At 37.7% G+C, this 72,089-nt stretch overlaps 2 protein-coding genes across 11 annotated transcripts; both read right to left on the minus strand.

The window, feature by feature from the left end:
* Positions 1-5,212: 5,212 nt before the first annotated feature.
* On the minus strand, positions 5,213-10,153 carry GTF2A2 (general transcription factor IIA subunit 2). 2 transcript variants are annotated; one of them, XM_080350980.1, is made up of 5 exons: positions 9,971-10,153; positions 9,252-9,390; positions 8,635-8,739; positions 7,194-7,320; positions 5,213-5,525 (listed from the first exon to the last, which is right to left on the minus strand). In XM_080350980.1, the coding sequence occupies exons 2-5, from the start codon at positions 9,321-9,323 to the stop codon at positions 5,500-5,502; spliced, it is 330 nt and encodes a 109-aa protein (XP_080207106.1). In that variant the 5' UTR covers positions 9,324-9,390; positions 9,971-10,153; the 3' UTR covers positions 5,213-5,499. The 2 variants fall into 2 exon arrangements, with proteins under 2 accessions (XP_080207106.1, XP_080207107.1); XM_080350981.1 differs by lacking the exon at positions 9,971-10,153 and having other exon boundaries at positions 9,252-9,670.
* A 4,005-nt stretch (positions 10,154-14,158) lies between these two features.
* On the minus strand, positions 14,159-28,210 carry BNIP2 (BCL2 interacting protein 2). Of its 9 annotated transcripts, XM_080350852.1 has the most exons (14): positions 27,786-28,065; positions 27,226-27,445; positions 25,653-25,789; positions 25,352-25,526; positions 24,981-25,111; positions 24,207-24,274; positions 22,945-23,112; positions 20,892-21,068; positions 20,157-20,259; positions 19,733-19,864; positions 19,028-19,114; positions 18,789-18,887; positions 17,442-17,477; positions 14,159-15,490 (listed from the first exon to the last, which is right to left on the minus strand). In XM_080350852.1, the coding sequence occupies exons 5-14, from the start codon at positions 25,028-25,030 to the stop codon at positions 15,442-15,444; spliced, it is 969 nt and encodes a 322-aa protein (XP_080206978.1). In that variant the 5' UTR covers positions 25,031-25,111; positions 25,352-25,526; positions 25,653-25,789; positions 27,226-27,445; positions 27,786-28,065; the 3' UTR covers positions 14,159-15,441. The 9 variants fall into 9 exon arrangements, with proteins under 9 accessions (XP_080206978.1, XP_080206975.1, XP_080206974.1 ...); XM_080350849.1 differs by lacking the exons at positions 25,352-25,526; positions 27,786-28,065 and adding an exon at positions 28,108-28,125; XM_080350848.1 differs by lacking the exon at positions 25,352-25,526.
* Between the last annotated feature and the right edge of the window lie 43,879 nt (positions 28,211-72,089).

Below are 72,089 nucleotides of genomic sequence, written 5' to 3' on the forward strand. Positions count from 1 at the left end.
GACAGACAATGCCCTGACAAAAAATGTTACAAATGGAAAGACAGAGACAAGTATTTAAATCTGGAAGGGAAAAAAGCACCATTTCAAATCTGTTCCATGGTAAGTCTTTTACCAAAGTCAAAATAATTTCTCTTTTAATGTTACTTGTTGCAATCTATGTTCTTCCTGGTTAGACCTGGAGACAGAGAATCTCAGCATTTATCCACATTTGAAAGAGCTTGCCCATAAGAATATGAAGGCCTCAAGTGAAACCAGCATACCAAAAAAACCAGCTTGGCAACATACTAAGAGGGACAGCAGTTATCTGACAACATACCTTACATGGCCTTCTCCATTCAAAAAGATCACTGATTTGTTTGAAAACAAATCTGGCATTACTATTTGTATATGTAATCAACTTGTAAACTTCCACATCCACATTTTCTTGATTCAAAGAAAACGTTCCGTTTCTATTACTCACAATTTATCTCACATGATTTGGTTCCAAAATCAAAGGTGTATCTTGTATACATTTATTTTCAACTCACCCTCTTCTTTTGATTGCAACTTAACTTCTTCTGAGAGAAGGAGACTATGCCCAAATTCAGAAGACGAAAGAAGGCAAAAAGATTCTTACAAAAGAATGTTCTCAGCATTTCCTCTTCCAAGGACATTAGAAATGTCAGATTTATGAGTGCAGTCACATGCCAAAGCACTGATACATAAAGAAAAAAAGAAAATATTTATGTCTACTTACATTACAGATGACAATTAAAAATATCACTCTAATTTAGAACTTTGTATGCCAGAAATCTGAAAGTATCTTAGAAATAAGATAGCTAGCACCTTAGAAAACTGTCAACGGGACACAAAGAAAAGACTTAACTTGCCAAGGTCAGTAGCAAAACTGAAAAAAGAATAAACTTCAAATAGAGTAGGAAAAGCTCTAGCCCAAAGTAGCATTGGCATATCAGAGTATAGGATCACCTCCAAAAAATAGGTTAAACCCTATTTGAACTTCATCAGTAAAATCTTGGGCTATCCAAATTGGAAATGTAGTCAGATCAGAAATATTAGTGTTAACTTTGTGTAGTGAGAGGATGAAAATGTACTTCTGACACTCCTGTCTGAAATTTTTAACTAACAACCTGAACTTTAAATAAACCACCAGTTGTTTAAGGAGAAAATAAACATGCTGTAAATTGCCATTTTACCTTTCAAGATATGCACAGGAGGAAGGTAAAACTATAATTCTGAAATCTAATAACAGATTTTTTTTTTTTTAAATCTCACCTGTCTTTAATTTATATTTAATTTCTAAGTGGTTTTCACTTTAGTCTTACAAGAACAACCTAATGTGAGTTGAAACTGGCATAAATATGTACATACACACAGAGTCCATGAACAGCTCTTCTTAACTCTAGTTGGGAGGGTCTGTTTCCTTCTTGCTTTGCATTTCTTTCGTACTGTATGTGATCATCTCTGAAATGTTCTATAATAAAGAAATGGGTCAATTGAAATTAATTCAGAGGAAACCAGGTAATAAATTTTGAACTAGAAGCAAACATGACCTGTAGGAACAAAATACTGGTGAAGTATTTGCAGTCATGAGTAAAATTGATTCAGGAAACAGGGTTGGGGTGTCCTTTTTCTTCTGACTGCAACAGCTGTGACCGTGAAACATTAACTAGACTCTCAGTGAACTACTTCCTACTTCCTTGGAGGGTGCAGGCTCTTTTAGTGCAAGATGAAAGCCAAAATATTAATACACCTGTGACTTGCTACCTACTAAGCCATAATGGCTAATTTATACAGTAAATTTATCTTTGAGCAAAGCTATTTTCCTAGCAAAGACCACCATTTAAGTTACAATGAAGGAAAAATCCACATCTTCCAGTACAGTCCTATTAAAGTTAAAATGCTTTTTAACTGTGCTCCTACTTTACTTTCCCCACCCCCAGGAACATATAGAGTACAGAGAAGCAAAACCAAGTCACTAATACCTTAACTGAAATACTATCTCCCAAGCTGCTGAGATCCTTAAAAGCAAATATCTGTGTTTTGTGTAACTCATCTACCTCATTGTACCTAGTCATTGTGTAAAAGTTCATAATGATCCTGATGAAACGTGTCTTCTGGGAATTCAACATAAGTTATTCATGCTCTCCACTTTAATTTGTGTCTCTCTGATAACATTTGAAGTCAGATATTGACATCCCTGACTGAGTAAACAGCTTACTTCAGATAACATCCTGTTTCATGTACTTACGGAATTCACAAAATCCTTTTTCTCTAAGCCATGTTTAAACACAGGCTGTCACCCACAGCCGCTTCTGTCTTCGTGTTTATTCTTTTTCTTTACTTTCTTTTAGTTAATTTACTTTCTAAATAGAAACATCCATTCCAGGTCAAGGTGCAAAGGTATCTTTTACTTTCTCTCTGCTACTGATAGGTAGGTGGAAGCAACTGTGACCTTTCTGAAGAAAATTAGCAAAAAAACCCAAATCAATTAATCAATCTGTGACACTACAGGCAGGGAAAAAACAAACAAAAAACCCCAAGTAGCATCAAGTATGCTGATGCTGTAGCAAGTGAGACAGTTTGTCTTCCACTGGGTATTAAAATAGCTTAGTATAAGAAAAGTGCAATTAACACTTTCAGGTGTAAGTTCTGCAAATCCCTCAAGACCACAAAGCACATTAATCATATGAACATGGAGGGATTCGCTGAAATTCAAACACACAACCTAAGAAGTGGCAAGAAAGTTATGGAGAATAAAGCTGTAAAAAGCAGAATACTGGCATCAGATCCCCTTACCTTCTCTTTGCTTCCTTTTCCTTCAGTGAACTAACCGAAAAAGCCTCCACAGAAGTAGTAGATCCAAAGCCTGGACAAATGCCATCCCAGAAATGTGGTTAGAGCCAAAAAGAATGTGCTGCCAAGCTAGTGTCAGAGCTTGTGTTGACAGCTGTGAGGCATAATAATCATAATCATTGTGCCCAGGAACAGACTGCTTCCTGTCCCCAACCACTGCAGTTGCTCCAAAAGCGTTTGAAGTCTATTGTGCATTTCTTTTAAGACTACATTGCTATTAACAAAAGGAAAGTCTTAGTACACTTAAGCAGCATCTTAAGTAACATTTAATATATTTTTTCATCTATGTCACTTTTTCCCACTCACTTAACTCAGGCTAAACAAGCTAATCGAGAACATCAGTGTCACTTAAACAGTTGCATTTTTTCAGTGCGGTAGGAGTTAGGTACAAAACATTTCAACTAATTTCAGAATGTCCATCTCCTTTTCAAATGCTTCTTTACATGGCAAGGCGATATTCAAATTTCAGTTTTCATGCTGAATAGGAATCACCAGATAAGTAGTGTATACAGTTCAAAATATTACTGTTACGCATCAGCACAGTGAGTAACTCCTCATTTTTTCCTTCCAAATGGACCAAGTGTAGAGCTTCAATGGGACTATTACTACTGCTCACATTTATTTGAATTTCACTGATTACTAAGAAGCAGCCATCTTTGTCAACAGAATTATTTCTCCTTTCATTTGCAATTTTTCTTAGCATATATATTAATTACATTATTTTTTCAGTTAAACATTGCATTTCCTTTCAATTAAAGGCTAAGGTAGCACTAAGCCTGCAAGTATCAAAGCAGTAATACATAACTGTTGAAACACAACAGAAGCCTAATAGAGGAGTATCAATTAAATTTAAATATAAATCTATTCCCCACAATAACCTATCATCATAATTGTGCTTCTCTATTAAATTTGTTTTTATGGAAAAATGCTATAGTAAATACGCTAATACACACTTAACTAGAACAAAAGCAGATATATCATTGTTTGCATTAGGAGGGAGTCCAAAGGCTACAGAGAACTGGAGACTGAGAAGCCTCTGTCCAGAGACAGGAGGAGACTGCAAAGAACTGAAGGTAAGAACAGCCAACTTTTATACTTGTAAGGGCCAAAATTCAGTTTATCACATGATATTAGAGAACAAAAATGTGTAAACCTAGAAGACTGAGTCTGATGTAGAAAAAGAGAAAACCACAGTACAGATATACATCTGCATCTTTTAAGATCATGATCTCAACAGATAGTCTTGTGCTGTTCAAATGATGGCAACAATCTGTTCTCCTGGTTTCAAAAACGGTTACTCACCAATCTGCCATTTGCAGCAAAGGACATTTAGCATACATACAAGACAAAAAAATTAATGGTAAACATAATACTTGAAACAGTCTAGCAAGCAAGTTTGTGAACTCCTTTCTCACTTGAAGTGAGGGAAAAAGAAGTTAACCAGACCTCATATATCCTTTGATGTCCAAAGGTAGGACTTAAAGATCAATAACTTATCAGTCTGGAAAGGTGTTAGAAGAGATACTAAAGCTTTTACTTCAATTAGTAGACTGGGCTACTGACATGTAGAGAAAAATTTCAGTATGTAAATTATGCTCCAGGTTTGGTACAAACTAAAGATTTAAACTGATCTGAAGTTACTCCCCGACTTTTCTTCTCTATGGTTTCCATTTTCCAGTGGTCTTTAAGTAGCCTACTGTCAAAAGCAAATGAATTTGACACTGCTGAAGCAGCTAGCATTCCTATGACCACACTGGAACAGTCACTGCCAAGTCAGACAAATGAGTTGTCAGTATATTGCACTCCCAGCAAAGAAACTATTTTAAGGGTTTCTCAATAGTTTAGTGAAATGCACAAGTCTAAAAAAATGAAGTTACCCATTTGATATCTCAGAATTCATAGCTCAGCTCTTTCACTGAAACCCTGTTGGCCAGGAATCAAATTAAATGTATTCCACATAAATTGAAAACAAGCAGCACTAACATTTCTTCAGAATGTAGTACAATCTTACAAGACTCAATTTCATTATTTCAGTTTGATGAGCTGTACAATAACTTTGATACTTACGCCAGTGTGTTATTAGCAGAAGGTACCAAAAGGACAAATTTAATATAGAAAGATGCAGTAACAAAGGCAAATATATTGGCCAGCACGAGCTGCTACGCTTTTGTTGGTGTCCTCCTCCATCACTCTAAAACAGCCATTTCTTGCAGTACTAATCAGTACAACCATACTCAGAACTCTGTAACTGAAAGACCTTTGCATTTGCAGCATTACTCTAAACATGCTTAAACAATACTGGGAGAATAAATATTAATGACTGGTTTTAAACAAAGTTTCCAATGATCACTCATTCACAAGTTTTTAAATAAAAATTTATTACAGAAATTATTTTGAACAAAAAAAGGCAACAGTATCTGTTGTAAATTAAAAAAACAAAAAAAGGTAACATTGTATTCGTGCCTTAGAAGGCAGACTGAAGAAATGCTACAAGTATTTCTTCTGCTCTCATTGGGAGGCTTTCTAGCACGGACTAACTCACATCCGCATCACAGGAATTAAGTATCAACACAGTCCCTTTCCTCGCTTCTTTCCAGGAAGTGCTGCATATTAGCAGAAAACATTGCAGACAAACCACAGTTCTATTCATTCTGCAGTATTGGAACCAGTGTCTAGGGAAGAGAAAAAAAAAAAAAGAAGTGTGAGTAATACATACCCCCACTACAGTTGAACATAAAGAAAACCAATATCATTCTCTATTAGCTTCCCCAAGCTCCAAAGCATTCCTCAAGCACTTCAGAACGTGTTCTGTACCTACCCAATTCTCCCCACTGCCATCGGTGCTATGCATGAACGGCTTGTGCTGCTTCACTTCAGTTATCAACAGCAAAAAGAGCCAGTACAAAACTTGAAGACTGTGCACACACATCATTTCCTATTAACGCATTAAAAATAGAAGCAGCTTTGCTCTAACTCATAGTGATACACATTTTAAGCATATCTGGCTAAATCACAACCTACTAATGAGAAAGGGGTTTGCACATCCAGAAGCATAAGCTCCTATGAAGTGTGGGCTATCATTATTATGCACTTTAAAACAGATGCAAGAATGAGCATGATCTTCATAAAACAACTGAGAGCAATTATCTGTTCTGAACTTTTGTCAGAAGCACCAATTAAGACCAGTGCAATTTCTGGTATTACTACCATCACTGCTTTCTTGTTCTTAGATCCATGGAAAAAAATATCTAACTTGGCTACAGAGAAAGACAAGTCGGTGTTCACTACATTCTTTTAGCTCGTGGGAAAAAAAAGTCTGCAATGTTAACAGCAACTTTAAGTCACTCAGTTCTTTAAATCTTATATGTATACTTTATCAAGAGTGAAAGTGATTAATACTTGGAAAGTAAGGTTTCCTCTATTAGCTATAACACATAAAAAATAAACAGGGTGAGATTATATGCTTGGCTAATACCAGAAATTGAGCAAACAATAAATCCTCTCAACTCCGTAAAACTACAACTTGGACTGACCACTGTAATCATGCCAGCATCAGGAAGCCATGGAGAACCTGTTTCAGAGGTCTAGGGTATATTTACAATAAATAAAGCCTTTTCCATTCTCAGTACTTCTTTTTAGCATCACTCTGCAGGGATGAAACAACTGGCACCACTTCACAAATCTTCATTGATATTCTGCCACATTGAGGGTTTTAAAAGTTATAAACCAGCTTGCCACAAGTCACCAAACGACTTTTTTCTTTCAGTAAAGAATTTCAAGGAACATTGACAAACGTAATCCAGTCAAGCAGATATGGAACATAAACTCCCATAAGCAGTGTACATACAGTGGCCCTATTAAGCAATATATAAATCTTATAATATGATTTGCAAATGCTAGCATAAGCTTTTAATGTGCTTGCGTCACCTGCTATCAAATTGCTTAGACATTTTTCTCAGACAATTGCTCAGACATTTTTCTCAGACAATTGCTCAGGCCAATGCAGCACTCCTTGAACACAATAAAACATAGTGGTGTTCTAACAAACGGGTTAATACTAGAAAAATCACCACACAGAAATTCAATTAAGATTACTTCAAACTTTCCCCAACAACAGGTGTGCAGCAGCCTGTAACACATTCCCATTTCAGTGCTTATGAGTGAGGGAAGCATTTAGCTTGTTTTTGTTTCATTTCTCATCATATGTGAAAGAGAATGCAGAACCCTACTTTTGTCTGACTGATACAATCAATCTAGCTTTAATCACACATTTGGGCAAAGCTTTCTATAAATTATCAAGTCTTGTGTCTCAGCTTATTTATATCATATCCCATACTTACTTTTTCCATCACATGCTACAATTTTCACTTTATCCACTTTCACAAGTTCAGTGACCTCCCTGAATTCAACATCATTCAGTACAAATGTCCATACGTTGTCACAGAACCTGTATGTATTCAGAGACCCCTTTAAAAAGACAAGAGATATTATCTATAGGATACAGCTCAAAAGTAACAGAAAATGTTTACTATCTACTGAACTACATACCTTATACAACTAGGGTTGCCATAAAGCCAAGTGTGAACCTGAATGCATATAAACTTGGCAAGAAAGCAATTCTAAGGAAAACTGTAGTTTAAATGCCCTCCAGTGGCTGAAATTGTCAAGACCGTGTAGTGATACGGTCTATCCAAGGGGAAGCTTCACAGGTATGCTAGGAAGTTTTATAACTTTCCTAACACATACAAAGGATCAGTATCGGAAAAGATTTCTTAAAACATGGGGCATAAGAATAAACACTTACAGCAGTGATCATAACAAGATGTGAATTCTGCAATTGTTTAAATACAGCAACCCTTTAAATTAAGAAATCGTGACAAAACTGACCTATGTGACATAAAGAGGTATCCCTCACTTTTGATTTGTTACTGAGGATGTTGATATGCAGATCTTTTAGCCTTCAACCTCACATCTTCTAAACTGATAGTCTTGAACTTAGGCTCTGAGTATATTTTTTTATTTCTCCACTGAACACATTCTGAACAGTTTTCTATACCATGTTACATACACAAAGCAAGTTAAGTGTGCTAGAGAAAAGAAGTTAGGCTCTTTTTAACATATCTATATGGTTTAAAAGTCTAAAATCTTAACATGCCGCTTCATTAATGTGCTCTGCAGAGACTGTAGAAGTATTAGGACATAAGTTAACAGGAGAACCAACTTTTTTTTCTTCAAAATTACAATCAAGTCAACATTTAACAATTTGCTGGCTATTGACATTAATTAGGGTGGCTGCCTGGGAAAACAAACAATTTTTTTCTATCATACGTACAGAAAATAGTTACGAAATGATCCAATGACTTGTGTAAGCGTAGATCTACAACTCTCTAGTGTCTCTTCACATCACAGATGTGGCTGAAAATCTGGCCTCATCTCACTTCTGCTAGGTACAACTAAGAGAAGCAGAAGTGTCTCTCCCCATCTGCATGACACTGAGGATGGCAAGGCTACCCACCAAAGCATTTCCCTCTTCCCCTTCCCCGGTTTTCATCCATCCACCAAATCTGTTTCTGATTTTTGCATTCCTTAAAAAAAAAAAATCCTTGGCAGAATAAGATAACAAGCCTTACAATTGCATACAGAATATACACATACACAGTCATTATTTCAGAGTCAAAATGAAGCTTCGTTTTTGTTTAGAGCACACAGCTTTTAACAACATTCCGCATCAATGTGTAGCTACTGTTCCTCATAAAGAACTTTTATATATTGTTATCTTACCCTGAAATTGACTCTGTTCCTGACTCGTTGTGCCAGTGCCGAATTTATAGCTTTATCAAACTGAAGTAGCACCTGAAGGGCCAACTGAGGCGTGATTTGCTGTGACTAAAGTAGTTTAAAAAAAAAGTTTTGAGTTGTTTCAAAGTAAACTCAAAAATGCAGTAAACATTAAAAACATCAAAACAAAGTTCAGGTGAGGCAGATGTCTAGAAGAACAATTTACAGAAGTATTAAGTTCCTGTGTTTACTTCTTTTCCTGGTTTAGGTCTGAGACAAGAAACCATGTGCTAACATGATATTTTGTGCTATCGACATTTTTTTGCTGATAAATATTAATTGGAAACAAACGAGGAAATCGATTACAGTGTTCTACATTAATCTGGCTCTTTCTTTACTGGGTCACAGAGAATTATGCCACTTACATAAAACATTTTCCTTCATCTAAGATGTTAGCAAAAAGACTTCTCATGTGAAGAAATTATCAGTAGCTTTCGATTTCAAACAGTAAGTTTTCCAACTGTTGGTCATAACTACCCCAACACAGCAGCCACAAAGCCGTTTTAATAACTAACCTCTTTTTTTATAAGCTGACTGCCGGGCCCCAACCCCCCCCACACCTGTATGAGCTCATCCAGACTCTCCTGAAGACTGTTCCCCAGTGTGGTGTTCCTGTACAGCTGATAGGCCATGGTTTATCGGGACGGGCTGGACACGCTCCGATCATCCAGTGCTCTGGACGCCCGTTATGGCCTCGCTCTAATTAAAAGAAAAAAAAAAATTAAAAACCACAACAGAAGCCTGAATGTACAACGCAAAGCATGGGGAAACAGAATTTCAAAAATCGCTCCGCAAACGCAGACCGACAACGACGAGTGCTCAAGAGCACCAAGCCGTGCGGAGCGGCACAAGGGCCCGCCGAGAAGGCCGCAGGGGCAGAGAAGCCGCCGGCCGCTACCGACCGGCCTTCAACCCCGGCGGGCAGGGAAGCGGCGCGCCGGGCCGGGGCCGTCTCTGTTCGCCGCCTGTTCGGCTTCCAAACCCGTCTCCGTCCCCTCGCGCTCAGGAAGCCGGTGCGGGAGTTCAGACTAGCGCTGAGGACCCAGCGGCCTCGCGTCCCGCCCGCGCCGTCCCCGGGCTGGGCCGGGCCCCCTCGCCCCACTCCGGCTGCCTGCGGCCCCGGAGACCCCGGCGGCCGCAACCCAGCGGCGGGCGGCTCCGACCCGCCATCCCCGCCGGCGCCGCAGGAAGGGGGAGCCGCGCAGGCAGCGCCGTCCCCCCGGGTGCACCCCGGGGCTCCCCCCGCTGCTGCAGACCCCGCCAGCGGCCCCAGCCTTACCCGCTCCGAGCGGCCGGAACAGCTGCGGGCCCCTCCTCGGCCGCCCCGTGACCCGGAAGCGCAACGGCGTGGGCAGGGGCTGGGCCCAGCATCCTGCGCGCAGCGCGCAGCGCGGAGGCCCCGCCCCGCAGCGGAGTGCCTGGGTGCGGGCAGCGGCCGCTGCAGCACCGCGGCTGTCCCCAGCACCGCGGCTGTCCCCAGCACCGCGGCTGTCCCCAGCACCGCCTCCGTTACACACCCAGTTAATGCTGCAGCGGGCTGGGGTTACCGTTCTAATGTTATTATATAACATTAACAGACAGTTAAACTGTAGTTCCGGATTTAGGTTTATTTTACCTATTTAAATGACTGAAGTTCATGCCTTCCTTAAGCTAAAAAACTCATTTCCCTCTAACAGTATACACTAACCTGTACAAACTGCCAAAAGCCATCGAAATATTCCACTCAAAAAATATCTTCAAAATAACTGTTACATTTCACTGCAAGTAGTGAACCTACAATGCATTGGAAACCAAATTTCATGTTTTTGAGAGGGAGGTGGTAGTGCATACAATCACAAAAGCCTCATTATTGCTATATTCCTAAGTAGTAAAATAAAACATTCAGACCTTTTCCAATCGTATTTATTTCATATAGCATTTATTTTATTCCTACTTAAAAAGTTTCCCATAAGCTAGCATATTCAGAAATGTGTTTATCACATTACTCCATGACACCTTGGAACACAAACAGAAAACAAGCTCATTTAAAAAGAAAGGATCATAACATTCTTAAGAGGTAGGTGAAGAGTCTTGCACATACATAGCTCTATATCAAAGGGGCAAAGGAAAATTGTTGCATCTGTCAAGAATAGTAATAATCAATTTAAGCCAGTTGTATCATCTACAATTCACCACCCATATTTTTGCATGACTGCTGCAGCATCATTTTGGCAATCAGTGCAAATTGCCCATATTACACATACTAAAGTTTACTAACAGACAATGTCTTAACCCTTCTATCTTACTATTCAACTAACTAGTAGAGCACCCTACTACTCAGGCTTTTCTTTTTAATAAAAAGGCTTTGTTCAGACAATTAAGAAACACAGCAGAGCCACTGGGAAAGTAACCACCTGTCTTCTATGAATAGTTTTTGTAATTATTAACCGGGAATTCCATGTCATAAATATTAACTAGGAGCTGAGCAAGCTATAGTAAGGAGCATGGTAAGGTAAGGACTTCCTGAAAATGCTCCAGTAGCTTTTCCTCAGATAATTTTCAATTAAAAAAAAAAAAAAAACAAAAACCCCGGTCTGTTTAAATCAGGGTGATCTGGGCAGTCCAAAATGCAAACTGAAAAAAAGATCTAGTTGAGCAAAGAATGGCTTTAATTTCACTGATCTCAGAATCATGCTTGAGGGAAACGATGAAAAACTGTATCATGACTGCATCCTCTTCATTCACAAATGACCTTTTTTCCTGTTTGCTCAATATAGAGAACAAGATGTGATAAGGGAAACAGTGTAGTTCAACTTACAATTTTGAAGCTAGGAAACCTGCAAAATCTGTCTTTCAGAATATGAATATTTAAATATTCCTTATATTTCAGAGTGCTACTCTGACTAAAACCAGGTATCCTTAAAAGTATAATTAAAGCACTTATTTCAAGCATCTCTGACAACCAGTCAGTGAAACAAATCCTCTAGAGAATGACCTGCATCCACAAGGACTGAGTAAGAATTTTCACTGAAAACTTTGTAATACTTCTGTAGTTACAAAAAGCACACAACCTCTTATCCCTCTCCCTTCTGATCCTCGTATGAGACTTTTCTGAGGGAGAATGGAAAAACTTGAGAATTAAAGTCATCTCCAAATACAACAGTTTTTTATAAGAGATACATTTAAGCCATCTTCTACATAATAAATACTGTATAAATCCATAGAATACACAGCCAAAAACCTGGCACTTGAAGAAATACGCTTTTCACCAAGAAACTTATTTGTGACAGATTTAGTTTAGGAAGTGCCCACTCACAATGTAGTGATAATATTCTATTAACTACAGACATGCAAGTAGATGACATCAGTGAAACTGACATATGACTAGGCACCAATGCCACCCTCTCCCTATGACACACTTCAAGGGCATTTTATAAAAGATTCCATCGCCACCTACATGTAATCTAATCCTGAAGCCTGACACAAGTGCTGAGACATTTCAAGCTTTCATTACAGCATTGAAGTGCATGATGCAACAAACTTGCTGAAACATGCTAACAAATACAGGCAATTGTGTGCAATTCAGAACATACCTACTGTTTCTCAGTACAAAGTTCCTCATAGTAAGAAGTACTATTCTTCACTATTTCACTGAAAAAAAAAAAAAATGCTAAACTGCATTGTTATGAATTAGGTTACATATTACTCTAACTGGTTCTAAGCTTTTTGGAACCAAAAACTCTCCTCCATTTTAACACCCCAGAGTCTCAAAGACTTCAGTCTGCTTCAGCACTAAATCCTTATACATTCTTCTCCACTACTTTCCAACAGAACATGGCTTTGCCAGGCTACACAGAACATCAAGAACCTTCAAGCAATATAGTCTACCCACATCGGCTTTCAATGACACTTTCTCCAAAATATCTTTGCCACTTCTGTACTTACCCTGTTGTAGAAATCAATTTATAAAATGTCACATCTACGCACAGAAACGCCACTCAAACATCTTCATTTCAGTTGCACACAGTAATAACAGAAGGTAACTAATGAATTATTACCACACATATATATACATGTATCACACAATGTTAGGGATTGGAAGAGACCTCAAAAGATCATCTAGTCCAATCCCTCAACGTGTGTATAAACAAACTCACAAGATCTTCAAATCAAAGGTATATTAGTGACTTAGGAAATTATATTTTCTTGTCAGGGCCCTAACTGTATTCTGGCAACATAAGTTTTACTTCTAGAATGAAGTACCACTGAAAGGTGAATCCTGTACAATACTGTATCTTATCACTAAGTGATCCAGGTTTCGAAATAACATTTATTTAAGTAACACATTCCAACTTTTCATGTTTTTAAATATTAAAATATATTAAATTATTTTACAGATTTAAAAAATATAAGTGTGACAAAAAAAGCTACTAATTTGTGTCCAAGATAACCTCAGGACCTTTTTGTAAACATCCACCTCACCATTAAATGATGGGTTGCAAAAGGTCAGAGGGGAATAATTCTGTACTGAAACTGTTTCTCAAGTTGCTATCCTTAGGGACAGAAAATCTATCATGCTGTATATTCATTCAGAAAAACCAACCCTACAGAAATCACTAGGTAAGCACATACACATTTTCAAAAAGAAATAGTGCTACTGCAGCATGGAACTGCAGAATCACTCAGCCACCATGAGAGACAACAATAACAATCCCATCATTTGGTAATATGGCCTATGCAGAGGACTGGCTACTTTATACTGCACTATACACACAGGAAGCAACAGGACACATAGAACTATCCTTCCACTAAGAATATGATTTTACTGAGAGGAATACTTTTTTAATCAGGAAAATTCTGAAATTAGATGATCACAATGCTTAGTATCTAGCTTAGGAGCCACATAGAATCAGTCAAAATCAGGAAGGTTTACAGGTTTGCATGTTCATGCACAACCACCTCTGCAAGTATCAGGAGTAAACAGGCTGTGTCAAATTCACCAAGTGGAACTTTACATTAAGCCAGGTCAACAATGAAATTGAAGCAGGAGATAAGACAGCCCCAAAGAAACTGCTCACATTTGTGTTCTGCTTTCAAAGCAAGATCCAAACCTGATGAAGTGGATGCAAGGCAACTTGAAATTAGAGAAAGAGAACAAACCTGCATATTAATCTCTTTGAAACTGTGACACAGAAGCTACTGTAACAAAATTACCTCTATCTTGAGATGAAAGTCTCTGAATCGCAGACTTAAACTCCTAGAGACATAAGCAATTTGCCCTCATCTAACATGAGTATACTCCACACATGTATCATTTGAGACAACAGATTAATTGGTAATAAGTCTTAACCATAGAACTCTCTCTTGATTAGCAGTGTCAGGTAGCAATCGAGTTGAATGCAACTTTTTTTTAATAACTGTACAACAGTAGCCTTTCATATAATCAAGAACCGATATTTTCGGAATTAAGACAAAATTGTCAACACAATAAAAAACAAAAGCGAAGATTTAATATATTTGCTACAATATTATATTGCTTAACTCCTCAGTGGATTTTTTTTTTGCATACACCTGTTCTTACAGGGAAATAGCAATAATTATCAAAAGATGTTACAAACTTTTTCATCATATCAACCAGTGCATTATCGTTGTCCCAATAAACCTATGAACAATAGTTATGTGTCCACGAACAAGGTTTACACAGGTTTATTACCATTGTGGGGAGAAAAAAAAAAACAACTCAACCTTTAAATATGTTTTTTTTAAGTGACATTAGTGCTGGTATCATATGCCAAAGTAAGAGCTTTAGAAACGGATGTTTCCTCTACAAGCATGACACAGGTAGCATAAGACTCCCCATACCTCTGCAAACAATTGATATTATGGCTAGAGTATGTATGCAACTCCCAAGCTCTACTGAGTATGACCGGAGTTCCTACTGGTGACAACCAATATTCTCCCAGGAAGAACTGCAGTGAACTCATTTCCTACTAGTAGCTGAGATAACCTTGATTTACTGAAGCACAACCTAAATTTGCAACTTAAATTGAGAAAGTTCCAATATCAATATCTTACCAGTTATTCAAACAGTTCAGCTTCTATTGTGGCTTAGGTTTAATCCCTTTGGCCAGACTGAAGTTCACAGAACTGCAGTTCTGCATTCTGAAAAATGGACTAAAAGACACCAAAGCTCAAGCTCATTCTGGTGAGGTAAATGAGTACTGCTTGTATTAGCTCTGTGAACAAAACCTTCACATTTGTGAAAGAATACATTATGTGATTGTTAATATCCAAACAAATTAAAGTTCCTGTGACAACAAAGAAATGCACTTGACCATTTACAGCAAGACAAATTTATACAATAACAACAAGTAACTTAAGGCCTTGTCTACCTGCAAACAAATTTCTTCAGCAGGTACACACAATATATTGCTCAGTCATATAAATATATATTATCTCTTTCCTTTAACATCTAGGTATATAAATATTTTACTGAAGAACATGCATCATTTAGATTAACAATTGCAAGAACATCCTCTGAAAACATAGGGTTCTTTGACATTTAGCAATACAAAATGATTACATAAACATAGCTGTTAAAGTCAAGACAAACCAATACAGCAGTAAGCAGTCCATCATGTGCTAGTCCAAAGAAATCAAGCACCTTTTGCAACAGCTTATATAATATACACACAGAAAGAATGAATTGTAATAGAGCAAAAATAGCATCATTCCATCTGCATATTCTTCAGTCTCGTCTGGACTCCAGACTTACTGTTCACTTTTCTGCTCTTGTTTTCCATTCAGCTCTTGGTCAACTCTGCTTAGCAAAGAAAGCAGTAAAATTAAAACTCTGTTAAGGTTTAGTTTGACAACCCATATATTAAGCAAAACCTATTCATCTTAACATGAAAACAAAGCTTGTATATGGAAAAGGTTTTAGTAAATAAATATTAACACTTCCATTAAATGCAGTTGCAACATTTTTTAAAATTTTCCTACCTCCCCCTAGGAATTAATCAAATTGTTAAGTAACCATTTAAATAACTACAGCATTCAAAAGGAAGCATTTGAAAAGTGTAAGTGAAAAGTGAAGTTTGACTACAGAAGAAAAAAAGCAGGTTCTGTGCTTTTATTAATGAATGCAAGCAGGATTACAAGTTTACAGGTAACATGACAATACCGTCAAGCGCTTTGATGAATTAATACACTGCAGAATAAGCACAGAATTACCTTTCATGTTATAGCAATTAAGCCAAGGATGTAACAGCTCTAGTTAAATCAAGAAAAGTGGCTCCTTAACTGCTACTGAAACTGGGGTGTTTTTTTTGCTTGTGGGTGTTTTTTTGGTTTGTGTTGTTGTTTTTAAATATCTGCCTTGGGAATTGCAAACAAAATACTGCTTTGCAGAAACCAGTGGATGGTTGACAGTCCTGCACAAGATGTACTTTTCCTAGGCCACGAACCCGTATAAAGTAGAGGCAAGTTTTGGGTCTTTTTTTGCAGCTGTAAGAACTGAACATGGTACATATGGATCCAATAGGTTTGGAGCAGTGTCATCTAAAAGCAACAGTCTTAGTTGAAGACCTGTTCACCTGCACTGTACACAGCTGCAACTCATCCCTGTCCTCACTGCTCTATCTTAGAAAAGCAAGTTTTGACATGACTTAAAGGACTAATCACAGGAAGTATAAGAAAATATGGTAAGTTAATGCAAACAAGCTATGCATAAACATACATCATGACAACAGAAACCCATAGAACTATATCAAATTCCAACTTCTGAAGTGTCTCTTACACATAGTCAAAGAATTCCTACTGCCATCCACAACAAATTCAGTAACTAAACTTCAACACATCTTCTTTGCCCCATTATAATAAATAATCAGGTTGAAAGCAATTGGGGGCATTAACATCTCAGTCTCCAATAGTGCCTGTGATCTCTATACATGTTTCACTTAGGAATGTACTACTTCTTACACAAGCGATGGTAGTTATGAGTGACAATATCAACAGGGACACTAAAAAGTGTTGTTGCATTGGAGTAGTTATGCACACATAGGAAGAGTAAATTAAAAACAAGCAAAGTCAGGAGCAAAACCTTTCAGTACATTTGTTAGTGACATGGTGGAAAAAAAAATTCAAAAAATTTCATCAGCTGCTGGAATAGCTTGAATAGTTAGCAGGAGACTAAAAATTAACAAAACGAAAATCCAGTGTTTATTAGCAAGGAACATAGGCACTGCAAATACAAACAGCACTAAAAACACTAGTCTAGATTGCATCTGTGCAAATTAATTACTAAAAAGGTAGAGAACACCAAGAAACACAAAACACAAGATTCAATATTAGAACCTCTCCCAGAGTTGCATCCCTGCTGATGCATAGCTATGGCTTAGCACCTGAAATAAGCTCTTCCTTCAGACATCACTTCTTGTTAGAAACAGGGAAACTTGACCTAAGTGATTCATATAGAAACACTACTTTTGCCTCTTGAAGATTCAGGTGAGAATCCATATATCCCCTTAAAAGTGAGCTTCTTGTGTAATAGAGACTATTCACAAATATCTGTTTGAATATCCAGGGTGAGTTCTTTAGATGATATGCTGTACTTGCAGGCACTATAGTTACTTTAATGCATGAAAACTTAGTCACTAGTGCATGTTTATATTTACAAATGCTTATTCCTTTATGCAAGCCAATCAACTGGGAGTTAGTTGCAGTGCAAATCATCTTATCTAGATGCAACCCTAATCAAAATATGAATATACCTTTTCTGTTTCTTTCTAAACTTTTCTTCTTCATACCTTGGTGAGGAAAAGTTTGATTTCAGTAAATATAACATATTAAGGCCAAATTCAACACAAGCTGCAAACTGATTAGTGTCAATACAGTTTGTAAAAACATACCAAGTTTTGAAACTGATATAATTAAGAAAAAATATATTGTACCTCCAACATATATAAGCATTAAACAAGCAGCATTAAGATTTAGTTATGACATATGAATTCAATACAACTTATTGTACAGTACCAACATCCATCACTAAAATGTTAAGTCTACATTTATAACAGGTTGAAGCCAGATATAATCCTCCACAGAAGTCTGAGAATTAACTCCATCAGTCAACCAACATCAGCCTTTGCAAAATAGTTAAAGGTTCATCAATACAGAAAGGAGTCTTTCAAGAATTGGAATTTCAGTCTGAATATTCATAACACATCCTTCAAAAGCCCCAGTAAAAAAAAAAAAAGAATAGATATATATTTGAAAGATAGCACAAGGCTGCTTCAGTATTGTCATGGCTTTCCTACCCACTGTGTTTTTTCTATTTTAAATTTTTGCAACTGATATCAGCTGAATGTTTACTGCAATAACCAGTCATTTGAAGAGGGTATATTTGTGGATTTTTCAAAATTATCATCAGAACTGTCAGTATTTTCATCTTTAAGACATGTTTATGGTTTTTACTCTATTATTGCACCCACAAACGCTATTGACAAAAGCATCATCATATCTGAGAGCAGAGTTTTGCTGACATTAAATGGTATTTATATCTGGAGGGAAAGAGGAGGAGAAAACCAAGGACATTGATGCTGCCTTCACTTCTTCAAAGTAGTTTTAGAACTGTTATGGGTAGAGATTTAGCATTTTTCCACCACAGCTCTTCTTTTAAATGAAATCCCAACCCAAGTGATATTTTACCACTTCACTTGTTCCACATTTTAGCATGAACACTGAAGATACTATAAATAACTTCAGTATCAACATGCCCAAAGTTTCTCACTCACAAGCCAACTTAGTATACTAAGGGGCAGAGCAACTGGAATGAGGTTTTTCTCTAGAAGACTAATTCACACACCATGACTTGGTAATTACATGAGGCACTATCTGTGAAACCTCTACACATTAGCATTTTGACTATCCGAGCTATTGCATGCCAAACTGTAGCTAGTAATGTGGTCAACCATGGATACTTCTCCTAGAGACAGCAATGATCTGAGTTAAATTAAATTTTATTAAATGCAAAGTATTACATTCAAACCAATCTTTGAATAAGATCTATATCAGTTCTAAAACATGATCAGTGTAGAACATGTTTGAATAATAAAACGTACTGTTTTATGCATTCTGGGATGCCAACGTACTCCATGGGGATGAGTTCAGCTAGTTCTGCCAGGGTAAAGACATACCTAATTTTTTGGCTGAATTTTGAGCTGTGGAAGAACAAATGCAGGGTTCAGTTACAACTTTAAAATTTTTCAGTAGGTCAATATTAAAACAGTTTTTGAAGTTTAAAGTAAAAAGTTGCTAGGATTATTTTTTTTAAAAAAGGAAATAGCTTCCAGAGTATTACCTAATAAAAGGCTTTGTGATGGCCAGAAGTGTCCTGATGAACCAGGAAGGATGAACTATGATTAATGATTTCAGATTTTTCTTTAACCTGAAGAATCCAAACAGTGGACATAATTACTAGAACAAAAAGGTAGCCTGACAACAAGGGTTTTTTCATATATATAAAAGTTTTAGCAAGCAGAACTGTTGCATAAATCTAGTATTCTGACATTCTATTATTAGAAATTACCATCTGCCAGAAGAAAAAATACCACACAGCTGTGTAACAAATTTAAGACATAGTATCAGTTTGACAGCAATTACAAGGAAATAACATTCCAAAGAAGTTTATTTGAATCTTTTCACATAGCTAATGATTAAGTGGTTCACAAAGGACCCCTCTCATTACCTTATCATATTAATACATGGAGTTTAAAAGATATTCTACATGGTAACACTAATCAGTATTCTAACACTATTTTCACCAAAAAAAATTGCAAACAAATCAACAAAAGAAAACCCCAAAACACAACAAGAAAACCTAGGCATGCCTGTAGCATTATTCCACGTTGTCTAACTTACAAAGAGGTTTTCAATACACCAAGCAATTTGGTTAATTAAATCTTAACCAGTAGGTACCAGACACCGCATTAAACAGCAGGTTTTCCTAAATAAGTACATAACTGAGCATGTGAATATTGTAAGAAAACACTGCAGAGTTTCTTACCTTCTATCAATTTGCTGGTAACATTTCCTAAGCCAGCCTAAACTTGGCATTTTTCTCCGTGTTGTTGCACCATTCAGGTAAACTATCATATAGTTCTCTGCTACTAATAGCTCTAAAGTGCCAATTACATATCTGCAGAGACAAGCAAAGAAAACTTTCAAGCTGATGTTTTGAACATTAATTTCTAGTAATGCTCAAATACATTTTAAAAAAATAGAGAGTTGGCTACAGTGTTGAGCAACATCTAATAATTTTTTTCCTTCCCCTGGAAGCAGATGTACTTGCTTTTCCCTTTGTTACCTTTTCCTCATGTGAAATATAAAAAGCTTCATTAAAAAAAACCAGAAGTAATTGCCCTTACATCAAAATACTAAGTTTCACAATGTGAGATTAAGACAGTATTCAGAGGCAGATGATGACTTACTTAAATAGATTGTCCATTAGATATCTGTAGTTAGGCTGGCTGCTTTCAGGCATAAAGCAAACTGCAAACACCACAATGGCATTTAACCCATCACCGTAATAACCTAAAAACAAAGAAAAAAGCAGCAGTAGTGACAAAGGCAAATATATGTTGACTACATTTACAAAGTCAAGTATGTAAGTGCTTGTAAGAGGTTTTTTTATTATTTACCTTAAAGAAACTCACAAACATCTATTTTATATGGACATTCATATAGTTAAAAAAACCTCAAGATTTATTTTTCAAGTTTGTCTGCTTCTAAAGAAATGGCTTAATTTGATGTAAATCAAATGCTGTACCTATGATCAACATCTCAGTATATTTAATGACATTTTATATAGTTAACATTTTCCAACCTAAACTCCACAGACTGTTGGAAAGAGTAATTAAATTGATTATGCCTTAGTAGGCCTACAGTTAAAGCTTTAAACACTCTTAAAACCAAAGAATTATACTGGTAGAACACTGTAGAACAGATAAGTACATCTTAACACATGTGCATGTTAGTAGTTTTATTTGAACACGTGTATTTTGCAACTTTAATAGGGGGGGGACACATTAAATCAACTATATGTCTTAATACTGCAACTAATGAATCATCACAAGTCTTTACACCCAAAGCTCTTCCTGTGCCACAACTCAGCTTCAAGAAGTAGTTTCTCAACAGTTCCCCCTCAGCACATCACTAATCCTTACCACCATGACTGATAACTTTTTTATATGGTTCAATTGCCTTCATGTCCACCCTATGGTCCTGTTCTCCAATCCTAAACATTCGCCAGCGTCGACCATCATCCTTCTCCTCTGCCACAGTGTATTCAGTAAGTGATCCTTTCCTAATTACATCAGTAGTTTTTGGTTTTGGAAGATCATCTGTCAAAGTTAAAACATGTTCAAGATCCATTATGAATACTACGTGTAGTGACAATCAGTTACAACACCAGTTAACCACTTTGCTATCTAATCTGTTTTAATATTCTTTATCCAGTCAGACATATCAGCTGACTTCCTTCAGTCATTACAAAATAGCATCTCATGGGTGTCAGATATACTTTATCAAAACACTGTGTTGGCTGTTATCCACTGACTGTAATTTCCTATGTTAAAGTACATGACAAATTTACATTCATATAGGTAGCCTATTTAATTGCAGGCTTTCAGAACACAGACCTTGATGAATCTCACCAAAATACTAATAGACAAAGTGGTTAACTTCAATGATAATTACACAGGTTGCTTGATCACAGATTTACATAAAAGCATGATTTAAAACATTGACAGTACCTTGCAAGCAGACATGCAAGCAAATCTGTTGGAAATTAAATTAATGTGTGTGTGATCAACATATATGAAATTTATGCTGACAGCAATCTGTAAAACAATTTGCCCCAATTAAATTATGATTCTTTACTTTGTTGCATAGACCTTACCCAAAGCGAGAAAAACCTACTGCAAGTTAGTTGTCTGTTCCCAAGACAAAGCTGTTAATTGAAACTATCCTTCCAGGAAAATGAAGGCAGCAGCATTAAAGGAAGAAAAGACAGAAACCCTTTTCAGCCACTTTTAAAAAACAAGGCACAAACATATGGAACATTTCCTCCACGTCATTGTAAAAATAACCCTAAATACCAATTCTTCTTCACTAAATTAATGAAAATCCTTTTACATAGGTAAACCCACAGTCTCTGTTACAAAACACTTCACCTGCAATATGTCTTTACGTATTAAAAACAAACAAACTTGTTCTAAAGAGTGTTCATTTCTCCATTTATAAGCTATCTTGGAATGAAGAACACGTAGTGTTTCATATATAACAGTGAAAAGAAAGCTTCCCGTTTACTCAGGAATTAAAATTATTTTATTTCCAGCATAAAATATAATAGCATTTACATATTCATTTATTAGAGATATTCTTAAGTCATGAAGTTTACACTCCAAATGTTTGACCTACACAACAGTTCTTGGCTTATGTAAGAGGGTCTAAAAACATAATTAAATGGCAAGTTTAAAACTTGTGCTTGAACACCTACACCAAATTTTTAACCTCAAATGAAACTGGGTACAATCTCAAGGTCCTGCATATAAGAATAAGATGAAGTCTCTGTTTCTTAAAATTAAGCTATAGCCATGCTAGCAATGACCTAAGTTAACTTCCTATTAGGTCACTTCAGAATTCCTTGACACAAAATAGAGGCTCTCCTCCCACTTCCAGCCAATCCAAAAAGCACGTACACTCGAAAGGTACTGACCTTTGGCCATTCTCACCACAGTAAGATATGAGAACAGGTGTTAGTATTGTCAAAAACACCGTTCAGTCCTCAAATACAAAGGCTTGCAATTCATCAGTTTTTATCTGATGTATATTCCTTTATATGGTTCACCTCCATTTAAAACTTATCTATAATATCTGTAAAACGCCTTTGATCTTTTTTTAACCCAGGTTTGTTTCTAAAAACGTGATGTAATGGACAGGATTTTCCATAACTTTGAGTCTTGCAGGCATTTAATAACATTCATCTAAGTTTATTTGGAATTACAGCTATTATGTTGCCTGTTTACTAACCAGTCAAGGTCTGATTTGCTCTTTAAAAATTCATTGTGCCTATTTCCAATTTCTAATCTAATCACTCCCTTTATAATTTCCTCTTGTAATATTAAATGATAGTTATCTTCCATCTGAAAAACTGTTGACCTGCACATAAGAAAACAAATATTTTAGGGCATCAGACAAAACAAACAAAATACTTACCTTCCCATTCAAACTCATTGCTGTTTTCTGAAGGAGTATCTAAATCATCCAAATCAATCTCCCCACTCTCATCCAAGTCATCAGACAAAACAGATTCCTCACTGTGATCCAAAGTTAAGCTGATATCTGGAGCCGTTAGCTTCTTCCTTGCTTTGGTTACATTGACCCCTGTATTTAAAAAGGCAAATTATTTATTTCCAAAGCTAAAGTGAGTTTAGATAAGCATACTGGCAAGACAGAAGAGCACAGTGCATTCTCAGAATGCATTGCAAGTTAATGCTTGTAATTTAAATAATGCATCTTTGCAATAAACACAAGATGAAGTGAACAGCACTTGGAAGCCGAAGTTCTCAAGTCCTCAAGGCCCTAAGCTTACCTGACCACACACACATGAACCACAGTAGTAGACCACCATACTCCCTCTACAGAAGAAAAACCGGAAGTGCTGTCACCACCTAAGCAATTATTACCCATGCTAGCAATAGCAAAGTGTACCACAAGTTGTGCTAGGTATTATACTAAATAAGTCTTGCAAATAATGCAATAGATTCATGTCCCTCGCCCTTGTCTAGGTTAGGTATTGGTAACATCATAACCACCTTTGATGAAATAAAAATAATACACAACTGCAAAAACAAGGCTGACAGACAACAGTGAGGACAGAAAATTAAAGAACCTGTTAGGTTTGAGACACGAGGCAAATACTTGTGTGATTTAGACAGCAGTTGAAAGCAGGAATAAAACAAAATGACTGAGCCATCAGTGGAAATGTCACAACTAAAGCAGACAAACAAGATCCACAAACTTCAAACATCTAAAAAAAAAAACCAAACCACCACCCTGTCTGTATTATTTTCCCTCTGATCATTCGGACAGGCAACACTCTTAAAAGGTCACAAAGGTCTGAAATTTGAGGCAAAGCTAAGGTAGGCCCTAACTGATGCACAGAGGCCAAACAATGAAGCAAGATTTTTCAACAGGCCAGAAAGTGAGTACAATAGTTCATTTTCATCCAGTATTACCTTGACAGCTCTGTTCACAGGGAGGATGAAGAGCCTCCTATTTTATTCCAAAACACTTTTCTTTCTAGATAAGATGTTTATAATACCCTTCACATACAAAAAATGTTATTTAGAATGCTGTTTCCTCAGGCCTGGTTCAAAACAAAAAACAATCCCAAAACCACTCTAAAACAAAGTGGAGCTTTAAAACAGCCATCTAAGAAGGAAGCGGTCAGCTTGGCTGGAGCAGAATGTTCTTACCAGCTTCACTTTCTGTTCCAGCTGCAGCCAATATATCTGACTCAACAGGATCATCCTCTGGCAGGGGTCTAAGGGACAAGGTAGAAGCTATTGTTACATAACTTGAACTATTTTGACTTGCACATTGCTAACAAAACCACTGTGGGATGGTACTGAACTAAATTTACTTATAGCCTAAGCTCAAGCTTCCAGTAAACAAAATAAAATAGCAGAAAATTCCTTTACAGTGTTCAAGTAACTATCAATTGACATGACAAATGCCAAAATACTGGTTGCTACTAGTGTGTGTCATCCTTAAGAAAACTTGTCATGTTCTTGCTTCAGAAATAAGTAGTTTAGTCATGTTATCATAGACTGCCCTCTGAAGCTTGTTTTGGTTTCTTTGTAGGCCAAAACATTAGTAGCAGTTGTAATTGTTAGAACTCTTGCTCAGAAATGTTGCTTAATGAAATATTTGGGCCTTCAGACACTGGTAATAATATGCAAACAATGTAGTTGCAACAGATTAGCACAGAAAACAAAGCCAAACTTACAAGTTTTCACTCTAGTAACACTGGAAACTTCAACAGTGGCATTCCTGTATTAACACAACCACACATGAACATGAAGTGATCCCTTTTCAGACCATGACACCTCAAAACCTTTGAGACTACTATTTTAATGGAAATTCACTTCAAGATTATTAATGAGTGTTAGTTCACCAGAGAGCTGAAGAGGTAGCTTATTCTAGATGTTATGTGTTTGCTTTGAATTACTTTAAAAAAAATCTAAAACCTTGGAAAATCTTCATCTTGCCATTCTTCCTTGAACTCAACACCTTCCATTCTCCAGCCAACTTGAGTTGCTAGTAGAGACTCCTGATCAGCCAGAACCTGTTGTCTTCAGGACAGTGGGCTAAAGAGGAGCTGCAGGAACAGAACAGAAAATGCTAGTTCCATACTTTTGTCATTCCTATGCTTGCAACATACCCTTTCATCTAATGCCAAGTGAAGGTATTATGCAGAAAAAAACCCAATAACAAACAAAACACAAAAAACCAAACACAAACCACCACCAAACAGGCAAAAGTTTATGGTATGTTTCAATTATTTTTTTTTTTTCCTTACAAAAATGCTTATGGAATGGTTTATCATACAAAAATTTACATTGGAAAGGATCTCATGTAGTCCAATGTCCTGCTCGAGCAGTACCAGCCTCTCTGCTAAAAATCCATACCCTGAGCAACCTTATCCATCCTTTAGGATTACACCAGTTCACTTCAAAGTATAAAAAACACGACAGCTCTCAAGATTCTTTAGGAGATCTTGAATGAGAGTGTATCTTGAGGGGAAAAAAAAAAAAAAAAAAATCACCCAAATGGTTAGATCTAAAATACAACCCTGTTCTTAAAAACAAACCACCAGCACCCACGCAAATACTTTTCAGAAAGGACTTCAGAGAACTCACCCTGTGATGTGCAAGTCAAGCTGTGTTTTTTCAGGCTCACCCATCACCAGTAACAAGGAATCCTCAACAATGGAACACAAAAAGCCATTCTGCTGACATACGAGTCCAAGCCAGTTGAAACTCTGGGCTGTGTTGGCCTAAAGATTGATAGGAACAGGTAAACTTATCAATGAAGATGTTAAGAAAATCAACACTAATCAAAATAGGAAAACTGAATGTATTTTTAAATGCAAAGGAGAAATCAACACAGAACACTGGTAAGAACCAAGTCTGAATGCAATCATACTTCTAATTAAGCCAGAGAGACAATTTATTTTTTACATGGCTAAAGAGAAACAAGCTACATCTACTGATCTGTAGGATCACCTTTCATGACAAATCTCAATTCCTGTTCTGACCTGATAACAACCACAGACTGATTTTAAAACATCCTGTAATGCTTAAAGTTACACTACATAAGCTGATTAATAAAAAAAAGTTTAAAGACTGATTTTGTTTTAAAACTGCACCATCAGGGACAAATTAAATACTAATAACCAAAATTTAAGTTTATTTTACTGACATGCCACTGCTTCCCTCAGCCAGAAAATGGAAATAACATTTCTAGAAGGTAGCGACCTAGTTCCTCTTAAAGGTCAGACTCTCCTTGTTTGAATTGTTGAGCCGCAGCACCGCTCGGTTGCTGGCAGGATGTGCCTGGGCACACGATCTCCAAGAAGTTGCCCCCAGCAATATTCCTCCCAGCTCTCCCTCTTTCTATTTGTACTTTTTGACTAATATGCTGTTTGGAGTAACTTCTTGTTTCATGAGCAAAGTCATGTGATTCAAGCAGCATGTCCTCCCTTTCATTAAGATGTTGATATTCTCAGCATACAGTTTCTCCTGGGTACCAAGCTGCTGAGCATTTGCAACAATGACTTTTAAGTATTTGTTTGAAGATGAGATCATATTTTGACCAGCAGGAACAGTGACTATGTGCACAGTCCTTTAGGCATTTGTTTTGGGACACTGAAATGAAGCACAAGAAACTTCACAAGGTACCCTACACTGCCAAGAGAATATAGTGGTTACAGTTGGTACAGAACACACCATCTGATGCAAACATGCAGTTCACTGCAAGCTAACAGACACTGAACCTAGAAAAAACCTAAACTGATGACTTCATTCTTAAGGAACAGATGAAGAAATGAACAAAACACTGACAGGAAGGAAAAAAACAAAACCAAAAGCCGCACAACACACTGAAAACGAACCCTACCACTGCACTGGTGGCTGTAAGACGCTATTCCTGCACTCACCTGCACTGCATTCACAACACAGTTCCCACAAGACAGTTTAAAATTGGGTTTTCTCCAAGACCTTCGTAGTTTTCTGACCACACTTTTGAAGAAAACTAAACACCAAGTAACATCTATTGATTTCAGACGTACAACATTTCAGTGCAAAAGCAATTCTGACTTCCATGTATTCCATTACTCTGAGACACAGCTGATACACTAAGACAGGCACAGAGTTTAAAAGTCACTCGTGCTCTAATCAAAGTTTAAGACAAAACACTTCCCGCATTACTTACAGAATTCTCATCAGCAACTTCTTGTTAAGGTAGATTTGAAAGCAATTATTCACTAAATACCAGGTGGTACAATTGCAAACAACTTAGAAGGCAAGTTCCAATATCAACATCAGATAAGCTGAATTCAGGTTTTCAGTATCTTACTGAACATGCAGACTAAGTAGTTGCTTTAGATACTTCAACTTAAAGTCTCAGGCAGGAAAGCACTATCATTTGTCACCTAGAATGAGAAATTAAGAAGGAAGGGTAACCTCAGGAAAGTTAGAAAAGTGTTGACTTTAAAGTTAACTACTAAATAATTTTACATCGCTATTATAAATGCATACAAAGCAGGGGGAAAAAAATCTACTATTTCTGCTTATAGAAACTAAGGCAGCGTTTAGAACAGTCTTTCTAAAGCTGTTGTGGCAGTGCTGACATCTTCTGGTTTTACTATGACAAAGTCTCCGTAACCGAAGACAAACTGCCACCCTCATCAATGAAAATGAGGCTGAAGTTTGCGCTGCTCCCGCGTGGGGCAGGGAAAACGATTTTCAAGTTTAACATTTAGGTGCTCAAACCTCTTCCCTGCGCCGCGCCCAGCACCGACCACACACCGCACACACTGACAGCGACCCCGGCTGCGTGGGGCCTCAACGAGCCCGCTCCGCTCCCCGCGAAGGCCGCCCCAGCCCGCCGCGTCCCCCGCGCCCCGGCAGCTGCTCTGACGCTCGAGCCAGCGCCGCCGAGCGGGGCCCGGGGGCTCCTGACTGGGCCCTGCCGCCTCTCGCACACCGGCGGGCGGCCGGGCCGCAGCCCCGTTCTGCGCCCCACAGCCCGGCCGGGCGGCGGCCACAGCTCCAGGCTCCCAGCTCGCCGCTACGCTCCCCTCCGCGGCCGTACCTGGCGGGAGGTGGGGCGGGAGGTGGGACGGGACGGGACGGAACGGGACGGGACGGACCGCGGCCTCGCCCGCGCCGCGGAAAGGGCCCTCTGCGCGGCGCCGCCGCCCTGCCACCCGGAAGCGCATAGGCCGCCAGACTCACGTGACAGCCTCTCCCCGTTGGGGATTGGCGCACTCACGCACATGCGTTAAATAGCGCCGCTGCCGCCCGCCTCCGGGCAGCTGGTGCATGCGCACTCCGCTTACACGCACGCGGGGCGGGGCCGTTGGGCGCGCGAGGGGCGGGACCGTTGGGCGCGCGCGGGGCGGGGCTGACGCAGTTGTGAGGGCGGACGGGGCCGGTGCCGGTGCCGCCGGGCGGTGTGAGAGCCCATGGCCTGGGGCCGATCCGCGCTGCCCGCCCCTGGATCGGGCAGGATTAGTCCCGCGGCCCGGGCAGCCTCAGCTGCAGGTAATGAGCGGCACCTCAGCCGTCCCCGGGCACCGACAGCTCCCTGCCCGCTGCCCGGCACAGCCGCCTGGCGCACAATGTTCACCGCGGGGGGGGAGTCCTGTAAACGGTACAAAAATGGAAAATAAAGAGCCCACTCATCGAGTTGTGTGCACTAGACCAGTGTGCTGTGCCTGATGGTTCAGGTGCTCAGGGATTTGTGAGGTGGATATCAGAAAAAGGAGTGCAACCTTCTCCATGAGGTAAAAGAGAACAGAAAACAACAGTTCTACACACTGGTGAGGGAGCAGAGAAACAACATGAACCTCCACAGAAGAGGAGACTGAGGGGTGACCTCATTAATGTTTACAGATACATAAAGGGTGAGTGTCATGAAGATGGAGCCAGGCTCTTCTCGGTGACAACCAATGACAGGACAAGGGGTAATGGGATCAAATTGGAACACAAAAGGTTCCAGTTGAATTTGAGAAGAAACTTCTCAGTGAGGGTGACAGAACACTGGAACAGGCTGCCCAGGGAGGTTGTGGAGTCTCCTACTCTGGAGACATTCAAACCCGCCTGGATGCCTTCTGTGTAACCTCATCTGGGTGTTCCTGCTCCAGCAGGGGCATTGGACTACATGATCTTTCGAGGTCCCTTCCAATCCCTAACTTCCTGTGATTCTGTGATCATTTGAAATTACAGCTACATTTGTATAAATATGTCATCCAAAATGCAGTCCTCCATAACGTAGTGGTATTATACATGCAGAATAAAAGTGCAGGAAGTTAGATAAATCTCATTTCTATCTTTTTTACATACCTGAGAATGGTAACGGTAATCAGCGTCACTAGGAGATCAAGATAGGTTTTAGCTAAGGTGTAGAACATGCCACTAACACGTTGTTATAATAGACAGACAGCTACTAACCTTACCGCAGCTAATTGCTCACAGCTAATCTGTTGCCCAATGGTGAACAATGTTCGTTTCATTGTAGGGTACTGAAAGAACTTGTAATAAATGTGACAGATGTGGAGAAGAAGTGTAAAAAGAAAGAAAAAGTGAAATAAGGAGGCCCAAAATGAATGCAGGAGAACAGGAGAAAAAAAAAATACCACTAAAGAAGAACAGAAAGCACAGACACCCCCAACCAGCAAAAATAAATATCAACAAATAGCAGGAAGAAACAGCGATTATTAAGGTAAATTAATTAGAGCATTGAAAATATATTTATAAATAATTAGTATAATGCACTCCAAAAGGCCTGAGGCCTATAGGCTTTATTGTAACGTAAGTTTATCAGATAATAGTTAGAAATGTAAAGCAAGAGCTAGCTTAAGTATAAGGCAAGGCTGTGGAATTACTGGTATGAGAGATACAGTAAAACAGCAAAAGGGAAACATCCTGTAACCTGCTACCTTTGTTACGTCACTTTTTCTTTGTGGAAGCAATGCAAGAGAAGATGACCAAATACTCCATGCTTAAGGACATTATCTTTTTCTGTCTGCTCCCAGCCACACACCACACTTATTGTCACTAGCGTACCTACACTGGCACTTCCTGTGCCTGTAGCATCTCAGCTTTTAACAGTGAAGATCTGGTCATGTGACTTTTGTGATCAGGTTGAAAGGTATTGAAGACTGAGCGGCAAGAGATCTCAGCCGGTTCATTTGGAGTATCTGTGAACAGCTGGAATTATTCCAGAATTAGCTGGGTCTAACTGAGCTCTAAAGATCAAGGGTGTCTGTGATTGCTAGAGGGGCACATAGCATCACAGAAAAAATAAATGCCCTTTTTTGGGCTGCTCTGTTAAAACTTATCTATTACTCTGACACCTGAATGCCCCTTATTTTATCAGCAAACTTAAGTTCGCAAAGTGTCGGAGTACAGATTTGGAATCAGTACTGTTCAATTCCAGTTTAAATTGGAAAATGAGATTTAATTAAGGTGTAGAGAACCATTTTGTTAGCCAGTAGATTATCCTCCTTGTCTTTCAAGAGAGCAGCAATGAATGAAGGGCCTCCATGACTTATTAAGTCAAAAGTTTGAAAGTTTTCCAGCAAATTAATGTTTTAAGAAAAATTAGTCTCGAATACTTCTAGTGCTTTTCTATATGTGCTTCAGTTGTTGATAAACTCAAAAATGTCTTCAAAATGGACAAATGTCATCTGCAGGACACCAACGCCAAACTCGTCATGATGGTCAGCAGAGCTGTGTAATTTCCCATCTCTCCACGGGGTGGCACAGTATAGCTGGAAATGTATCAAGTGTTCAAATGGAACCTAGAAAACAAGCAAACAGGAGGTCAGAGCCAACTACTAGGGACTGTTGAATAATTCTATTTTTAAACATCAGACAATTGCAAATATCAGCAGATTCTCACATGAAAGCTTTGCCAAAGAGATCAGGCTTGAAGGAATAATGCTCTGTTGTATGAATTTTGTCCTGTACATGGGAAAAATAAACAGCTACACAATTTTGGGTGTAAAATAATTCACAATTAACCTTTAAATAGAAGAGAGTCATCAAAAGCAACAGAATACCAAAACATTCATCTTTCTCACGGTCTTTTCCCATTTTACTTATCAGGTAAATATTTTCTAGTAATCTAAAAAAAAAAAAAAAACAAAACCACAAAACCCCACCTAGATAAAAATTCTCCCTGCCCGCCTTTCAAGTGGTTCAAACAAGAGCTCAAAAATGCTGGAATTTTAAAACACAAATTTGAAAGTCTATCTCTGTAAGGTTGTATGTAGAGGCTGCATTTGAACAGAATCCCCCCTTGCCATTTTTGCCTATACAGAAAGTACAAATACTGGGTTTATCTTCCAACTTTATTTTGCCCTTTTTTGACGATAAGGGCTTTGGGCTGTAGTTTGCCTCTGCTTTTGTAGTCTGTGCACATAATTTGGCTCCTGTCTTAGACATCTGTGATACAAAATGATAAGAACAATGCATTAGAGAGTAGCTGCTTCCAGATACGTGGACAGGAGCTAGGTAGTGTATAATATTGTGCATCACTTCTGATACTCCTGCCGGGTACATCACTTCTTAAAAGCCATTCTGTTGTAATCAGTTGTCTCACTACTGTAGCAAGCTGAGTTTCATAGCTGCATCTCTTTGCATATCATGGGGTAAATTATTGATCATAAAGTGACCTTCACCACAATCCTGTGCATGTCCCTGTGTTCCTTCTTCCAAACCTCCCTGAGCTCCTTCAGGTACAACCCATGATGCTGTAGTGGACTAGTTCTTCTTAGGCAGACTTGCGCTTCACATCTCCTAGCACTCCTACCTGAAGTTTTGCCTTTTTCTGTCATACCTTGTTGCTGAAAAAAAGTCAAGGTCTAAGTGAATATCTTGTGTTTGGAATTCAGCTAGGGAAGTACAAAAGTAAAAAGAATGCACATCCTTCATGACAGTCAAACCAAACCCCAGACCTTCGGCGTTTCAATGACATGACTATTGCCTACATAAAAAAGATAATCTATCCATCCTCTATGTGCATGATTTTTAGTGGTTTTAATCTATTTTTGTTATTGGAGAGCATCACAGTTCGTTGGATACAAACAGCCATATTGGTTATGAGAGAAAGCAAGAGCCAGCTTGCTAGCTATGAGAATCTTCATGTCTGCATTGGGGGGATATAATGATTATCTTGTTTACAGAAATTCTATATGTTGTTCTTCAGTATTTAAATAAGATGTCTGTATCTGCAAGTTAAAGGTATTAAATACATTGGTATTAATACCGTATTTGTTAACTACTGTGCCCTCAAGAAAAGTAGATATTAATCGTAAATTTCACTTCAGTTGAAAACTGAGCGACCCCTTGACTGTGGGAATAATGCGGAAAAGTAGAAACACTAGGAGACCTCTTGCATCTGCCTTTTCCAGATAAATACCATGAGACAATTCCAGTGCACTGGCAGAATTGCAGACAAACATGTGGCTCTATACTGTTAACTCACATTTCTTAATATGTACTAGAAAGCCTGCCTATCTCAGAGAAAGGAGATAGGTACGTGTAGGTACAGATAACTGCTGTTTTCTGAGGTTATTTTCCACATAAGTATTTTTGGCATGGTAAACATCTTACTGTGCTTCATAAAAAATGTCTGATCTTTGCCATTTGCAGTATCAGCTTGATGTCTACCATAATGCTGCGTTAATAATATCATTTTTATCATATTGTGGTCCGAATCCAATATTGAGTGTGGATGAATCATACCAGGAAAATATTTCTGCATAATCAAAAACATCTGCAACTTCCTTCACAAGGAACTATTGAGTTCTCAGTTTGCCTTTCTGTGTGTTCTGGTGGTCAGGCTGTTATTCATACTCACATGCAGTGTACTTGGTTCAGCTCACTTCTTACAGTTTCTGAAAAAAACATGAAGTAGCCTGTTACATGGACATAAGATATCTTCGCTGGTTGAGCTTGAGGGGAAAACAGGGTACAATTATATATTCTTTTAATTATTCATGACTTGGGTCTGAAGTGAATGTGTATACGTTTTTCACTTATTCACTTTATAAAATTCAAAACTAAGCCCAGAAGCAGTTTTATTCTTGGCAGCATGACAAGTTTCCTTTCCTCAACGAACCAGTCAAAGGAATTGTTCCTCAGAGAGTCTGTCATCCTCACATATCCCAGAGAGTCGGGAGGGGAGCTGGCATCCATTATACCCCCATCACACGTACGCGTGTGCACTCCCTCCCTCTCGCTCTTTCTCCCTCTCTGTCTGTGACAACAAGCCCATCTCAGAGGACTGTGTTTATATCTAGCGTGTGGTTTCATTTGTGTAGCTGATTTGCAGTTCATTAATCTAGAAAGCATTGCCCAGTTCTAGTAAGGACAACATATCCATCCATATTCTGCATATTCCGCCTCGTATCCCCGATGCAACACGGAGTTTAGAGACAGGGAATTTTAGAGAGAGGGAATTTGTTCTGGTTTGTGGAACCACTAGAGCAAAAGCAGCTCAGGAGCCAAAGCTGATGTAAACACACATTAGGAAATTGTTTTGATCTCGCCTATCAGGCTGCTGGCAATGCACTGTGCTTCCTTGGGAGACATGCAAATTTATGGGACACAACTTGACATGATTAAGGCAATGCATACAGAAGAGGTGATTGCCCTTCGGCAAGAGAATGATGTCAAGAATCAATGATTCCTTACATTCTTGGCAGTGCAGGTGGGATCATGAAATAAGGGGCCTCTTGCAGATTCATTGTAATTTAGGTGTTGGGCTAGGTATTTTTTAAAATATGTTTTTCCAGCTTTTATGGTTGTGTTACTATTAGTTGTCTGTCTTGCAGGGGAACCTGAGGACAACAGTCAATTTGTAGTTCTCAAAACTTAAATCTGTATCTACTGATATTGTGGTAGCTTATTATAGCATGTTGAGTCTGGAGAAAACAAAATAAAACAAAACCAACCAAACAAACAAAACACCACCAAAGAAGGAGGAGTTAATGCCACAGGGAGCCATCAACTTTTGCTGTTCACTCACAGCTGTGGGGTTCTTCACTTTGAAATTCAGTTACCAGAGACACTGACATTCCTTGTTGACAGACATGTGCTCAAAACTCATCCACATGCCTGAGTAGAGTCAGATTCATTTCGTGCCAGGGTTAATAAGAAATTACTGATCACTACCTGGGAATTTGGGGGTAAGAATGGCTGAACTTAAGGTGAAAGAGTCCATATCCTATTACTACTCCCCTGAGTCAGCCTAGCAAATATCTGAAATATCTTAATTACCCATGTGTTAGAGTCAACCTTATTCTCCCTTGCAAGCTGTACACATCACTAATTACATTAGGTAAGCATACAGGAGCACAAGGGAAGCAGGCATTAGCACTGTGATGGGGCATTAGGGTTTCTCCTGTACTGTATAGCAAAGCAAGTCTGGTGGCACTGAGGTGACGTTGTTGAAATGGCACCCTTTAATTTAATGCACATATAAGGATAAGGGAAACTGTGTTCTTTGTACGCTGGAGGGCGTTACTCTTGCGACCTCCTGGACCAAATAAGCACAATAGACAAAGGAGCCCATCTTTGGATTCCTTTCCTCTGTTAAGTTTAGCAAAGGAAGAAGCTTGTAGGAAGAGCAGCCAGTGTGTAGCTCTGGAAGCTGTCATCTTCCACACGCCACTGTACAGAGAGCTCTGACACACGCGTTCTGCTGCTGCGAATGCTCATGAGCCCCAGTGTCAGCGCAACCACGCCATGCGGGGTGCATGGAAGAGGAACTGTGCTTGGAGTGTGTCATATTCTGGCTGTGCACAGCTGGCATACCATTCAGCAGGGACTTGTACCAGCTGGTACAGATGAGAGCCTGTCATGTTACATGCTGTCTTTATCAGAAATAGGGACTTGGAAGAACATCACAAAGCTTTGATTAGTTTGCTGGTGCAGATTTAACTTTTGAACTACAAACCTCACATGGAGAGGCTAACCACTTCCAAAAATCACATTGTCTAGTTCCTCCAATGCATAGCCGATAAATACTTGATTTTCTAGGTTCTGCTATTTGGATAAAACTTTTTAAAGTTTCTAATTTCTTGTGGGTTTTTTAAATCTAACAAAATATATTCCCAAGGTCCTTTTTAGAGCTAAAATGCTTCAGATTTGTTTAGTTCAATCCTCTCCATCAATACACAGGTTCTTTGACATTTCCTCCACTGGTGCCTGTTGTGTTCTTTACATTCGTTTTTTATTCTCTGCTGCTTTATGTATTAAATGCATTTTTGAGGTAATTCCCCTCTAAGCTTATTCTGTCAGTCCCTGGCCTTTCATCTCTAAGCTTTTATTGAGTTAGAATACTTAGATTTTATCCTAACCATTAATTTTAATTTTCAAATAGTATTTTTTGAAGACTAGCTAAATTAAATCATTTTTGCAATTAGTGTCAAATTAATCCATAATGGAATGTAGATAACAGCAGAGATGGAGTCTCTTAGATTTTGACAGATACCCTCATTGGGTTTAATGTTTTGTATAATAACTCCTTAAGTGAGCAAAGAGCTTGCCTTGATGACTTCCTTCCCTCACACCTAGGCTGCTGGCCACACAGAAATCATATCTTTGATTATGGGGAATATTGACTCTGCTTTTAGATTTCTGAATTCTGAGAGGGAGTGTTGTTAACCCTGATTATATTAAAAACCATTTTTTGCCATTTTCAGGACTTATCTCTGGCACTTGATAGCTGATGGGTTTTGAACCTTCATGCATTATAACGTACCAAGTTTAACCAGTGGAAATCAAGGAATAGTAATCTCCAGTAGGCAGACTAGTAGAAAGGAAGAGACTGGAAATGGTGTAAGACCAGTCATTTTCTAAAACTTTTTTTTTTTTTCTTCAAATAAGGACAGGCATGGGTGTAATGGTTCATTTATTCTGGCATCATATGGCATCACTTAAGTGATTGGTTTAAGCCAAAACTTGCTTTTGTGCCTGATCTGGCCTGCCTGACTTCAGTGAGAGTTCTGTTTAAAGTTGTGTGTTAAGAATTACTGTGATTCAGGAATAGATGAAGCACTTACAAAAATTATCCCTGAAGTCTGAGAAGACAAGTAAGCAGTTCTGCTGGTGTAAAATTCTTATTTTTATCCTGGTTTTAGATGAGCTTTCCTGTGTGCTCTATAAGTGTACTTTGGACTTAGTTATATGCTACTAGTCCAGCAACAGTCTCACAGAATATTGGTAGAGCTGGTGAACAAAAAACAAACAATAAACCCCAGCAAACCAAACACCCCCAAACCTCAAACATAAGCTACTGTCATCACAAGTAAACAGTAAAATTAAAGAACTTAAGTCCTTAAACTAGGGGTAGTGAGACCTTCAGTAAGCAAACAAGATTTTACCTTTCTTTACCAATTTATGCTGCATCTTGGCTGTTGCTACACTGGCTGTTGCAGTTACCAAGCCCAGCTGCAGAGGATGCTATGACACATGCTGCAGAACAAAAGAGTTGACTATTTCTTTTCTACTACAGTTTAAGCCTGTCTTACCAGCACAAGTTAAAAGCTATGGCAATTTAAACTAATTAGCACATTATTAGGGTAATGAGTAAAAGCTCTCTTTGCTGGCTCTACTATGGAAGCAGCAAGAGAACAAGTGGTCCTGACAACCGTTCCTGAATTGGAGATAATGAATCAAAACCTTTTTGGATGCCTTTGAAATTAAGACTGACATATAGAAAAATCTGTGTGTGATTTTCAGTCTTGGTCTTTTCGTGACCTTGGCCAAGGACGATCACAGTCTAAGGTGTGGTTCATATTACCCCAATTCATACACAAACTGTGTAGACTATAAACTCTTCTGAGCAAGGATGATGTTACACTTTTAGGTTTGCACATCGAGGCCTTGGCTTTCTCTGGAGCTGCTTAATGTTGCCGTAGCAGAAATCAACAATACTAAACTATTGATTTAGGAATCATTTAAATTAAGTGTTAATGATATTTATTCAGTTATAGTCCATGTATGAACCTTATGAATGAAGAATACTCCCAAGTCATTGAAACTCCTTCTGTGAATTATTTAAGCCTTTCAATTTACTCAATATTGAGCTGAATCTGTGAGCTCTGCAATGATTAATGAGATCTATGGCAATGGGGATGTCTCCCTCAAATACTGTTGCCTTATAAAGTTTGCACTTAAATGCTTCCAGGCACCTAGTTATAATTTGTGGGTATCAATCTGTTCTCTCACAGACACACTGTGGATCTCAAGTTCACTAGAAACAGGGGAAAGAAGGGATGGAGATTACAAGCACAGCATTTTGAAGCCAAGTGGTCACACATGAAATTAAATCAGTCCTATTTATTGGCTAAAGCATTGGGAAGGAAGTGATTTTTCCTTAAAACAGAACTGAAAATCCTTCACTTCACTGCTATTCCCTCAGGGTAACCAAAAATCGAAGATTTGGCTAGAGATGGATTTTGTTAGATTCATGGTCAAATAAAATGTGAAAAGCACTGTCACACTGCTATTCCCTCAGGGTAACCAAAAATCGAAGATTTGGCTAGAGATGGATTTTGTTAGATTCATGGTCAAATAAAATGTGAAAAGCACTGTCACACAGGACAACGTTGAGGCACTATAGGCACCATAAGAAAATAAAAAGGCAGTAAGAGATGTGTCTGTTGTGTCTCACAATCTTCAAGTTTAGTCCCCAAGCATGCAAAAGAATTGAACAAACCAGAAAGAGCCTTCTACAGTGGAGCAGTCTAGAATATTGCCCTCAACTTCCAGCACATTTACAAGCTGCTATTACTTAATATGACTCATCAAGCTTAAAAAAGAAAAATAATTTAGTCAGAACTGTTGTCAAGTCACTATTTAATGTTACTTTTTTATTTGCTGCGATAAGCACAAAAATTGGCACAGTCCTTGATAAATCATTGTTTAGCAATGTCTAGAGGGCCCAGTAAATGGTTTGAAATTGCCACAATAAATGGTTATTTGATAATGAATGAAATTGTTTGAAAATACTGTTAAAATGTCAAGTTTTAACATACAGAACATTAGTCAAAAGGAGTGCAAACACGGAAACCATAGTGACACTATAAATATACTGCAACAAATGCATTTATTTGTACAGGGCAAATGGTAGATGCTGTATACAAACCAGTATAAATTGATATATGAAGTTAATTTCAATCTGTAAAAGTAATTGCATTGGTTTAACTTATTTAACTCTCCTTACAATAATATTTATAGCAGAGCAAGAAAGTAAAGAAATAAATGATGATAAATAGATAAAATACATAGGAAATGGGAATTGTTTTCCAGTTTAATTATGCTGTCACATAAAATTATCACTGAAATACACTATGCCGACAAGAAGAATACATTAAAATCCTATTATGCTGTGCAGAGTTGGCTGGCTTCTCTTGCTGTTTATTCCTTAAACAGTTTTTCATCCTTTAAAGTATCATGAAACTTAAACTTTGTAAAACAATATAGTGGTGGTGCAAACAGGACACTACAGGTTGTGCCAGTTTATGGTTAGTAAAGAGCAGGACCAACAAGCAGGCAAAACATCATTATAATAAAAGGGCATTTGTTTTCTTCTTCCAAGCCACATATCTGTAATTTCAGGCTAAAGCTCATCTTACCACTTTTTTCATGAAGAACAGCATTAATATGTGTGGTATTTTTTACCCTTCTGTTTTCTATGTCTTGGGCTAAACACGAAGTGACGGCCTCACCAGAGGCAGAAAGATGAATGTACTTCTCTGAAGGGGACTTGATTTTTCTTCTTCTCTGTTTTTTCAGAACAGTTGAAGCTTGGTTTGCTTGTAAATAGCTGTCTGCTTAGAATATAGGTAAAGAACACTATAATGGTTTAGTTAGTGCTAATAAGATAGCTGCATTATTTTGATCTCTCAATTATATCATAAATCTTCCAGTGTTTTTAAATTTGCAACTTCCAAAGCTGTGTGATTAAGTAGGAGTTGGTGCCTTACTTAATTAAGAAACATTTAAATATTACTCTGTAGGGTTCTAGTAAAAACTTGGAAAATACGATTCTTCAGAGACTTCAAATTCAGAAGAAAATGTTCCATATAGACTTCATTAATTGTAAAAATCTTATTTTTAAAGATACTTCATAAATCTTTAGCATCTGATTGATGATATTTGATCAATATGGGTAAGCAATACTCTGAGTAGAAAGGAAATCTCTACAGTATGAAATACCTGTGAAGAGAATACTACATGCAGACGGAAATCCCAAAAGCAAAGGCAGCTTTCTGTGTAAAATGAGATTTAGGTCAAAGATATTCCGAGTAGTTGTCATATTTGTGTAAGTCAAACGAATGGACTTGGTCCAAAACTTTTTTCCAGCTCTTTAAAATCATGCGTATGCTGTAAGAATGATTTTTTAAAGCTGGCTATTGTAACAAAAGAACAGCTAGAACTAAAGTAAGCTATCACTAGACTTTGGAAGGAATCATTTATTATACTCCAGAGTGGCCTTTTATTTACAGTTCTTATTATAAAAATCGAATGTTGAATGCATTACAATTTCACCAAAGTTGTAATACTGTTAACTTGCCTTCTAACAGTAGCAAATGATACTTTGGCTCACAAGGGTGATTTACAGCCTTTGTCCTACCACATGAGCATTTCAAAAAACAAACATGGAAAAGATCATCTGAATGTTTATGCAAATCAGAGACAAGCACCTTAATTCTCTTCTTGTTATTTTCTGATCTTAACCCATAGTACCTTCAGTGACACATGTACAGCTACTTTATTTTTTTAAGGGGCTTCTGATTTTAGCGTTCCAAAAATTAGATAGTGCCTACATTTTAGATATATATATAGCATCTAAACTACACTGAAAGCAAGTGCCTGTCTTCAGTAGCCCCAGATAACCACCTCAAAGTATTTTTAGAACTGGAGACACAACAGCCATAGCTATCGTTAAAGATCTCGCCAATCAACTGCTATAATTGTTGGAGTTTAGACACTATCATTATGAAGACATATGAAGAGATATGTAAAATAAATATTCCTAATGACCATTTATTTTAGGTTTTGCCCTTCATAAATTGTGCCACTATAATTTTTACTTGGAGACCTGGGTTTAAACAAATTCAAAATGAAATTTTACCAGAATCAAATCTCATATTTTCAAGCAAGAACCATGAACTTGGCTTCGATAGCTTTAATTTGGAGGGTGTCTGTGAGATTTGCGTTGTTGTAGACATTTCATGCAACAGTGAAAGTAATATCCATTGGGGGGAGGCGGAAATGCTGAGTGATCTTGAGTTATGAAAGGACAGCCCAGAACTGAGTGATGTCATGAACTGACGGCTTCATCCTATTCAAGTCATTTTAAATCTTTGAAATTTTATCTTTCTACCAGAGGAGGAGGAAATTCAGAAACTTTGCTTCAGTGTTTTCAGGCTTAAGACTGATGCATGCTTTTACACACTTTTTTTGGAGTATAGTATTGTTCAAGCTAATAATTAATAATAATTAACATTAGAAGTATCACAGTAATGAACAAGTAACAGTGTTTGTTACAAACACCTACACCAGGTGAAGAGAACTAATTATGTCCGTCAGATTGAGTTATTACTATTTTGATTCATTCAGGACAATGTTTATCATCAAAACTGTGCAGAAATACTCCACAATATTGTCACCAATTCAGAGTTGTCTTGTAGCATCATTTGCATTTCCTTCCTCCTTAATTATGGCTTCTTGGACTCCACTCTGTTCTCAGTGGAGTCAATAGAAACATAGCAGGAGCAGAATTCAGGCCCTCTGAAAATCATCACCAACTTCTAGGAGTAAATGTAAATTGAGGTAGTGGCGGTTTTGTGCCTTTTCAATTGAGCAAGCGCCTTGGCATAACACAAATAATGCATACCTTTAATACTATTCTTTAAGGTCTGCATTTGTCACCCTCTATGGAAGGGTATTAGTGCTTCTTTCTGTCATATTTTACACACTCATACCTTCAACAAGAGCATAGAGACCCTCTTGTCTCTGAACATACTTCTCATAAAACACGAAGAACTAAACGGAGGTAAAAATCTGTTTCTCTTGCTAGTTTTTTCATATTCTAGAAACTTAAACTACATTTGTACAGGATCAAGAATTCCTTAAAAGAAAGGAAAGGCACTGTGATGGCTGGGGTATTTTTGTTTGTCTTAAAAAAATTGGGAAATTCTTAAATGACAATTATCACTATAACAACAACAAAAATGAAAATGTATCTTGCTGTCTTCAGCACTGAGTCTCTAAAACTGAGGAACTTGTTGTTGCTAAAACAATCCCTCCACACTGTCGTTGAAGTAGAATATGGAATTTCTCTCTGTTTTTTCAGCGCGTACCAGAAGCTGCACTCAGATCTCCAGGGTTATCTGTTCTGGACTTGAAGGGTTTGAAACCTAGGAGAAAGCAAAACAGCCAAATGAGTCAGAACATCTGTCACTGTGTTGTAAAACTGATGGGTTTTTACCACCGCTGACTACTCATAACGTGGGACATCTGTTTGGTAAATGGGACTCAAAGCAGTCCCATACGAAGACCTGAGCTCAGGGCAGTATTTGCATGAGTGACGCAGTCAGCAGCCGCAGGGCCACTGCTGTGCATTAAACCCCCTGCCCACGAGTCCCTCGCTGGGTCCAGGCCAATGCAGCGACGTGAATTTACATGCTGTGCTGTTGCGAAGCCTGTACACGTCACATCAATTGTGCTATCGCTGAGCTCTTCCAGTCTTCATTCTCTGTCAAGTCTATGGCTTCCCTCTGCCACAGGCTGGCACAGGAGATTGTGCCTATAACGCTGTCTTTGGATTTGTCATCTGTGCATTGATTAAGATACATATGCCAGAGAACTAAGCTGTTAAATAGATTTTTGGGCAAGTTCAGCTGCAAGGAATTTTACAAGTGTCAGCTCAGAATTTCCTTTGAACTGCATCAGCCATAAATATGGATTACTCCTGTAGGTCCTGCACATAGAGAACTGAATCTGCTTTAAAGGTTCATCAGCAAAATATGAACATAGTTATTTCCCAGCTAGATAAATGAGTCACTTTAGTAGAGACATTTTGATCACGTGACTTAGTCAAAGTGCAGAAAAAAAAAATCCATCCTTTCTGCTTGAAACTTTTGCCATTATATAAATATCTACATACGTGTATGTCTACATAATATACACATACAAAATACTGCAAATTGTGACAGCTTCGCTAGCTCTTCTTCTTTGAATAACAAAGCAGCAAACAACGGGATAATCCAATTTCATTGCTAAAATCTAAAGTGAATTTATTGCTATAAATATAACTGCTATCTGAAAATATTAATTTATGAATATTACTGAGTGGGTGACCACTCAGTGCTTAATAGGAACTAGCAATTAATGTATGTAAATCAACTCAGGCAGTAGCATCTCAATTGCTGTTCTGTGTAGAGGAATAGTTAATTTGCAGGAATACATGTTTCCAAGCCCAGATTTTAAAAAGTCACGTTTTCTGCTGCTGAAAACCTCAATATCAATAATATTTGTTGTGCATTTTATGATTATTCTTAATGCCCTTGCAAACACATGTGATAAAATGCTAACAAACCATCATCCATTACTTAATTATGTTTATCTAGATGGATAAAGTTGGGGTGGGGGGAGCATGTGGTAAAAAATATTGTTTCCCATTTGGCAAACACAGGCTAAATTTACAGCTTAATTATTCCTTGTAGTGCTGTAGAGAGATTTTTGTGTTAATCATATTCAGGGTTCAGAGTTTATTTAAATAAAAAGTTGTGGATTTTTTTTTTTGGTAGCGAGGTTTAAAAAGTATGTTGACTCCCAATTAAATCAACTTCCCCTTCAGTAGGGGATTTAAATGTTTGTGAGGCTTCAGTGGGAACTACACAGGGAGCTTTGCTGACAGTGATGAAACACCTGCTATAAGGCAAGACAAATATCTTGGAAAATAATGTTATAGTTGCCTTCAGAAACTTTGCCTACGGAAAATATCAGAATCATTAATCTTAATTAATAAAAATACCTCTATCATTCAGCAACCAAGTGCAAGAAAAATAGAGGTCACTTCTGGAAACCTTTGTTCATGAGAGTATCCCACTAAGTTCCAAAGGATCGCTTGTGTGCACAATGATGTCCACGTGATTAAAAACTGCAGTTTATCTCTAGATGTGCTATTCAACGGTCCATGAGATCTTCTTAGTTTGGAATCTTTAAATAGTATTTTTTCAAAGCCAAATCCGTGCCAACCACCACAGGACCCCCAGACATTAAAAACCAAATCAGAAACTGCATCTTGTAACAGAGCTGACTCTTCTTGCAAAGGTAGCCTAGGAAGTGCCTACTGAGAAAAACCATCCACTAATCTTCATAGTATATTCTTCAGCAGTCACTGGGCACAAGTATTCATTGCAGGGAATACTTTATGTTAAAACCAGTCACACTGAACTTGTACAGCATAACCCATGAAAATATCTCCTTCTAATGCTGGAGTTTACCATCTTCAGAGTCACAAGATGGCTTTGGACATCAGCAGTTAGCTGCATTTGAAATGGACAGGTTGGCAAAAAAACATTTGGCATATCTGTCTTGGCTCTAGCCAGCTGTCATTTAACTTCAGTGTTAAGTAGCTAATAAATTGCTTTCCGCTAAGTATTTAGAAGTATATACTATGAAGAGTTACTATGTTCCATTCTTCCCAGAGTACCTCCCAAACTTGTGGCAAAGCCTGCCTTTGTTGCATTAGCACAAAAACCCCACAGGAACGTTTTCAAGGGTGTCTGAATTCTGAACAAGTGCTAATGAAATATTTTCCTGATTTTTTTTTTTTCCTGATACAGGAATAAGTTGTAGATTGTTAAGCACAGGTAAGAAAAACAAGAAAAAGATAATTCACTTACTAGGGTTGAAAATCTGTTCAGTGAAGATACAGCATAAGTAGAAAAACTTAATCCAAAACCCCATACACATATATTGCTAAGATGTCACTTATCAGCCTCAGTAAAATGCTGAATTAATCATTTTTGCATAGATTTGAACCTATACTACAAGATCATTTACATAAACTTATAAATTTACTACTTGACTATTTGCCTGCCGTTTTCTGGACATTGGTGTAGTTCTTGGGTAGCCTTTTATAAAATGTTAGTTACCCGTATTAGTAGTTCTTCAAGACATCTTTGTATTGGAACAAATTAAACTTTAAGAAAAAGAGCTGAAAAAGTTTTTGTTTTCTTCTTCAAAAATAATCTGTAAGAAACAGAGCAAATATTTATTTCCATGGTTTTCTACGGATAATCATGTTACAATGAAGAATCTGTAACAGCGCAGGAATAATAATCAATACTGAACAGTCAGACCGATGTAGTTATAGGAAAGGGTGTGAGTTGGGGTTTTTTTGATGTTATCATGCCAGCAAAAATTTTGGCATACATGAAGTGCTATAAAAGCTGCTTTTAAAGTCTTTAAGAGACTTTTGTTTCCTTCATGGGAATTAGCTGTAGCAGTGTAAAAAAATTCATACAGATCCCTATCTACATTATGCAAACTTTTTTTAGTTCTCATTAAATCATTATAAAGCAGTAGTTTGTTTGTTTGTTTAAATAAAGAGACATGCCCTAAGTGAGGCACGCTTCTTACATCGGAATTGTTTGAATGCATTTTCTTTCAATCAGCAGAAAAAATTAGGTGAAAAAAATTAAATTAATCTGAAAAGGGAGCTTTTAGGAAAACTGCTTATAACTCTGGATAATAGCACACATGTAATTAGGAAAAGGTTAAAAAAGAAGAGGTAAGGAAGCACTGACATTAGAGATGCCACATATGGACTCAAAGCTTTTGACACTCAATACAAGGTACACTTCTGCAAAACACAGAAGCAATTTCATAGCCTTAAAAGCATTGCTAAAAGACAACCAACTTTCAGCAAGACAAAAAATATCAAAGTCATTACTGATCATACGTGCCCTTCAGACGAAAGCCTTTCCAGACACTGATCAAATATTAAACAGAAGAAGAGTCAGAATTGGCCAATAGTAAAATCTGTAATAGAAAATTCAGAGACTTACAACTTAATGCTTTTAAAACCTGATCAGGAAGGGAAAAGGAGTTAAACTGCAGTCCCTAATAAACTGTTCAAAAATAGTTAAAATGCTTCTCCTTCTCTGAAGGAAGGAACTTCGTATATTAAATGAGGAAAACACAAATTAATGTGTTAATTTGAAAAGCTGAATCCTTGTTCCCCAAGTTAAGTAGGTATGCAGACATAGCCAACCTTATTTAAGTCATAAGAATAATAATTAGGGTTGCTCTTCAGGAAAGCTCTTAATCACATGCTTACAGAAGTCGATAGCTTGGAATACCCGTCTAAGTGCTTTCCTGAAACAGGCCTTACTACGTGAATGTTAACATATGATGATCATATGGAAACTATCTGAATCATTTCATGCCTATTTATAATCTAGACAAACATGAACTCTCATTTCTTACTCATTTGTCACATGTAAAGGATTTCATTTCACTATGGGGTTCCTGATAGTAGTTGCATTTGCATCAAAAAGCTTATGAAATCTCATTCACTACATGTGACCACTTAGAAAACCTGCTTAAAAAGTGCTATACAAGCCAGAATAATATTAGACCATCTTCTTTGAATGAAAAGTAGCTATTGGGAAAAAAATTAAAAATCCTCTTGTAGTGAATACAGACTAGTTAATACCACCTACGATCAAACAAACAAAAAAAGAGCTGCTTCGACATTTCAGAGTCTCGTAAAAATTCTCCTGGCAGATTCAAAAGGTAACATTTGTTATGTTTACATTGATGAAATAATAATTTTCCTTTAGGACCTGGATCAGCATTTAGCAAATATAAAAGGAAAATGCTATAAGAATATAGATTAAATAATCTGTAGCATATTTTGTGAAGAACAAATTTGCTATAGACCAAGTAACTTGTTTTTGTTTGCATGATTCCCATGTCCTGAAATATGAAGCAAATCCAGCAGTCTTGGTTTTACAAATGGGTACCGTGTATCCTCTGCCTTTGAAGAGCCCCCTAATAACGTTGTAGGGCAGGGACAGAAAAAAACTCCAGATAGATAGATGAGTGTAGAACATTTCTAAAAACTCTTTAAAACCGTCCAATTAATAATACTGTGAATAAGACCTGCTTGTTAAAAGCCTACTTGTATAAATGCTACCTAAAGGCAAATTTATCAGACTTGTGAGAATTTTGTTTCAATATCCTGATCTGAGAAAATGTTTTTCCCCATACTGACCTGGTAACACTACAGAATATGGTAGTACCACAAATAAAATCCATCTAGAAATTTCTGAAAGGTGGTCATGCATTTATAGAATCGAACCGCTGTTTTGTAAATTATTTTGATCGATGGTAAATTAAAACAAGCAAACAAAGGAATTACCTTCAATAAAAATATCAGATCCCGTAATTATACAATTAGTTTGGGGTTTCCCAAACTGTTCAGTGTTAGCCTGACTTCGCTCCTACTGAAGTCAAGGGCTGGCTCAAGGCAGAGAAAGCTGCTGGGCTGGGTGCTGGTGCGGAACGTGGGCCGGGCTGTCACCAGCGCTGCGAAGGGGCATTATTTCATGAGGAAATGTCAGCTTTGTGAACCCGCAGTGTTACAGGCAGGCCAGCTCAAGCTCTCAGAGTGCAACTATCATACCAACCCCAAACCCTCCCCTAGGCTACTTCAGATGCCAGTGCTCCAGACGCAGGTGCTGAGGTGCAGCCAGGAGTAAAGGACACCAGGTGACACTTCATGACTAGCGGGTCCACAATGTTTAAAAGTATGAAGCACATTCAAAAACTTCTAGTGTGACTGTTTTTAAATGTGTACGATATGAGATTTAGGAACTACAGTATACATTTCAGGGGGGTAGCTGGAGTCAGACTGAGTTATTTAATCTGTTCAATTTGTATGCTAATACAAATAAACACAAGAGGAATACCTGTTTCATAGCCATCTTGCCAGTTATCAAAAGAACTAATTTGTAAATAAAATGGAGGACATAATAGCAAAACATTACATGTCAACTTGAAACACATTTTTAGAAAAAAATTCATTAGGGAAGAAATAGGTTGGTGCTTTAGTTTAACCCTAGACTTACAGCCAAATTCTTGCTAAATTAAAAATGAACTCTACATTATACACTGAGACTGAAAGCAAGTTTTACTTAAAGAATAAATAGCACATATGGCTTTATCAAATTCTAGCCTAATTGTACTGGTGTTACATGAAATGCATGTAGGCTGTATTCTTATATTGTCTTACTCTGTGGAATGGGAATACTGGATACCAGTAAAAGCAGAGGTTGGCATGATGGGACCTTCTGCTTTTTGTAACAACCCAATGGACATTATTAGAAAAGTTGAGTGGAGTACCTGAACTCTCAAATGCTATTGAGAGAATTAGTGGAATTTAATGACTGATGTCAGTCTATAGTAATGGAAGGCATGATTCAGTATTCGCAAATAGATATAAATTCCTTAGCAGTAAGCTTAAGTAGAAATTTAAATATTATTATAAGAAAAAACATGGCAAAAAATATTTGTCTAAGTCTACAGTAAGATTTCAAAGTAAGATTTTAATTCATAGTGCTGTAAATCTAGAATGTCTGTTTGGGTGTTGTCTTGTCTCAGTCCTTGGCTCCTGAGAGAAAGTTTATACTATCACACAGGAGAGAGATGACTTCGGGATTTTTCAGTTCTTGGCACAATTGGGAATTCTGAGGTCTCCTTACCTTCAGATGTGATTCATATGTTCTTGTGAGCAGGGTGAGTGAACAGAATATAGCTCACAGTGGTGTTTATAAGCTGGAATTTTGAATTTCGAACTTGCCAAGACTGACTGTAACTGGTCATTTTCAGGTAGTGCTAAATTTAGAATCAAGGCAGGGAAAAAAAATCATCTGCATTTGAGTGATCTGCACAAAACCTAACAGAGAAAAAATTCCCCATCACTGTCAATGGAATGAATATTCTATCAAAACTGCAGTCACATTCTGTTCTATTGAGATTAACTTTACCTGCTGAATGTCGTGAAATTTATTTCAGTGGCCTATGACCTCCATATATCAGTATCTGACCCCTATCTATATAAAACAGTAACAATGAGCTTAAGGCTGTCTTAAAGGCTGTCTGAGAGATGTATATTTACTGACATATAACCTGACTAAAGCCAAACATCATTACCCCTGTGACTGATTGGAGGGCAGCCATAACTTAACAGTTTTATTTCCCTTCTCCAGCTGAGCTCCTTGACCATGCTAGCTGAGCTGACACGGCATTCCAAGTCCTGTCACCAGCTCAATGGTTCTCTTACTAAAAAAAAAGAAACAACAACAAAAACCAAACCACCAAACCAACCACAAAAGGGGGTAAGGCGGGGGGAGAGAGGGGACTGAAAAAGGAGAGGGCACCTCATCATTTAGTCTCTCCATCCTAATCATTGCTGATGGGCTATCAGTAATCTCAACTTGGTTAAGCATCTGATTGAAGATTAAGTAAATTCTGTCTGGTTTGTTTGCATGATCATACCTGAATCCAAGAATTTCAATTTGAAGCAGATTTCTTTTTGGCTGCTCATTGGGAATTTCTTTAGAGTCAAAGATAGGCTGGAAAAGAAGTTATTTTTGTGCAGAAGCACGAGAACAAAATTCAAGTCAATGGGGTAAAGCAAACATGCTTTGAAAATTCTGAAAGGAAATTTAAAGGGATAGTGGAGGCTTCATTTATGTATATACACGCACACACACCACTTCAGACAAGGACAATGGGAACAGAGGTCATCAGTAATGCTCCAGTCAGAAATATTTTGCCCAACTGCTTTAATAGATTGTTAAAATCTAAGAACAGCTATCCACTGATTCATGAATGAATCATGATTTTAAAAGAAAATACAATGGGTCATGCCATTTTGCCCAGAATGTGTTCAATTATCTTGTGCACTACTGTTTTGACATCCAAAGAATTATTTACAGCATGCACAACTACCTATGCGTCTCAGCCAATGTGTGTACTAATATGCTGTTAATAATGCATTCTGTGGACTCAGCATTCCTCTCACTTGCATCAGCTCTATTGTTTATGTAAGTATTTACTTCTTGGGAGTATTCCTGTATTATTTCAGTACAAGTAATTCCAAGCTCAATTTGAATCAAATAGACATGCTTTTACATTTAGCTGCAGCAGGGTGATTTTGGAACAAACACACTCCTCATTACTGAGACACAAGGAAAGTGCACTCTGAAATTTGTCTAAAATAATCAGAACAGTTAGTGACTTAAATAGCAGGTGGTGTCCTGTTAAAGGAGGAAGAGAACTATGGTTGTTTTGAAGACTTACAGCTGCTTTGCCTCATACAGGTTTAAGTGTATAGTCTACTTTCACACAGCTGTTGATTTTTCATAATCAGATTACCTGCATTTTCAGTAGTTTGCTATTGAAAAGCAGTGAACTAGTTTAGAGAGAGTGCAAAAGCGTGCACATCTATAGTTACCCCACACAGCAAGTGCCTTGACTTGCTTCACATGTAAAGAAAACTGTTAGCCCAGGAGGCACAAATCAGAGTTACTGCAAGAAAGAAGAAACACTGTTTCTTTGTCAAATTCCATTTTTCTTTAACAGTCTCTCAGCCATCAATTTGACAATGGCTGCTTGATTCTGCAGTCATGTGAGTAGGGACAATTCCTATCCCAATCTACCGTGTGTTCTTCTCTTAATCTGATGACAGAATTTGCTTCCTTAGGTAACAAATTTGGGAACTAGAATTTATCCAGCAGTAGGTTTTGCTCCACTGAAGGGTAAATTAAGGTGGGTTTGTAATGCCTTTGTTTATCCAAAACATTTAAATATATTGAAAGAACCTGAAGGCAGATTTAATTTAAGAGAAAAGTAAGGCCATTATATAAACAGCAGCAGATCTCATCCAGAACATGTCACATAAATATCATACTATCGAACAAGAAATGTAAATTATCATACATACTCTATAATTGAAATTGTATTATATGATAGTGAAGTCACCCATTTATCTACTCATAATCAATTCCAATACCATATCATTTAGGAAAGTTGAGTGTAGTTCAGGGTGGACGGTTAGGAGGAGATCAGTCATGGATGCACTGAAACAGTTCTGAAAGATAGTTCTACACAGAAATCCACTTATTGCATACCTCAGAGGAAAGACACTTGCCCTGATAGAAGCTAAAACTGTGGCATTCAGAACTAGACAAAAGTAAAGCAAGTATACTGAATAACTCTATTTTAAATAATGTTTTAAGGACATTTTTACGCAAACAAGTTTTTACATTTGCAAGAAGTCATTACAAGAATGACATGGTGTTTAGTGCTAATAAGAGATGGCTCACAAGCGGGGGAAGAATCCCGATATATCATTAGAAGGTTCTGATGATGTACAGCTTGGATGTTTGGTTTTAGAAATCCAACCATTCAGTAGGAGAAGCTGTGATTGACACAAAAAGAGGTACAGTGCAACCATTTTATATCACTGCTGCCCTTCTACTGCAGTGTTTTAGATACAATAGCCTCCAGAGACAAACAGTAAGTCAATTTGTTGAACTTGTTGGCATAAAATGACATGAACCAGACTAATTGTGTCATTCATATAGTATATCATTCCATATGAATTGCAGGAACGTTTGTTATCTCGGTTTCAACAAAAATGTTAGTGACTTAATCCAACAATAAAGTAATGAGAATAAAATGGAAATCATGACTACAGCTGAAGAAACAATTAATGATGAATACTTAGTACCATCGACCTCTTCTGAAATTATTATTAATGATTTTTTTTCTTCTGTTCCTCCTTTTATTGTGCACAGCTGCTCACCTTATCACTTGCATAAACTTATGTTAAACCATGGATTACTTATTATACATCACTCTTCCAACAGTGGTAACCCTAAGCTATACTGATTTTATCTCTTACACATGTTCAAAAATTTAAACCTTCTATACAGCTATTCCCCACTCCATTGTGAATACTCATCTACATACATACTCTTGGCAATATTTACATGCTGGTATCTTCAAATCAGTTTTGAATCCATCAGTAGTATGGAGAATAACAATTCAAGCATCTAAACGTTCTTCATTAAAATAGGGTACAAGAAGTGAAAAAACAGGATTGATAAAAAGAATACTCATATATTCTCTCTAATTTTTTTTGGCACTTACTCAGCCCTAGGTATAATCCTACATCAACTACTGCTAGTCCATCTTATTTCTCATATTGTGATATTGTTTTGTTTTCATGAAACCCAGTGGATTCTGAACGAAGGGGCTTCTTCAGAAACTCATGGGAAAAAAAAAAAAAACCAACCATTTTGACCATCCTGTTTTAGCAGCTATAGCTAGCCCTGATTTGCTCTGCTTTGCCTGGCTAGATCTACAACATATATACATGCAATTTATCCAATTTTAGTAACATATGAGTAGACAAGGGCACTTCAAAAATAACCATGATAATCCATGGGCGTGATCAGGATACCTTGTTCCCACTTTTATGTTCTGTTGCAATATTTGAAACTAGGAGAGAGTTAATTTACAAGCATATGTGTCTAAAGAGATCATACAGGACAAATGCTACAGCCAGTGTTCTGTACCGAGAATTTAATTCCATTCTCTGCCTGTCCCAACAGCTTTAAGAGATTTTTCTTCTTCATCTCAGCCTGTAAAAATAGTATTACTGCTATACTAGTGTGAGGATCATCCCTTGTAATGATATTCTGAAAATGTGCTGTTCTAATATTTTGGTTGTTATTCTGGAAGATTCTGCTTGACAACAGATATGAAAGGCCACGCTTAAAATCTGTGGATACTGTTCACTATGAGAACTCCCCTACCCTCACACTCCCTAGAGAAAATTCTTTGCAATACCAGCAGAATGTGTGAAATTTAAGGTGTTTCATTTAAGAAAAAGAATTCTACAGTAGAAAAGCTTTCTGTGAAGTTACGCAAAAAGCTAAAACTGCTTACTGTTCTCCTTCCCAGTTCATACTGTCTAGCTTAAACCAGCATTGAACAATTTTGAAATATGCTGGGCGTTAGCCAGCATTTTAAATTAGTTTATGTGATTTAGTTCATATTTTCAGGCCTCTTTATTAAATACCTCCCCGTTTCATCTTGCCTGATACTTGATCCAGCAAGTTTAATGACCATTCCTTCATTAAACATTACAAGCTTTTTAAGACCTTGGCAGTGCTGCATTTCATTCAATAACCTAGTGCTGCTACAAAGTCAACACTGAGTGCCAAGTTAATCCCTCGTGTCCACTAATTATGTCCAGCGCTGCAGCTTCTTGGGTGAGCCTGAATCACTGGGGAAGTGCAGGATTTCCAGGCCAATGGATTCAGCACTCCAGCTGTATCTCATGTCTTGACACTAGATGTCAGCGAAGGGTAATTGTTGTCTCAATTTAGGGGCCAGCCCAGGTAGCTACTAGCAACCTCTGTTAATGTTTTATAGCAAAGGTGAAGTATAGCTTAATACAAGCATCTGACATATACTACAATAAAAAAGGATATAGTTGTCTAGTGTTTTTAAAGTCAGTCGTAAAAGATGAATAATGATGCAGTTTAAAGCTAAAAGACAGCTGCCAAGCTGAATGGCCATGATGGATGTCTAAACATCCAGTGTAGAGAAAACCTGTTCCCTAGAGACCACCATCCAAAAAATTAATTACTACGATTCAGCATCTTTAAATGTGCCACTTAATATACTGCCGCCATAATTAAATTTCCAGCCCTGTGACCTTGAGACCATTTCCTGAGATAATAAATGAGATCAAGGTTTAATCGATGCAGATGCAAGTAGAAACTGTCCAAGGAAGCACAAAACCATCACAATATAGTCAAGGTCAGGAAAGAAAAACCAAGTGAAGCTGCGAATCAACACTAATTGCTTTCTTATGATAAAAGATGTTTATTTTAATTTGCTTTATTTGCAAACAACACTTCCATCGTATACTCTGTGACAGCAGCTTTGAAACTCTAGCCACAAATGAAGTCAGTAGAGGGCATATTTGCCTCCTCGTAGATAGCACTTCTTGTAGCAAATGAAGCCAAATTCAGTAGCACACTGAGATCTGATAACCAAGCTCATCATACATCAAACAATACAAAGACAAGAAACAACTGACTGCTTCAGGTATACTCCTTCCTCTCTAATGCAAGAAACCAAACAAAAAGGAGAGCCTTTGGGTAGAGATACAGAGATGAGAAGACTATTTTATGTCCTTTTCAAGTCTGAGTGACACAAAGGGTATGGTCTGACTTCCACTGTTGGACTTTAGTAGTGCTAAATCAGACACCACACATATATGGTGTCTGCTAAATACATAAATATCTAAATATATAACACCACCATCAATACATAAGACCAGAATCAATATATAACACTACCTAGTAGAGGAACTATTATTTTAACAGAAGTAAGTATTATTGGGGTTGTCGTGCACTTAATGAGTTGAAGTGAGTCTCTGCAGATAAGTGTCCTTAAGTGCATGCTGTTAGAGAAATTAGAACTAGGTGATGCTAAGGGGAGCATGTTTAAAAAAAATAAGACATAATAAGATGCTCTGACACTGAAACTTCAGAACATTAAAAGGTATAGAAGCCATCAGTAAGAGGATAGAGAGTTGAAAGTGTGAAACAATGTAGACAATAGATCTTTAAATAATAATACTTGGACTTTTTTTTTTTTTTTAAAAGATATATTAAACAATAATCTCTATCAATCTTGTCAACTTCAACCAGATTCAACTATGAACCACTATGAATTCCAAGTTTAAAATTCAACTGATATAGTAGAAATGACATCTATAAATATCTCAAGAAAATCAAGGGTGCTGAAGTGATATACAAAACCCCAGTGTTGTCAGAAACAAAGACTATAGAGAGCTCTGAAATCATACCAGAAAGACCAATGTACAAAAATTTGTACCAAAAGCAAAAGAGGACAAAGCAGAACAGAGAACAGTCCACTAACCATCAGGGATTGGAGACTCCCAGTTACAAAAGAGCTCAGAAGACATGGGGGAGTACAACTGTCATCAGGGCCTGTTTTCTGAGCATTGGAGTCACAGGACTGTGCCATATATGTAGTTAACATTGATGTTAATCCCACGAGTGCACATGCACATGTGTAAAACCTGAAGACACAGTGAGGATGATAAAGACAATTATTTCCTGATCGAAAACTACAACCTACCCTTGAAAAAGGAAAAGTCTTAATAAAACGGCTATCATGTCTACAAAATGATGCAACAAAATCACCTTGAGGACTCAATCCAGCTGTAGCTCTGAGACAGGCAGTAGTAGCCTGGAAAACAAACCAACCAACCCACTCCCCATGGTATTACTGTCTCAGAACAAAGTCTTCTAGGGGGTGGAGATAACAGTAGAATTTGATTTGGCTTAGGCTGAGACAATACTATACTGGAAATTAAGAGTTGTTAAAACTTGTAGTTAATCTGCCTTCAGTATAATGCAGTTAAAAGTTGGATTCAAAAAAATCAACTGAAGTTAACACTTTCAACATTCCCATGGATTTTGGCTGTATTCTTGTGTTTGTACATAAGCTGGGAAATCCACTCTACCTGAAGTGAAAAATCTCCTCCTGTCATTCTGCGTGTACCAGTAAAACCTTCAGAGAATGAAAGTAAGAGGAAACAAAGTCTTTGCTCTTATCTGACAGGCTAGTGCTGTAAATAATGCACTATTCTAACACCACTCTCAAGAAGTCACATTGCATGACCGTCATTGCATGACAAATGGCACAGACTGCCAATAGTGGTAGCTCCTAACTTTTCTTATTGAAAGATTCATTCAAATGCACCAAGACAACATGAAGGCTACTTCTGATAGAACAATGGGGAGTTTCAAAGGAGAATAGGCAACATTTCAATGACAAATTTTTATTTTACATTTTTAGCCTAATTTGGTCTCTTTGTGATAAACAAGATGTTTTACATATGCCTAGTAGGAATAATTGATAGTTCATGCTTCTGTGTGTTATACTTGTTAAAATATTTGCATTTAAAAGCAAAGTTGGACTTCTAGCTCTAGGCTACGTATGTGTCTTTCCTAAGGAGTCTCAACTAGAAGAAGCATTTTGAATTATAATTGTCTTCCAAATCTCAAATTAAGAGAGACAGAACACTGTTAACCCTTCACTTAAATCACTTATCCATGTGAAAACAAATTGTGATTTAGGAAAGTTAAGTAGAGACCTGGCAGAGGGGCTGGAGTCACTTGACTCCTATATTGAATCAGTACAATTAGACAGATGAGTAAAGATTACTTACGTTGTCAAGGGTTGGAATATCTGGCTTCAGGTAATTATAGCATTAGAATACATGTACTTTATAAGGAGATCAATTTTACAGTTAAAAGCTTTATAGCTTGATTCAGAAAAGCAAATTACTCAAAACTTTGCAGAAAATAGTAATAGATCTTGAAAGAAGAGGTCATGCGTTCAAAACACTTTCTGAACCCCTTACACAAGCATTTCTTACCTTAAAAGAGATTTGCTGTATAGAATGCTTCCTGTGTTGGACATATGGAACTTGTCAACATATGCACTGCAGAAACACAGAATACGGAGATGCAAATTGAGTGTTTTCAACCAAGGCAGCTGTGAGAAAGAATACAACATTTGAAGGCTAAGATTTTTAAAAGTGACTCATTACTTTTCCATGTCTCTCTCTGGTGATGTGCAGGCTGAGGAGACAGAAACAATTAGAGTTTTCCCACTTGCAGACTTCTGAAATACTTGGAGCTCAGCATGACAAAACTTAGTGTAAAATTTTTAGTTGCTTTTCAACACACAACTGATTTTTTTTTTTCATTTAAGCTCCTTGATAGCAATGAATTAACATGAAAAGTACCAGAATAAATGCACAGCTTAACTCATAATTTACACAGCTTTCAAAATCTGAGTATTATAATGGCTATACTCGCTGTATATAAGGTCACACATTATTGTAACAACCTTCATTTTAAGCATGCATATGTGGGCATGCAGGACACCAGACGATTCTGTGCAAGGGAGAAAGCTGTACAGCGCTGAGCATGACTTACCATCCCCAGCTCTTGGCGGCTGGCTCCATCCCTCACACTTCCATCCCAACACAGCAGCATTTGCTAAACCAGGCAGAAGTTGGCACCTGCAAAGCTGGCTCTCCCTCTTCCTTCCCACACTTAAGCATTCTCACAACAGATTTTGTGCCAAATCCCAGCAATTTTCATCTCTCCTATTTGTCTCTTGCTCTAGTAAAAAGTGAAAAAGGGAGGGAGGCAGGGAAGCTGGCTGGGCTACTGACTTCTCTCTGAGGGACCTGCCTCCAGAGACAGAGCGGAGGTAAGCAGTTGTCGCATCTGCTGCAGTTCTGGAGTGGTGGATGCCTTGGGTCGTGGACTGACCATATTCAACTTCACTATCAGTTGCATGTGAGTTTTTATGTCAATCTAGGCAGGGCCTACAACCAGCCTCAGCATTAGAGAAGGTGCAACTAAATCCCAGGTAAGACCAAGACTTTGTGTTCATGGACTGATGTCATTCTGTCCTGTCATTTATTCTTCAAATGCAAAAGGATTTGCCTTACTAGTTCATACTTTCATTTTCACCAGAACATTACTATTATTACTGTTAGATTGCAAATGCAGTATATGATATTTAAAATAAGGTAAAGGAAGAGCAAAGTCCAGTACAGTTAGTAAATACATCACCTAGAGAAAGAAATGAGAATGAAGTAACAGCTTGGGAGTAGTGAGGTGTTAATTCCTTACTTCTGTAGCCACAGAAAGACATATATTTTGGGGTACACTGGGGAAAAATAGAGCACATTGAATCACTTGTATTGTTATTCTTTGGTCAAGCAAAAGGATATCAATGTATATATCAGGTACTACATCCAGCTGAGGGACTTGCCTGCAGCACCCCAATCTCAAAATGAAGCTTTCATTAGCTTTCAAATACTTAACCATCCTTGGTAAATATGGGCACCAACATGTTTTGCTGGCATGAGAGACTCTTTATTAACAGATTTCTGCTCCACATACTACACCAAAGATAAGAGAACTAAGTGCTTACAGTGAAACAGTAGGGAGGCTTATTAAATCAATACACATCTGTTAGATAATGGGCTCTAAGTCAAGAATGTTATTCTGAAAACCTCTCAGCAAAATGTTGCTTGTTTGGCAGTGTTTTCCTACAGCTATTCCCTTGCTGAAGAATCCCCTCCAGAGCTGACCATCTATTTTGTAGTGTTCCGTTCCTAACAAGCATATCCAAACATCTCTGCAAATGGAAGGATTCTCCAAACATCTCAGACAATATTCTCAAGTATGCCAGCAAGATGCTGAGAAGTTTACATCTCTTCATCCCATAACAGAAGGTTATGGCCTTGTGAACACTAACTAAGCTAATGGGAGCCAAAAAAGTCCCTATATCAGTTGCAATGTACCAGTAACAATTTGTAATGACATCTTGAAATATCTGCAAAATTATACATAGATATATAAAAATATATAAAATACATTAGTGTATTTTACATATATATAATATTTTATGGCACATGTATGAGACCATTGGGACATGTAGCCCCTTCTTGTGTAAGACAGCGCGACCTCGCGGCTCAGTCGGCAGGCATGGTTCTGGTCTGTGCTCTGCCTCTCCCTTGTAAAGTCACTTCCCAGTCTGTGTGCACTCGTCTGTCTTGTTTATTTTTGTCACAAATTGTGCAAGGCAAAAGTTGCCCCTTGCAGGATCTATGAAATGTTCAGCAATTTAATTCAGAGCCCCTGGGCACTACTGTAATAAACATGAATAAAATAATATTTACCCAGTTAGATATGGATAAATATTTTACCTTTATCACCTTAAAGTAAACACACAGCTCAATTCTTAGCTAGCGTGTCTATATTCACTCAGAATGTAACAGTGAAGAAACTCAAATATGAACATATATTTAATTGATGTAATCAATAGGAGACTACACAAACAAAGTAAGATGCTCTGAAAAATGGCAAGGAATACAGAAATATCACCTTATGTTTACAAAATGTCACTCACCCTTGTTATTTCCATGATATGTGTAAATGTGGCTACTTCTGTAATATTTGAATTCACATTTTACAGACATGCAAATGTTTTCTCTGCAGTGGCAAACAAATGAGAAAAGTACATATAAGGCTGTCATCTACTGACTCACTATGGCAATTCTTAATACAGTGGTTTCAGTGACAGCACGGAGCATGTGCAGAAAAAAATAAAGGATGGCTGATGTTTGCACACTAAACAGTGTGAATCATAACATGATATCAATATTAATCTATGCCTTATAAAATCTTAAGATCTTTTCATTTAATGAATAAGATGCTGCACAACAATATAATCCGTACTTTTCCAAATTAGCCACAAACCATCTGGTTTCTCTCCAATTACTGGATTTTTTTTTTGCTATATCTCTAAATGTTACTGACCTAAAAAAGATTTCATCAAAGGCTGTTGGAATCCTAACCCCTCCAGCAACTATTAAATTGGTCCACTCTGTGTCCTGTGCTGACAAATCATTATACTCCAGAGCCTTACAATCCATGGTAGTATCTCAATTAGAGATAAAGATGAAGCAGCAGTGTTCCGTTCCTAATTCATCCATCCATCTGAAAATGACTTTATGCTTAAATAAAATAGAAAATCTATATACGGTGATCCCTAGTCAGTCATTGCTAAGTTCACTGATAGCAGGATATTATTTCTGCAGTAAGCTAATCACGTGGTTTCAAATCAACAGTTGAAAGGTTTGTGAAGTGTCCTGCCTAAGTTAAATGACATTGAAAACAGCATACTTTTCTTTTTTTCTTCTATTTTCTTCCAATTTGCATTAAGCAAACTGAATTTCTGCATAGCTTTCTATTTAGTCTTGACAAGCACTCTGCTTCATCAGTGAAGACTGGCTCACAGAAGTAACACGTACTGAGATTCAGGGCATCCCGGAAATAACAGTTAACTGACTGAAAAAATAGGATTTTATTAATTTCGTTAGTTTCATTACCTGATCATCCTTGTACAAAAAGACAACAGTCCAGCTTAGCCCTTCCAGTCTCCAGTGCTAAAACTATTCCCAAACATGTCGTAAGTATCACAGAATTTATTACCTTTGGCACTAAAATACCAATATCATGCGCCAGCAGCTCAGGAGATCTCAAGATAGCTTGGAAGTGAAATTAGGTTTTTTTTCTTCTAATGGGCAAATATTATACATATGACTGAGCCACAGTTCCTAAAGCTGAACAAGAATGACCCAAACAACAGTAACTGTTCTTGTTTGGGTGGATCTTTCAACTCTAAATTTCAGTATGCTGAGAAGTAGGCTGTCTTGTCGGCAGCAGCTACTCTGAAGGAAAAGAGCACTGTTTATGCCATTTCTATAATGCTACTTTTCTGAATTTGAAATCCAGTATTAAAGGCAGCAACCACTAAATGGCAGGAATTACTTTAGCTTCAGTTAGAAAAATAAGCAAGCCTGTTTCTTCTCAGAACAGCCCTTCAGCTGAATCATCCATATCTACTAAAAAAAAAAGGCACTATTTCTTGCAGTGGGACCTGTGCCATTTGTTCAAGTAACCTCTGTGGACTTACATGATCACTTCCAACCCACTACAGATTTTCTGGTATGTTGTGTCACTGCTACAATAACTCTTCCTTTCCTTTGTGGAACCATCTGCAGGATATTAAATACAGCCATATTTTACTACTAAATCATTTGGCGCCTACTGGAACCTTCAGGAAACTATTTGGTGGTCTTTTTGTGCTCCTTATTATTAGAACATGACAACTTAAGAGTACAAGAACTTCTTTAGGCAACAAACAGATTCTAATTTGTCTGTGTATTTGGGATACTGTAAGCAAATCGATGGAAATCTAGCATTGACAGCTTTTCCATATTGCTTTGGCATCATCGCCCCCCACTTGACTACTATAAATTAATCATCATTTTAAATACAAAGTGGTTGCCCAGATAGATTCCACAGGCAACTACATCCCATAACTTCCAGAGTACTTTGAGCTTGTTGAGATGCTCAACATATTCTGCCAGACTTAAATTCTGTTTTAATGAATCATGACATAATGCTGAAGATGTCTTGAGATTTTACATCTTCCTGAGTGGGCCACTTCATGTCTTTCAAGTCACAATTACTTATATCCACCACATATGTACATGTACTGCTCTATTGGCCTGTCACACCTAAAATGGAGCAAATAAAATGTATTTGCCATGGTTGGCAAGGAAGGAAAATGTTTAACTTCAGCAAAGGAATACTGTAGCTGCTACACAAACATCAATTCATCTCAGTGTTTCAAAGTACAAGCCAGATAACATACATTAATGCTGACAATTCATCCAATTTGGGACAGTGAAGCTTTAATGCTTTACCTCCATCTTTACAGTTATCTTAAGATGAGGTTGCTGTCTGTGATCTTTACTTGCTCTCTTAAAAGGAAAACTATAGTTTTAACACTGGAATTTTTATTTTATTCTGAATAAGCTTTTCTGAGTCAATGTGGTGGCTTATGTATTGGTGGGTCAAATTTCATATTGAATTTTAAGTTATCTTCCTAACAGATATGTGCAAAAAATTGCTATGTTGTATTCCACTGCCATGTAACAGGAAGATTAGAAGACAGCCATTCATCTTTGGATATGTTTTTTGGATTGTAAGACTGTTAGGCTTTTTCTTTCCCCTCTGGAGTTCAGAACTAGTTTTTCTAATACTAACACAGCAATTTGCTCCTATCAGTATGGGAGAAATGAATGTTTACATTGTGGGTGTAAAGTTTTATTGTAAACACACTACTCTGGCATAACAAGTCCCATGAACTTTTTGGAACACGGACTGATTCAGACTACAAAATTAATTTGAATTACATCACTGTCTGTAAGGGAACAGCATGATACCTACTGTGAAATTAATATTCCTACCATATAAATCTTTTTTAAATTTAGTATCTTAATACGACCCATGACTTAAGTCACCTTTTGTACTGCTTTCTGTTTGACTATAATTTTATCTATTAATCATGTTAATCCAATAGAATCTGCCTTAATCAAATGCAAGTCAATTACCCACTTCGTCAAATTATATTTTTAATGAAAGACATTTTTTAAGATTGAATACCAATTAGGGACGTGTTTAGGGAAGTGTGGCCAGCCTTAGAGCATGGGGACACTTGGCTCTCCACTGAGAAGGTAGTTTTCCCATCTACTCCCGGGTCAAGTAGTCTGAAGAACAGCCTGAACTCAGAGCAGACAGCTGTTGCCTATGCACATGGGCTCTGTCCCACCCCAGCCAATGTCCGCGTGCCTGCTGGCTGATCATACAGAGGGATTAGCTAGGGACACTTTAGAGGACAGATCACAAGTTGCTGCATGCAAACTGAAATGAAGCGGAAAGCTACACTGGGCAATGGTTGTAAACCTGGGATATGACAATCAAATGTACCAGCCCCAGAGATGCCTGGATATTCAGTTCCCTGACCCACAAAGGCTTACTCAGAAAAGCTTCCCTGAGCGTAATAGCATATTTTCTATCCCTTTCATTCCCCTGCAGCTAAAACTCAGAAGTGCAAGCTCCGTATTTCACAAGTTCATTTCCATCCTCATTTGGCCAAATTAATTAAATCCTAGACCAAATTTCAAGCTATGGAACATTCCACAAAAATTAGTTATGCTTTCTTTTTGTTTTACCATATGATCACACCTGAAAATGAAGAGTGATTGATCTGGTAGAGGAAGAATGCTAACTGACCCGCATGGTGAATCTAGCCTTCTAAATCCAGTGTGTGTAAAGGGGATCTCCACCTCTTTTCACTTTCTATTTCCATCTTTTCAGTTCCGGTTTGCCTGGGTGTCCTGCAGTCTCTCCCATTCCAGACTTGCTTCCCTGACAGCTCCAGGGACTCCTGAGAGCAACTGCTTAATCTGCAAGCAGGTCTATGTACTGGTCTTTTCAGTAGTCCAGGATCTGGTCATTCATCCCAATATCCCTTTCCTTGGTAGTTACAAAGTATAAAATAGTCTGTCTACTAAATAATACACCTCTATTTTAAGCTTTATATTACACCAAGGTCTTAATGGTACCATTAGAAACAAGTTGTGCGGGGAAGAAGGGATGATTGATGTTAAAAGACAGATACACATAAATGCATTGTGCACACACAAACATTTCACAGGCAGTAACATCACAGATTCAGAGATTCCTTAAAACAAAGTAAGACAATGTTCTTTAGCTATTTACGTTTACATGTAAAGCACATCTAGCATAAAGTAACCTGAACGTGCTCCCTCAGGAAGAAGGCTGGTGCACTGCACTTTGTAGGTATGTAGTTCCTTTGGAGTGGCAAAAGAGTCAGCTCAAGGTGCACATTCATCAGACTATGACTGAGTTTAGAACTGAGGAACTTGAAAGAATAAAGGTAAACAGACTTCCCTTAGAATACAAACCAAACCAATGTCAGGAAACCTGCCAAACTGGGGAAAGAATCCAGCCACCTCAGACTGATGGAGAGCTTGTGGCAATCACAGTCTCAGAGGAATTTTTCATTGATACTGACTGGATTAATATTTTTGAGGAGCAGAAGTGATGAAAACATCTTGATTTTTAACAACCTCCACATCCAGTTCTTTTTCCCATGTTCTAACACAAAAGACATGATTCCTTAACCCCTGCCAGCATCCTCTCTTGGTGACCTTCATCTCCTTAGGGGAATATCGACCCTGCAATTCGGAAATCTGACTGTAGCTCATTTAAGCTTTTAAAGGGCATTTAATAAGTCCTAAGACAGTAGTGCTTTCTTTTTAGGATGAATTTTAAATCTCTCAGCTTCAATATTTATGCCAAACAGCTGATCAGAAAGGAGTCTTATTGAAGAGCTGGGCTGCTTATATGCCTTTAATTATACAGAGGACTTGGAAGGCAACAGCTTTTCCAACTTTGAATTTACATAGCAAAGCAAGCACTGAGAACGTAAGAGACTTAGTCTAGTACTGTAAAATGATGAGTAAGATAAAGGACAAAATACATTTTGTCTGCAGATACACTGCAAACAAAGAGGAACATTTCAAAGAAACTAACCTTTATAAATTAAATTTCATCTGTTGCATTATTACTGACAAATAGATTACTAAAGAAGTAATCTTAAATTATATTACTAACATCCAATTTGAATTCAATTCAAAATGCTATATACATGCATTGAGTATGCCTTTCCTGCAACAACTTTTCTATACAGTCATATTTTAAATCATCATGCCAATTTAATTACTATGATTAGAATTAAACCAGCATGACTTTTAAAACTGTTTCAATGTTCTAAATTCTTTTATATTAGAAAAAACAAACAAACAAACCAACACAAAACCAAACAACCTACTGGTTTTAATTTGCTGTTCATTTAATCTAAATAAACATTAAACAACAGAGACACTTTGGGCTTTTGAGAGAAATTATGCCAGTCAGCCAGAGTGCAAGTTTACTCACTAAACTGATTGATGGCATGTAACACAGTAAACAATTTCTTTTCTAGCTCCTAACAGCTACATAATGTCCTTGTTTCTTACCGTAACTGGTCTGCCAATACAGTATTGACAAAGCATCACTAGGCTGGAGTCAAGCTGACCTCATATCAGCATTTTTCTTTCTGGACATGTCCCACTGCATGGCGTGCTCCAAGGAACAGCGTGCCCAGATGGGCAGCTTTCTCAACGGCAGAGCTCGCAGACTGCCTTAGGAGACCAGACTTGCATTGACTGCATGAATAATAAAAAAAGACACTTAAAAAAGAGACTGTTTCATCTCATTGTTTAGGTAACAGAAAGACTGGGAAAGCGAGGTATTTTCCTCATATCTATACACGCTTTTCTAGCTTCGGACTAGAGCTGCACAAGATGCTGGTTCCACACACACTCTCAGGCACCATTTGCCATCTGTTGGGCATTGTGGGAGGAACTATAAAACTTGGCAAGCTTTGCAAAACTTGTGAACAAAAATATTTGCTTTCTCAAAGTTCCAAATGATCAAAAAATCTTTATGGCCCAAGATCGAATGGCAAATCCTGGTTAACACAAAGCAGGACAAAGAAAGCTTTCTTAAACAACTGCAACTATTTCAGGATTTTGTAGAATCTAAATATCCTGAATGTCTCTTGTTGAGGTTACAGGAACTCATCTGAAAAAAGGCAGATAAAAAGAAATTATGTAAAAAATTCACTCACAGCGTTATGCTATGTTTTGGAGAAAGGTGTTCTGTAAAGCAAAGCCTTCTAGAGCTTCCCTTCAAAGGAACCTGAACCTGTAAATATTTTTCAGTATCACAGCAAGTTTTGCTTATTTTTCAAGTATATATTATATTGCAGTCGTTTGGTCCTTTATCAGAACTACTGACTGTTTAACCAGAATAAAACGCTTTTTGAAGCAGTAACCACTGATTTAACTGAAGATCAGCATGCACTTATATTTTCACATTATAAAAGATATGGAACATATTTATATAGAAAACAAAGGCTATTACAGTATATAATTAATACAAAAATATTCTCCAGGCTTAACTGTGCAACACAGTGACAAAGCAATGCATTTATGTTTTTAATTAGCCATGTCAGTGCTGGCAGAATTAGGCACAAATTTTTGTAGTATTATCGCACACCAAACCCACACCAAATTCCATAGCAATATTGTGCCCCCCCCCAGTTCTTCACAACTATATTATTCTTTCTGAAAACTTTTTTTCTCAGTCAGTTAAAATGAGTGAAGAGTGCTGGTGTCTGTCTGCATTCTTGCAATTTATTAACAGGGTTGGGGTAAAGCAACTTAGTTACTCAGCGCTACAAAACTTCTAGTCATACTTTTTAATCCTTCTGTTCACCTGCTATCCTGAATCCAGTTCTAACTTTGTTGTAGTCTATACAACTGTGGGATTTTTCCCACCTTTCCACTACCCCTTTGTTTTGGGGCTGTGCAGCTGGCTGGTACTACACATGACTGGTACACAGGAAAAATGAGAACTCTGCTTAAAACTTAGCTGTTAGTACTGCAAGACTTGACGTCTCCCCAAATAATTCCTATTCTTATTAACATGACCTAGTTAATTTTCTTCTCAGGATTTTCAAACAGAAAGACATCTCTAACTTTGAATGAACAACCTCAACCCCATTTTAGGCTGACTACCCCTGTCTTGCAGGCTGCATTAATATCCTAAAGCAGTTTAGCTTCACCACTAACTGCCGTGCAACAAAACCTCACCTACGTTTGCTCCCTTGAGTTGGTTGTTCCAGCCATTACAAATGACACCTGGATGAATTTATCCGGCACAAAAGGATATTTCCATCCCTCTTTAACCCTGGCTGAAGATAATTAAACTGAACGATTCTCTTGAGCCCATGGCAATTTAGCAGAAGAGTTTTGCATTTCCATCCGGCCCTACTGGAGAAGCCAAGAGCCTGACTAATTTTGTGCATGTGAGTACATGAGTGCCTGAGCAGTTTCATTTACATCAGTCAGACTACTTACATGCTTAGGATTAATTACACATTTAAGGCAGATTTGCCAGTGATTACCATTAATTGCAACTGCAGTGATTTAGGTCCTTCCATGAGAGTTAGCGTAAGTGCATACACCGTCTTCTTCATTACTTTTTCCCTTTTATTTAAGTCAAATAACCTCCTTGAATTCAGAGATCTGCTGTGATGTAGCTGTGGGTATTCCTACAGCATCCTCCCCAAAGATCAGAGTGGGAAATGGCAGAAAATAACAGCAGAGAGAAGATAGCATTATACTGCAAAAGGGAGAGGAGACCACAGCCTGGCTGCGCTGGCACGTAACAACCACTAGTGTTAGCTCTAGCCTAGCAGTATTTTAAGGAAAAATTATTATTACATTTGACAGACTTTTGCTGCTACTTCTTTTTCTGATTCTTGCGCATTATCGTGACAATGTAACATTAATTTTACTGAAGTTTCTGAAAGATTATCAACTCCAAACATAATGGAAAATAACAAATTAGAACAATACCCTATTTTTCTAATGTATCTTTTATACTAAATTCAATTTAGGACTGTTAACGATGTGACATTTTCCTTTAATTTCTGCAAAGGGCTATATCTTTATGCAGCAAATGTGTGTGGTGAAGGCCGACTGAGAAGGAGGGACAAGGAAGAAAACGCAAGGCTGATAATGATATAAAGAGATCTAGACTTTAAGGAGTCAAGTCCATTTTCATCCTGATTGATCATAATCAAATACAATAATTGCCAGTTAAAATACCACTCTGAGAGGGCTCAGTGATGTAAGCCAGCCTCAGAAAAGCTCAGCTTCGGCCAGCATCCTGACTGATGCTAACATGGTTACCTTTACAAACTGAGGCTTTGCATGAAATGGTCCTAAATCATGAGCAAACAAATATGGAAATGGGGAATTACTTTGTTAGAACAAGCCTGCATATTACAGCCTGACACTTTTTTGATTATCCCATCGGCCAGGGCACTGTGCATTCTGAGATGGCACTAGGAAAAACACTGAGGTTGAGTTTCAGTAAGCCCTTATTTACAAGTGCTAGTATTTCTGACTCTTGCTGTCAGCCTGATTTCTTCTCACAAGACAAACAACTCCTAACGTGACAAAAGGTTGTTGGCTGAACGTCAATTGATATTATGACAGGTTTTTATATTGGCATTCGCAAACGATCGTAGCTCAAGGAAGGAGGGAGAAAGTTGCGCCTGTTTCTTTCAGATTCTTTCCCCCTCCTTTTTTTGCCAGTAATGAAAAATGTATAGCTGGGAATTCATCAATGAAATTAGAGTTACTGATTGATGCCATTTAAATTCAACTTTTGGCCACTAATCTACTACACATAAGCCATGTCAGATGGTTCCAGTCAGTAATGGTTCATCAGGAAAAAGAAACACCTCTCTGGTACCTTATCCAAACTAACAAGTAGAAATTTTTTATAATAGCAATGAAATTATGAGTTCAGCACACATGGTACCTGAATGGTGCAGGTATGTGTTTATATTATGACATATCTACATCTATGCAATAAATACTGTCATAACTAGTGTCTGATATTTAGTGACTATCTAACACATCCTTATCTTCAGAATCACAATTTCTAAAATAAATTGTAATCGATAGTTACTTTTCATTTTCCTAATTTATATTCAACTCGCCATACTCTTGATTAGGATGCTTTTAAAAAAAATGCCTCTATTTTTACATTTTGACAATGAAAAAGCACATCTTTCTAATGATTGTATCAAAATATAAAAATAATTAGATACTCATTTATAGCTATGTACCCATAATTATATCTATATCTAAGTGTCTCTACCTGTGTATAGCTAAAAGACATTAGAAAATGAGAAATGTATAGTTTATCTATACACATAATAAAGGCAAAATAAATAACAGGGCAGTCATTTTATATTATCCTTTTGATCTATAGACTACCAGTGGAAGACATAATCTTTTATTTATATTATGTGAGGTAAAATTTTGAAACAGGATTTTCTGTGTCTATCTTCCTGCTCCCTTCATAATTAAGCCTGTAGGGCTGCATGGTTTATTTTTTAATGCTGTACTTGTCAATTTCTGTTATCACTAATTTAAAGTTCACAGCTCCAAATACCATAAAAATATGAGGGCAAAACAATTTATATTAAAAAGACACTTTGAGTTGAGGGAGTGGCTAAGCTTTCCTGTGTGTTCTCTTGAAAATGTCATTTCAAACAGTGCGGATTTACAAAGCAAGAAAGATAGTACAAGGCTCTAGTGATATGCACTTGCCTCCATATCTTTTCCCTTTATATATATATATATATATGAATGAGAGAAAAATTTTGGCATCATTAGTATGTTTGCCCTTCTTAATTTAGCTCCAAACTTGCTAAGACTATCAGTCCTACCAAGATCAACTATGATGCTCACCATGAAGAAAAAGCATCTCTCATTTTACACAAAACATTACAAGGTCAGATCAGTGTCTTTCATCTCTTCCCACCTTCACCAGACTGACAATAGGCAGCAATAATCCTGTGATATCCACAACTAATTTATCCAACAAGGAGACAGGTAGCACTCTGAACTGCACTGCTGCCTGAATAGGTGCAGTAAATAAGCAGCTTAATGGTAGCCTTTCAGGCAGGAGGGCAACATATCACAGCATGGCATTTTTATAATCTTCTTGGCATGCCTACAGCCAAGAGCACATAGCTGAGCGTATGTTCCCTCTTCTGTCGGGCTTAGGATGCATGTAATTGTTAGATTGTGACACATTGTGCCTTTAAGCAAGTTTAACTGTTTTATATCCCCTCTGATCTACAGCTTTGTACATCTGTTAAGTTGCCTCTTAAACTTCAGTCAGCACATCTGTGGACCTGATCTTTCTGAAGCTCATTGCGTGGCTTAGGTTTTGCACAGTGTTTCTTTCTGTCTGTCCAGTGTTTATTTGCAAGGAACACCTTTTGTATTAGTGTTCTTCCTGAGCTAGAGCAAAAGACCAGACTTAAATCTATATGGAACATCTTCATCTGGCAAAGATTTGAATGAGGCACTACGAACTTACTGAAATAACTTGAATTATAAATTGGTTAAGTGAACAGAACCCTTTTCTTTATGTCTTTGAGCAGAGGAAACGTCTTCTCCCACCCAAGAGACATTTTGCTCTAGAAGCACAAACAAGCCAGTTACCAGACTTCTCCCACAAAGGCCCCTAGGAATACTGATGAAATAGCCCAAATTATGGATGGATGCACTAATTTGCACGTGGACTTAACACCCTCTTAACCTCCCACTGATGTTGGCCAGATTTCACACACTTATGACATGTTGACTAGTCTCTTGGCATTTTGTCCTCTGGCATGAAGCAGCCCCGTCCCAGCCAGCATTCCCCAAAACTACTGCAGAGAGCCCAGGCCTAGTGCTGGGTAGAAGACTGAGCCAGCAAAGCAGAAACCCCTTTGACTCCTAGAAATACTTGCAGAAGTCCTGCTACTGTAAATCTTAGGCTAAATCTCTGCACATACTTACCAGTTTGCTTTCTGCCTTTTTTTTTTTCTTAGGGAATTTTTCCAAGGATTGGAGGAAATATTGGAAATAGGTAATATATAAGGTTATGGATCCTTAGATTTATTCCTACCTTGTATTGAAAGCTATGAACTACTATTTTGTCAGTGAAAAGTTACAAACTGCCCCCTATACACAGCTAATTAAATGGAAGCCTATATTCTGCCAACAGTAGCAGTGTATGCATGAAGGTAGTTCTTGTCCTACCCTAATGGTCCGTCCTGCTCAGTCTGGGCAAAGCTCCCACACCAGCAGAGCGGTGCCTTCCCCTGGGCAAAATTCTGCCTACACTGACATCAATGACAGAATGCCCCGTTACCTTTTTAGTAAGTTAGGGAAACTCAGGCATTAATATCTGCCTCACTGCAGGATAATGTCTTTTGAAATACTACCCAGATACAGTTTTTATTTACTACTCTGCCAAGCTATCAGTAGAGATCATGTAACTATTCACTCAAAACAAACAAACAAACAAACACACACAAACAATCCACACACCACACTGAACTCCAGAAAAGTATATTAAGCTACAGAAACTGCTTTTTTTTTTTTTCTTCTCACAATTGGGATTTCATCCAGTCTTATAAAAATATCTCCACTTCAAACCTAGAGGCCAAGAACTGAAACAGAAGCCTTCAGGTTAGGCAAGATCAAACAGGACCAAAAATAAGTCTACAAGGAAGTGTGCGTTTCTGAGAATTACTCTGATGCAACAGTTGACTATCTAGAGGTGAGTATGCTGCTGGACAGAGAGATAAAGAGAGGAGAGGCTCCTGCCTAGGTTTGCACAATAGGATCCTTTCATACACTTTGGCAACCTCACGAACATGAACATTTGATTTATCAGTGTTACAGGATTACTAAGAGATGCCATGACTTTCTTTTCCCAACATAGACATTCAGTTTGTCTCTTTAAGCAACTACTACCCACTTGTAATACTTCATTGCCTAGATGAGTTTCCTCTCTTTCTTCCCTCTGATACCTTTCACACTCTCCCCAAAATGATACCCTATGTTTATATATGATGAATTTTCCAGAACAGTGAGAACAGACTTCTTAGTGCAGCATCATTACCCCTTTGCTTGGCAGAGAAGTAGAAAAGAGCGTGGCTGAGCTGGCAACCATCAAGCTTTACAGTCTAACAAGTTCTCATACTGTAATGAAAATCCAAAGACCTGGAAACAATATACAGAGCTTCCCTGACTAATTTTATTATGCAGACACACTTAATAGCTCCTGTTACAATCACATTTATAGCAGGAAAACAGTATTGGATTGTGACTATCACACTAAATCGACATGGATTATCAGTCATTAAAAAGGAAGAAAATTAGCAGCAAGCAGTAATATTTTACACTTATCAAATCTACAACTGGTCAAGGTTCATTACAATACTGTGCAATAAAGTCAGGAAGCATTGGCTCATTCTACAGAACATTTAAATCTCTATTGTATTTGTGTAGGATATAATTTCTGATAGCAATAAAGCCTAATAAAAGTTACACCCCGATGAATAAAGTGTTAATAAATTGACCCAAGACATTTAAATGGCTAATTATATTTGAGATACAGGAGGATTCACTTGTTTCTGTAGACTGTTTGAAGCTGTAACTCTAACCAGCTAACTAACCAACTACAAAATTATTTTATATAAATATATCTCTGTGATATAAAATATTAATATTTCTAGCTCCTTTTTCAATAGATTAATAATTAATCAGAACTTCCTAACACATTTCCTATTCATCAAAAGACTCATACCTCTCTTTAAAATGTCCAAGCTTTGCATAACTTAACTATTCCCTAGATTTTATTTAAAAGTATTTACATCAACTATGCTTAGCTTTTCCATAGGCCCTTTCAGTAATAAAAAGGGGTACTTTATTATAAAATGATAGTACCCTATTACGATACTAATAACGGTACTACAAAATGTATGTAAAACGACAGACCAAACAAGCACACTGAGCAGGTCAGAGTATCCATGCAGAATAATTACTATGATGGGCCTCCCAAGATGCTGGACCCAAGTCTAAAAAACCGTCATCCTTTAAGGTTGAATCAAGAGTTCTGGTACACAATATGTATGTCCTTCAACTCCTTTCTTATACAAAAATACTGTATAAATTCAAGAGAATCTCCTTATCTCCCACCATCATATATGCAAATGCTCACATACACCTAAGCCTCACTCCCCAGTCTTCAGGAGGGTTCAGCTCTCAGCTCCACAGGTGACACATATTTGCCCTGGCATCCAGAGAGGTGTGTGGATTAAGAATGAACTGTATGGCATTTAGGTCCACCAGAAAGATTTATGAACAGACGTTAATGAGCAGTAAGGACCTGGTGACTCTTGATCTGGTTTATTGCATGACTGCGCAAGCATATATGCGGGACAAAAACAACCAGAGCGAGCTGTTTCACAGAACAACTCCTTTTGGCAGCATCAATTGCTTAAAGTATTTTCCAAACTACTCCACAGAGTCTTTGGTGGTTTGCTTCTCCAAACCACATCAGAGATAACAGATAAAACTGTAACAGGCCTCAGACATGAATGGAATCAACCAGCAATGCCACTGTTTTTCCAGATGCTGAGTTCTAGATGCTGGAGGAATAGTGATTTGTGTATGGAAAATGCCTGGGGTGGTACAACAGGAGGCAAAATGACAAGGAATCAGTCTCTTAGAAAAAGACAGGAATTACTAAAATTAAATGCTCAGCCCAGAGTGATGGAGAAGGAGCAATCCCAATGGGTCCCAGCTTCTCTTCCCTTCTTTCAATTCGAGAGCCTCCAGGATTGAACCAGCTTAAAGTTGAAAGTCACTCCAAGGCACTTTGAAGAGCATAAGAAGAAAATACTAATCACATATTT

The sequence above is a fragment of the Nesoenas mayeri genome (assembly GCF_963082525.1).
Source record: "Nesoenas mayeri genome assembly, chromosome: 11".
NCBI lineage: Eukaryota > Metazoa > Chordata > Aves > Columbiformes > Columbidae > Nesoenas > Nesoenas mayeri.

Coding starts and splice junctions, on each gene's coding strand:
- GTF2A2 (XM_080350980.1), bottom strand. CDS start 9,323: ATGGCCTATCAGCTGTACAGGAACACCACACTGGGGAACAGTCTTCAG. Junction 8,740..9,251: donor GTCTGGATGAGCTCATACAG/GTGTGGGGGGGG, acceptor AAACTACTTTAG/TCACAGCAAATCACGCCTCA. Junction 5,526..7,193: donor TGTAGCATGTGATGGAAAAA/GTAAGTATGGGA, acceptor TCTCTTCCCTAG/ACACTGGTTCCAATACTGCA.
- BNIP2 (XM_080350850.1), bottom strand. CDS start 25,030: ATGGAAGGTGTTGAGTTCAAGGAAGAATGGCAAGATGAAGATTTTCCA. Junction 24,275..24,980: donor CAAGATGAAGATTTTCCAAG/GTTTTAGATTTT, acceptor CTTGTCCCTTAG/ACCCCTGCCAGAGGATGATC. Junction 20,260..20,891: donor AAAAGTTATCAGTCATGGTG/GTAAGGATTAGT, acceptor CTTTGTTTTTAG/GTTATTACGGTGATGGGTTA.